Source organism: Salvia splendens, chromosome 15 (genome assembly GCF_004379255.2).
Source record: "Salvia splendens isolate huo1 chromosome 15, SspV2, whole genome shotgun sequence".
NCBI lineage: Eukaryota > Viridiplantae > Streptophyta > Magnoliopsida > Lamiales > Lamiaceae > Salvia > Salvia splendens.
This window is the reverse complement of record NC_056046.1, coordinates 17,312,676-17,372,141: the sequence shown is the minus strand read 5'-3', so window position 1 is coordinate 17,372,141 and position 59,466 is coordinate 17,312,676. Positions and strand designations below refer to the sequence as shown.

General features: G+C 39.8%; 3 protein-coding genes and 1 pseudogene across 5 annotated transcripts in view; 1 reads left to right on the top strand and 3 right to left on the bottom strand.

Annotated features, from left to right (window-relative positions):
* Positions 1-8,246: 8,246 nt before the first annotated feature.
* Positions 8,247-15,518, bottom strand: LOC121766510 (villin-3-like). Of its 2 annotated transcripts, none has more exons than XM_042162763.1 (23): positions 15,263-15,518; positions 14,281-14,421; positions 14,050-14,149; positions 13,895-13,963; positions 13,574-13,810; positions 13,290-13,467; positions 13,065-13,197; positions 12,679-12,838; positions 12,454-12,604; positions 12,270-12,373; positions 12,027-12,185; positions 11,864-11,932; positions 11,719-11,787; positions 11,475-11,612; positions 11,186-11,314; positions 10,290-10,437; positions 10,164-10,174; positions 9,938-10,078; positions 9,710-9,835; positions 9,520-9,576; positions 9,163-9,400; positions 8,840-9,057; positions 8,247-8,751 (listed from the first exon to the last, which is right to left on the bottom strand). In XM_042162763.1, the coding sequence occupies exons 2-23, from the start codon at positions 14,334-14,336 to the stop codon at positions 8,638-8,640; spliced, it is 2,805 nt and encodes a 934-aa protein (XP_042018697.1). In that variant the 5' UTR covers positions 14,337-14,421; positions 15,263-15,518; the 3' UTR covers positions 8,247-8,637. The 2 variants fall into 2 exon arrangements, with proteins under 2 accessions (XP_042018697.1, XP_042018698.1); XM_042162764.1 differs by lacking the exon at positions 15,263-15,518 and adding an exon at positions 15,055-15,235.
* Positions 15,519-28,664: 13,146 nt separating this feature from the next.
* On the bottom strand, positions 28,665-29,595 carry LOC121766784 (annotated as a pseudogene).
* A 14,070-nt stretch (positions 29,596-43,665) lies between these two features.
* LOC121766387 (leucine-rich repeat receptor-like tyrosine-protein kinase PXC3) lies at positions 43,666-47,330 on the top strand. Of its 2 annotated transcripts, XM_042162680.1 has the most exons (3): positions 43,666-44,615; positions 44,757-46,718; positions 46,796-47,330. In XM_042162680.1, exons 1-3 carry the CDS (start codon positions 44,384-44,386, stop codon positions 47,119-47,121), a joined length of 2,520 nt encoding a protein of 839 aa, XP_042018614.1. In that variant the 5' UTR covers positions 43,666-44,383; the 3' UTR covers positions 47,122-47,330. The 2 variants fall into 2 exon arrangements, with proteins under 2 accessions (XP_042018614.1, XP_042018613.1); XM_042162679.1 differs by having other exon boundaries at positions 43,667-46,718.
* Positions 47,331-53,305: 5,975 nt separating this feature from the next.
* The window catches only part of LOC121767642 (protein SEMI-ROLLED LEAF 2-like), a 6,596-nt gene continuing 435 nt past the window's right edge, over positions 53,306-59,466 (bottom strand). The window contains exons 2-20 of the mRNA XM_042163967.1: positions 59,232-59,466; positions 58,849-58,923; positions 58,517-58,632; positions 58,260-58,374; positions 58,020-58,148; positions 57,695-57,742; positions 57,386-57,570; positions 57,100-57,296; positions 56,698-56,987; positions 56,469-56,618; positions 56,010-56,387; positions 55,742-55,891; positions 55,433-55,505; positions 55,088-55,215; positions 54,784-54,981; positions 54,574-54,696; positions 54,381-54,497; positions 54,099-54,302; positions 53,306-53,783 (exon numbers count right to left, since the gene is read on the bottom strand). The exon at positions 59,232-59,466 is cut by the window's right edge and continues 19 nt beyond it. Coding sequence (XP_042019901.1) covers positions 53,652-53,783; positions 54,099-54,302; positions 54,381-54,497; positions 54,574-54,696; positions 54,784-54,981; positions 55,088-55,215; positions 55,433-55,505; positions 55,742-55,891; positions 56,010-56,387; positions 56,469-56,618; positions 56,698-56,987; positions 57,100-57,296; positions 57,386-57,570; positions 57,695-57,742; positions 58,020-58,148; positions 58,260-58,374; positions 58,517-58,632; positions 58,849-58,923; positions 59,232-59,378 — 2,955 coding nt within the window. The 5' untranslated portion in view covers positions 59,379-59,466 and the 3' untranslated portion in view covers positions 53,306-53,651. The remainder of the gene's footprint in view (positions 53,784-54,098; positions 54,303-54,380; positions 54,498-54,573; positions 54,697-54,783; positions 54,982-55,087; positions 55,216-55,432; positions 55,506-55,741; positions 55,892-56,009; positions 56,388-56,468; positions 56,619-56,697; positions 56,988-57,099; positions 57,297-57,385; positions 57,571-57,694; positions 57,743-58,019; positions 58,149-58,259; positions 58,375-58,516; positions 58,633-58,848; positions 58,924-59,231) is intronic.

Sequence of the window (59,466 nt, the reverse complement as noted above, 5' to 3'; positions counted from 1 at the left end):
GTTGAACTTCATTTTATTTGCACCACTTGTTGTTAACAAGTTTCTCTCTTCTTTTATTACAAATTTCATTTCTACTTTTAATGGAGAACGATAGAAACTCCCCGGCCACGAACGAGTCGCAGACTCCGGCGTTTCCCATCGACCTGGAGGGAAACGTCAGCGGAAATGCGACGACGGTTCCGGTAATGGGACAGATGGGTGGAATGGGTGGGATGATGTCCCCTTATATGTACAATTGGATGGGACAGATGGGTGGTATGAGTGGTATGATGCCCAGGGCAGCCGGGATGGGGGGCATGACCCCAAATATGATGCTGCCGGGGATGGGGATGGGGGGCATGACCCCAAATATGATGGGGATGATGCCTGGGATGATGCCGGGGATGATGCCGGGGATGATGCATGTGGGAGGGGGTGGCAGGGGCCCTGAACCACTAGCGGACGATGTCTATCGGCCGGTTGTGGATACGCAGTCTACTGATACCCCTTCCACTTATGTTCTGGATACTCAGTTCACCGGCATAAAAACTTTCTCTTTTGAGGAGTTGGGGATATCTCTAGTCAGGCAGACGCCCGATGATGTGGGCGGGGGCAGGGGGAAGGGACGTGGCAAGGGCAATGGGAAAGCCCCAGGGTCTTCCTCACGAACGGTGGCAGAGGAGGAGGATGAGGAGGAGACGGGAAAGAGGACGATCTGGAGCCAGTGGGAAAACGTCGCGCTTGCGAAGGCTTGGGTTGCAATAGTCGAGGATCCCTATGTCGGTGCCAACCAGCATATTGACAGACTGTGGCATCGGATCGCTGAAGCCTACCACACACACAAACCGGCTGGGGCGAAGCGTCGCGTTCCCGAACAGTGCCGGAAACAGTGGGAGCGGTTGAGGCCTAAGCTTAGTCGAGTTGCTGGCCTCTACCAAAACAACCTCCGCCAGGCAAGCAGCGGTATGTCCGAGGAGGATGTCCGGAACCGTGCCTTTGCTCAGTACCCTGACAAAGCCTTGAAATTCAAACAATTCGATCAGTGGGAGGCCTTTCTCGTGGTGAAGGATTCCCCAAAGTTTTGTGGGGGAGTCAAATCGGCTGGGCGAAGCGGACGAAGATCAACGCTTCCGGTGAATACAGCAGCAGTGCTGGTTCGCACGAGCTCCCGGAAGCCGACGAAGTCTCCCTGCTACCGCAATCAGACTCTCGCCGTCGTCGTCGCCCGGTTGGGCAAAAGGCTGCGCAGCGGAGGGCTAGGGGAACCAGCAGCGGTAGCGGGTCGTTCGAGGTCGAATCGGAGGCCCCTGCTCCCCAAGAAGATATCGACCGCCTCGCCCGCGCGCAGTTAACGACAAGCTTGGTCCGGACCATGCATAGGTGGCATAGCACGACCGATCCGCTGTACAAGAGGATGCTGAAGGATGTCATCGATGGATGTCGGCGCGATTTGAGGATGCCCCCCATTGGATATGATGGCGCCGAGATTAGCGGAGGGGACGACGGGGGCGGCACGGGCGACGAGGACAGCGCGGAGTGAGCCGAGGATGTTGGATTATGTTTTTTTCTTTTTTTGAATGACTATGTATTTTGCTTTTTTTCTAACTATGTTTTTTTTATGTTTTATGAATATGTATTTTTGCCCGTATTTTGCTTTCCGGTATTCCGTGTCAAAATTATATTTCCGTTTTTACGTAATTAAATTATTCTGATTTTTTTTATTGCGGGATGTCCTAGTGGGAAGGGCGATGGGAAGGGCGGATTGTGCAGGGGATGTCCTAGTGACGTGGCAGTGGGATGAGAAGATGTCTTAGTGACGTGGCATGAGGTGTTTTTGGGATGTCCTAGTGGGATGTCCGCCCACTGGAGATGCTCTTAGAGCGTCTCCAATGCCCGGATGTCCCACTCGGACATCCACTAGGACTTCCCAAAAACACCTCCTGCCACGTCACTAGGACTTCCCATCCCACTGCCACGTCACTAGGACTTCCCCTGCACAATCCGCCCTTCCCATCGCCCTTCCCACAATAAAAAAAATCACAAATTCACAAATAAAGCAATTTACGTTTACGGAAATAAAATTTCAACACGAATACGAACGGAAAAAATTAACAACTTCATTAAAAAAAACATACATGCTTTGAAAAAAAATTACATAGTAATAAAACAAAAAAAAATACATAGTCATACATAGTAAAAAAAATAATTAAATACCGGACATCCGAGCCATGCCACAATGGCGGACGTTCACCCGCCCGTCGCCCGCACGTCCGAGAACATCCGACGTCCTTACGGGACGTCCGTATCCGACTTGCCACGCCATAATGGCGGACGTCCCGGTCGCCGGTCGCGGATGTCCGACCGGACGTCCGCCATTGGAGGTCGGACGTCCGCCATTGGAGATGCTCGTATAACACGAAAGAATATTTCGAAGAAACTAGTCCAGCATAGCCATGCCTTCAGTATGATCACTGTGGACCTATTTGTCGCCAATTTTCTGGCAGAATTTCGATCAAAATGTAAAATATTTGGTCGAAAAATAGTTTGCGAGAATTTTTGCAAGCATAATATTTGTTTTGTGCTCGCAAACATATATTTTTTCCAATGATAGTCGATTATTTGCGAGTACCTATAAACAATTTAAGTTCTCGCAATTAGGCTGAGAAAAACCCCTGCATATTTTTGGGCTAGAAATACTTATCAAAATAGCTTATTCATATTGGAACAAAAATACTTCTCAAATTCTGGCTGCCTAATTCTCATTTGCCACCTATCTCCCCGGATAGGATCCCCTGCTGTGCTCAAATGCACAGCAGGGTGCTGTGCCTCTCCCATGTAAATAAAATAATCAAATAAATAAATTAAATTAAATAAATTAATAAATTATTATTTTAATTGTATGTGAGAAGCACAGCACCCTGCTGTGCATTTGAGCACAGCAGGGGATCCTATCCCCCTATCTCCCTTGCTCTGCCACCAACCAATCTCTCTCTCATGATCATGAAGAAATGAAAATTTTATACTCCCTCAGTCCCGGGCTACTCGCTCCTTTCTTTTCGGTACGGAGATTAAAAATGACGGCTGTAGGTGAAATTTTTTACTACAAATGCAAAGAGTGCAAGTAACTTGGGACGCTCAAAAAGGAAATAAGTGCGAGTAGTGCGGGACGGATGGAGTATTTTACAGTCGAAAGGAAAAAAGCACTCTGCATAACCCAAGTAAGATAAGGTGCAGTTGAATGTGAAGAATAAATCAATTCAATTTTAGTTTGTCTAGTAGTACATTTTAAAATTCAAATGATATATTCCGTTCACTTCTTGGGAAAATGTAAGTTGAGTTGGCACGCCGAGAAAATGATGTGGCATGAACTTCCGATAAGTGTAATAATGTTTTCTTGTGCTAGAAACTATAACATTTCACTTAATTTGTCATTTTTCCTCTTCCAAATTAAATTTCAGGGCTTAGAGCATCCACGGTGGGGCGCCCTAAAGCCCGCCCTAATCACCGCCCAGCATTTTATCCTCATGCCCTTCTACCTGCCGTGGGGCGGCCTAAGCATTTTATTCTATTTGAATACTTAAATAACTACAAAAATTGGGAAAAACCTTCATTTCATTTATAAAATCAATACATTACAATACAGATTACAAAAAAAATACGCAAACTCACCGACGGCAGTTAGGGGCCCACACTTCTTCAACCATGTCGTTCATGAGCTGTGCATGGTCTAGATAGAACCTCATTGAAGCCCGTCGGTAACCCTCGAGCGGGGGGCTCGGTCGCCGTGCTGGAGGAGCTAGATGCACTTTCGTCATCGGTCCAATCGGTGATGCTCCCACCTTCATGTTCGACTATCATGTTGTGCAAGATTATGCACGCATACATGACATCGGCGAGGACTTCCTTGAACCAGAGACGGCCCGACCCTTTCACTATTGCCCACCGTGCTTGGAGCACACACCAAATGCCCGCTCCACATCCTTCCGCGCCGCCTCCTGCTTTTGCGCAAATAAAACTCTCTTCTCACCAATTGAGCAGCTGATTGTCTTCAGAAAAACAGGTCACCTTGGGTATATGCCATCGACCAAGTAGTACCTCATGTGGTATTGACGCCTGTTGGCGGTGAACTCGATGGCCGGGCCGTTGCCGTTGCATTGCTCGGTGAAGAGGGTGGATGAGTTGAGGACATTGATGTCGTTGTTCGACCCGGTTACACCGAAGTAAGCATGTCAGATCCAGAGTCGATGGCCAGCGACGGCTTCGAGGATCATCGTCAGGTGGCTGCCCTTTTATCCACTAGTGAATTGGCCTCTCCACGCCGTCGGGCAATTCTTCCACGCCCAGTGCATACAGTCGATGCTCTCTAGCATCCCAGGAAAGCCGTGCGCCGTCTCGTGCATTCTCATCAGGCTGGCAATCTACAGCTGTCGGCTTTCGCAAATATGTGTCGCTGTAGGCCTCCACAACTTCCCTACAAAATCTCTTCAGGCACTCGCGGCCTGTTGTATCCCCGACGTGGAGGTACTCGTCGAACATGTCAGAGCTGGTGTCGTAGGCCAACTGACGGAGTGCAACTGTACACTTTTGCAACGGCGTAAGTCCGGGTCTGCCGATGCCATCTTCCCGATACTGGAAGTATTCATCACGTGACTGTAACGTCTGGACAATCGAGGTTTAAATAGACTAATTTCGAATTAAAAAAAAATGCGTTGCATCGTCCGCGGACTAAGCGTAGGGCGCGGACGACGCCACAGTGACGGACGACATCGGGCGCGCTATCGTCCGCCCCACTGTGGATGCCTTGTGGCTTCTCTCTTCACAACTTCATTTTGCGCCACTAGCCTTTATCGTGGGTTTGGCTTGGACGTTGATTCTCATCCCAACGAATGCCATGTTTTACATGGAAGAATGAACTTCCACACATGTGTTTCACTATAGATGATAAAACAATCACAACGTAGATCTCTTCTCTTTATTTATCGAGCCATATCTATCCTCTATCACATCATCATTCCCCACAATTTTTGCAATACACCTTAAAAACTTCCACTACCCTATTCCTCTAGCCATACTCTCGTATCAATTTGCATGTTTGTTGTTTTAACTATCGAATAATTAGAAAATGGAAAGATACAACAACGATATAAATAATACTACTACTACTACTAATAATAATATTTGTTACTAAAATTAAAATTTTATCAAATTATATACTATAAACATAATAATTAGTAGCCTTATTCCTATCATGATAATAAATAGTACTCCCTCCGTCCCATAAAAATATGGGTAATGGGGATGACACGGGAATTAAGATAAAATTGGTAAAGTAAGAGAGAGGAGGAGAATGTTATGGTAAAGTAAGAGAGATGAAGAGAATGGTAGTTAAAGTAGTGTCAGTGGATAGTGTGACCTACATTATTAAATTGATATAACTTTCTAAAAATGGAATATACATATTTTTGTGGGACGGACAAAAGTGGAAAGTGCACATATTTTTATGGGACTGGGGGAATAGTATATATTCCAAATCATAATAATTGAAACAATAATATTAAGAGTTGCGATCAATGTCGAACTAATTTTAAAGACCGACCTAGAGACAAAATTAGGGCCATTAGATCTAGTTTTTTTGACGAGATAAATTATTCTGGTCTTCATTACAAGCACATTTTACTTCATTCTGGCAGATTTATTACTTCATTTCGGTATGTAATACTTTGAAACTACAGTATGTTTTTACTTCCTTCCAATAGGTTTTGAAATAATTCAACACATGCTTCATTCGAATTCTTTGAACTGGGTTTTTACTTTGCTCACTTTAAAAAGATAATTTATTCTAGTAGATTTATTAATTCATTTGACGGGTGTTTACTTCATTTCAGCAGGACTTCAAATGCTTCTATATATACTTCATTCAAATAGTTTATTACATCATTATATGTGCTTATTACACCATTCAATTAGGCTATCATTCCATTTTGTTGTCAGCGTCGTGGAGGCGGTGATAGACAACGGTACGCGAGGCGAAACCGTCTATACGTACTGGAATGAAGTAAAAACCTATTAGAATGAAGTATTATATATATATATATATATATATATATATATATATATATATATATATATATATATATATATATATATTATGAATGCATTTTATTTTGATCATCGGGTTTTGATCTATGCAACACTAGATTTAAATACAGAAACGCAGAACAATATCATACGTAGGGCACTTTTAGGTCATATTTAGTTACTTTTTAGGTGATGCTAATAAAGCATGACCTAAAATGATCTTAGCATGACATTAAACCCAAATATTATAAGATGACCTAAAATTGCTTAATTATGACCTTCCATGTTTTTGGTTAATTATTGACCATTAGATCATCTAATCCTAGGGCTAAGATTTGGGCTGCATTTCGGGATTTAAATGTATATAATATTTGGTTTAATGCAGCCCAAATCTTGGCCATAGGATTAGATGATCTAATGATCAATAATTAACCAAAAACACGGAAGGTCATAATTAAGCAATTTTAGGTCATATTATAATATTTGGGTTTAATGTCATGCTAAGATCGTTTTAGGTCATGCTTTGTTAGCATGACCTAAAAATTACCTAATTATGACCTAAAAGTGACCTAATTATGATATTGTTCTGCGTTTCTGTATTTAAATCTAGTTTTGCATAGATCAAAACCCTATATATATATATATATATATATATATATATATATAGGGTTTTGATCTATGCAAAACTGGATTTAAATACAGAAACGCAGAACAATATCATAATTAGGGCACTTTTAGGTCATAATTAGGTAATTTGTAGGTCATGCTAACAAAGCATGACCTAAAACGATCTTAGTATGACATTAAATCCAAATATTATAATATGACCTAAAATTGCTTAATTATGACCTTCCGTGTTTTTGGTTAATTATTGACCATTAGATCATCTAATCCTAGGGCTGAGATTTGGTCTGCATTTCTGGATTTAAACACATACTTATTTTGATCATCTCCCTATATATATATATATATATATATATATATAGAGGTGTGATCAAATACAAACCTCTGTCTATAATACAAACTACAAACTTTAATCATACACACTCCTTGTAAGTAATCAACGGTTAGCAATGTGATTCATATGTCAATGTCAACGCCTAATACAAATTCTGTCACTGGAGGGAATGTTAACGCCTAATACAAATTCTATTACTGGGGAAATGTCAATGTCAACGCCTAATACAAATTCCGTCACTAGGGGAATGTCAAATCCTAAAGTTTGTATAGTTTGTATTATAGAGGGTTTGTAGATTATCATGACCATATATATATATATATTGGAATGAAGTTAAATCCTCCTAATATGTTATGACTTATTTGCCCTGGGCTAAAGTAAAATATGCTCGTGATGAAGGAGAAAATAATTTATACATTTGCGCATCTCATCCATAAAAAACTGATCTAAAAATCCTAATTTAGTCTAGTTATGTGGTTCTTCAGTAAGAAGTGGATTTAGAGACTAATAACATTAATAAATAATTCAATTTATATAAAAAAGAAGAATACACAATAACCAATTTTCTTCTTCCTCTTCCTTTCTTTCTTCGCCCTCCCCCAAACTTATTACATGCATGTCTCACATCATCTTCGCATTCACTGAATCACTGGACATTGGACAATTATGATTTTTTGAAACTTCATGAATTGTAATTCAAATTTTAAAATGAGCTTGGCCAAACTTTATAATTTTACATGCAATTTTGCCTTTAAAAATAGAATTAATAACTGGTCCCAGCGAGACAAGGCTCGTTCAAAATTATTTGTTGTTTGCATTTGGGGTTGTAAATGAACATTAAGCTACTCGTTAGTTATTCAAGCCTGAGCTCGTTACAAGCTTTCTTGAAGCTCATTGATAGTTTACAAGTTGACCCAAACCTAATTTCGAGCTCGATAATTTTATTGAGCCAAGCTTGAGCTTCGATGGGCCTAGTTCATTGTTCACAAACATGTTTGCAAGCTTCTATCAATGATCACATGTCAATCGCAAGCACATTTCGAATATTCTTCTAGCCTTGTACGAGATTGAGCTCAAACACAAATTTACTAATATAGACGAGCCAGGCTCGAGCTCAAATACAGGATCATCCAGTATTACACGAATCGAGCTAAAAGCAAAGCCTGAGCTCAAACAACTTAAGTATAAAATTGTTTGATTCAGGGTTCTATGTAAAATAAATTATACACTGTAATGAATCGAAACCTTCATTGTATTTTCCACCTTCCATGAATCACAAGTAACGTATCAATAATACTAACAAATATCATACAATTCGTGAAATAATATCATCTGCACTCCTTCTAGTCTCATAAATAGTGTAATAGCAATACATTGACACCCTTTCGATCAAACGCTAGTAAATTGTAAAAAATAAAAATGATCACAAGGATGCAGAAAAAGAAAAGAAAAGAAAGTAGAGTTAAATGCAGAGAAAAGTTGAAAGCAAAAGAAAGGAGCCAAAACCAATGCCTAACAATTTGCAGCTTTATGAGTAAGTACGTAGGTAGTTGTAGTAAGAGATAAGGTGCAGTTGGAATATGAGATGAAGCACGAAGACCTGAGGGAGAAATGCGCGTTTTCTAGAAGAGCTCAGCTTTCTTTTTGAGAAGGTCTTGCTTCCATTTCGGGGTCTGGTAGAAAGCTTCTTTGCTCATCTCAAACACTGTCTGGAATTCTTCTTCAGAAAGATAGGCCTAATAATCAGTGCATGTTCAAAGGGGATTAGTCTCATTGTGATGATTTTTGTTAGAGATGAACGTGATCAAAGATTATGTAAGCAACCTCTCGGTGTTTGGAATCAATCCCTGGGACAGACTTGGATTTGAGCTGCTCATAACTATATGTACCCTCAACAGCTTTAGAGGCACCCTCGTCTTGCTCGTTTTCCTCCTCATTAGCATCTTCATTAGGCTCAGCTAGCTCCGAATCCTTCCCTTCCAAATTTTCATTGGCTTCTTCCGCAAAGGCAGAAACGTCTGTGTTTTTCCTTGGAGTTCGAGCTGTAGAATAACAAACATTTTGCCTCGGTGTAATTCAGTATTCAATCAAATGAACCTTTAGTTAGAGAGAGAGGAAGATGGAGAGGGAGAGAGAGAAAGAGATACCAGTAGGGCTAGATTCTGCACGTGGACTTCTGAGCCTTCGACCTGGAGATGATTCGGGTGATCGTTTCTCAGCAGTCAAAACAGAAGATAAAGCAGCCACTGCAGCAGCTCTCTGCCCTTGGCCCCTAGGGGCTATGACTGGTTTCGGAGATGAAGTAGAATTGAATGCAGTGTTCAAAGCTGCCAAAGCTGAAGCCCTTTGAGTTGGTCCCTCATTATTTGAAGAATTGGACTTATCCTGAATTTCACACAGCTTAGATCAAGCACATGTAGTTCAAGAAAAATGCTGAAATTTAAATACAATAAACTGAGCAAAATGCCTCATCAAATGTAATATTGCATAAACTGGAAATTTACCTCATTGCCATAACCAAAGAGTTGCAAAGCCTTCTTTTGGAATGAGTTCCCATATACCTGTTTAAGGAAAATAAGAAAACAAAACCCTCATTTCAACGAACAAGCACAAAAATGTCTTTAAGAAATTATAGAATTTTAAGCACATTGTGATCTCATTTAGTACGAAAAACCATGAATATGTGTAACATACACTTGCTTTTGCAGGATCCCATGAAAAATATGTGGTGAAGAAGCATGGCTCATTTCCTTCAGAAACTTTGTAAAGTGGAACATTTGGGGCTAATCCGTCAAGTGAGGCAGCCATCTCCACATATTTCTGTTGTAAGTTTCAGCAGTCAATAAAGCAGTTCTTGAGAGAACAACTTCAAGAACGACTTTAGCAATCGAAAACATTTTAGATGATGATCACTAGTACTACCTGTCCAATCTCGAAAGCAGATTGCTTCTCTTTTGTGTCCACTAATTGGCCAACCCAAACAATCACTTCCGCATGTGTATCAAGTATCAACATATCCTCCGTTAACAGATCATCTTGAGAGAATCTGTATATTTCTTCAACCTGTCATGTAAAACACAGTTTTTAGTCCTTGAATTGCTACAAGGGTACTTCATGAATCATGAAAAATACTTTTTACATCCTGTACCTCTAATTTTCCTGGATTCCGTAAGCCAGCATGTCATCATAAGAAAATGATTTAGAACAAGCAAAACATTGTTACTTCCAAGATATATCCATGGAGGAATAAAAATTGCATCAGAAATGTTGGTACCTTTATTAATGGAGTAAGCAAACAAGTGAGGATCCCTGGGAGTCTCGGATACGGACTTCTTACTGGTGTGGGCCTTTTTTCCTCCGACAGCACCCCAAAAGACCGAGCTCTCGGTTCCTTCTTTGGTGTGCTTGATTGGTGATCCAGGCTAGGTTCACAAAGAAACACGGAATTAATATCATCAAATGCAAAACGAGATGTATCTTATATAATAAGCTAGGGCTGGCAAGTCGTGCGGATTGGGTCGTTATCGGGTCAACCTGATAATGACTCAACCCAATAAGGCCTAACCTGAACCCGACCTGTTAAGGAAACTGTAAATCCGAACACGAACCCGACCTGCTACCTTCAAATCCGAACACGACCCGCACCCGACACGAACCCGTTATCGACACGATATAATATGGGTTGACACGACACGATAACAACCCGAACCTGATATTACACGATTAAAACCTAATATTACACGATTAAACCTTAATTTTTAACCTAATTTACACAATTAAAATTCGTTTTATACTATTTAAACCTAATTTATAAGAAATTAAAACATTAAAGTAATATATATTTTTTTAAATAATAATAAAAATAATAATATTATTTCTTAATGGGTTACCCGTATCCGACCCGCATCCGACCCGAACCCAACCCGAAATTATCGGGTTCTTAATGGGTCAACCCGATAAGGACACGGATCCAATAAGACTTGACCTCAACCCAATAATTTCGTGCGGATTCGTGTCGGATTATCGTGTTGTGTCGAAAATTGCCAGCCCTATAATAAGCCATTCAAAGTAGACAAGATCTTTGTAGCAAGTAATAATCCATAACTTAATATTCAATTAAAAATAAAGGCATCTTATGCATGATTATTCATAACTTTGTAAAGTGCATACCTTGAGAAATTCTGCAACCTTGACTCCTAATTGCTGCTGCTCAACGGTACTTTGATTCCCTATCCAACAGAAATTTGTTGTTCCAGATTGAAGCACAAAACACTGGTTCGAGTTCAATGATGTGGCCACCTACAAAGACAGAAGAGCTTTGAGATATCCATAGTAAATAAAGATGATCAGATCACATGATGAAGCCAATGACATACAATATTTGATTAACGTGAAACTCGGGTTTTTGGAAAATGTCGAAAAGTAATAACTTCAAAATTAAGAATCGCATTGAGCATACCGCATCAACTTGCAGAGCTTTATTATTATGCACAGAAGTTCCAGATATGCAGAATAATGCAACACCATCGGCAGTGTAGGTCTCATCTTTTCCGCCCTTTTCAGCTATACGATCCTTGTAACCAGAGCTCATTCCACCCTTAAAAAAAAGATTTAAGGTTGCCAAAGAAATGTTTGACACTCCTTTTTTATTTGTTAAAAAATATTGATCATGTTACTTTCCAACGACAAGTAGTGAGAGGCACCTTAAGGGTCACCATGGGCTGGAATATGGCTATAAACTGAGGTGGCTCTTTCCCTTGATATATCCGGCTCTGCCAAACGATTCATCATGTCGTAACTTTTTAATTCACAAGTATCTAATTTTAGTGAAACCAGGTGGAATGCTACCTGCACTGGTCTCCCTTTTAGTGTGTTATACATTGTATTACACAATCTAGTAGCTGACTCTACTTCTTCCTGGGGATTGGAAGAGTCGAGTTTGGTAAAACGATTAAAAGATTATTTTCCATTGAGTATAGATCGCTTACATAATGTATAAGAAGCAATGTACCTGAACACTGTCTTTCCCAATCCAGCTACACAAGTAGAAATCCTCCTTTCTTTCATGGTGATTGTATGTGTAGAGCACAATGTAGCAATCCCCACGGTAAAATTTTCCAATTTCTTCTGCTGGAACTGCAGTTTTCTCGCTGCCATTGATTCGCCAAACCTGGAAATATCACTCAAAAGTTCAAAACATCTTCAGGTAAGAAAGTAAGTAATACCAGTCTCAAACATGAAAATGAAATTAAACCTCTAGTTTTCCACCTCCTTCAAGCAAAGGAGGAGCGATGTCCTCGACAACTGGAGCATTTTTAGTAGCTGCCTTTACGCCACCACCTTTCTGTTTCAGTAAGGCTGAAAGTTTTTTGGTAGAGAAGTTCATACCTCTGCCGACATGTCAATATATATCTATGTAGCTCAGGACTAAAGTGTACCTGCTACTTTCCCCCTTCCCTCCTCGACAACAGCAGTAGTTGATGCCACTGGCCAGGAGTCAAACTTGGATTTGAAAGCATGATTTTCATGACCCTGAATAAGCCCGATTATTTGTGTTGATTTTGGTCTACTTTGGCTAATAACAAACTCCTGAAATTGTCACTTGGCTTTGAGAGATCAAATTAACCACATTATAGTATGAATATGGGAGGTTAGATTTCCACCTCTGCAGCTTGACTAGCAGCTTTTCTCTCGTCAACTTGAGTCACTCGGCCAACCCAAAGAAATATCTCATTGCCACAATCCAACAAATAACATCTGTTATTTTCAAGAAGTGACTTGGAAAGCTCTCCTTCTATGGCATTAGCATTGCCATCTTTTATGCTGCGAAGAAGAAAAGCAATTCATTGAGATTAGTCCATCCAGTAAATAATCGGGACAATCATTTACACCTCGATTAATACATTGAGGAAAAGAAGAAGGTTTGGAAGAACACAAGACAACATGGATTCTAACACTCCATATACATTTTTATGCCACTTGATGGTGGGCATACAACTTAGGAAACTTTTGCAATCAAGAACTGCGACAGATATTGTTAAACAGCTACCTGTAAAGTTGTGGGGAAGTCTTATCCGCAACAACATCATCGTCAGTGATAACTTTTTTACCAATGGGAGCAAAACCTCCGAAGAGAACCCAGAATTCACCAGAATCTGATTCAGCTTTTAATTTTCCATCATCTGTAAAACAGAGGAAATACAAATAACAGATATTATCATTACAGACACATAGATAAAGAAGTGAGAATTGGAAACAGAAAAACAGTTCTCACCAACGATTGCAACATCACAAGTCCCTTCGTGGTACTTGTCCTTCAGAAACTGGACTACTTCTAATGCCTTTCCCCTTTCTTGAATGTTGGAGTTTGCACCATTGAACTGATATATCTTGTTTTCAGTGTCGAGAATAAAGACATCGTCGTGATTCAATGATGATCGGGAGAACGGGACCTGCATTACACAGAGACAAGTTATTATAAACAATCAACCAATCTTCGGGTGTCTTAAACCCGGGCGCAAGACCGATTCTACTGGTCAGCATATGGATGCTGCCTACCTGTTTCAACCTTACAACACGTTTTCCTTTACAGATGTATAATCGAGTTTCAAACTCTTCTTCTTCGGGTGTCTTAAACCCGGATGCAACACCACCTTCTAGTGGTATGATACAAGGTTTAAAGTATGACAAGAATTTGTCAGACTCGTGTCCTTGCAATTCTCTGTACTGAACAGCACGGCCGCCAAGAACTGCATCAAGTTCGACAGTTTTGATAGCCGCAGTCCCTGCTTCATCCTAAGAATATGTGGAACATCATGTATGAAAAATAAAACGTGACTTGAGTGCTTCTAATAACAATAGAAATAAACAGAATTATACTTGGCTAGTATCCTTTCCGAGCCAGAAGTGTACATCATAATGATAACCGCCTCCTCTTCCAGCAATTGTCTAGGCACAAAAGACATGGAATTAAGTCTAGATTAAATATTTATTCTCCTTCTATGAAATAGCTACATTGCTTAAAACGGACGAACCTGTAGAATGATATAAGAATCTCCGCAGTAGAATTTCCCATAGTCAAGTTTTGGCAAGGGAACTGGTTGGAAGTTCTCAATTCTCCATATCTCAAGCCCTCTAGCTTAGAATTAAGTTTAACAAGATAGGTAGATTCACAATGAATAAATGACAAAATAAAGATGCACAAACCATCAAATATGTACAACACTTAATTAGGCAACAAGAATTGTCTCCATAAGTAAGGATACGCTTTTTGACCAACTCCCTGAAAAGCAGGTTCCAGAGATTTTGCTGCGTTAGACATTAGGTTATACTGTTCTTGGTCGTGGAACGGGAACTAGATTCCTCCGAGCAACTGATGGTTGAACTGGCGTCAGCAGATTCAATTGCTGAAATGAAGCAACGAAAGAAATTCTTCAAACAGCTATCCAACACAAAATTTTACAAAAAAATTTAGTTTTCATGCTAAAGATTCAGTTATTTCGGTTTAAGTGATGATATCTATTCAGAAAAAATATTTCAGCGTTTACTAACACCCCTACCACACAAAACTAGCATCCAAAACAACTACGAGTTTCTTGGTTATATCATACTAACAAAAGGCAATGGAGGGGGAAACCGACTCCACCATTGCCAACTAAGTAGTCAGATATACAACACGATGTTGATCACAGAAGCCTCAATTATATTCAAACACTTGCTGTCATTTTCACAAATTTCAATTATAAACCAATTAATAGAGCTAATCAAATCACACTATTCAATATCAAAACATCAAGCTGCAACTCCACCGTCAAGGCATTTCCCTCAACCAATTTATTTTTTAAACTCGATGATCATTCTACTCTAGGTGACAAATCAAACTCAAGCATATACTACTACTAATTAACAAAAATCACCTTACTCTTCAGCACTTTTTCAATAAATGATCATCCATATACATTACATCTATTGCAGAAGATGAAGTAACTTCTTATAACAGAAATTTAAAGCATTTCCATCTCACAATCAACCGATCATACCTCCAATCAACAAAAAATGCAATCACAGTCATGATAAAAAATTTGGACGAAAACATAATCAGAATCCCTAAAAAAGCAACAAATAGAACCAATCCAATCACCAAAACCTTTTGGAAACTCCTACTTTCATAAGGTAAAAAGTAATGCGAAAAAGAGAAAAGCAAAGGTGGTGGCAAAAATGAAACGACAAGTGAGATAAATGATTCACATTAATAGAGAAAAGGTAATTGAATCATTGCTGCATGTAATCTACACAGGTGAAATCAGCGATTCTGTGATTGCATCTCTGTTTTTGATCGCAGGATTCCTAAATTCGACGATAATTTTATTTTACAATGGCATATTTTCGAGGCAGCGTTTGGGCAACAATGGAGGAGAGATAGACGAGGAAGTGATAAATATAGAGAGAGAAAGAAGGTGAATGAGAGAGAAAGAGTAGTCCGGTGATGGTGGCAGCACCAGCCATGTTGGCTTTTCTTCTTTTTATGGGCATCCTTTTTCGCCTTTCAATTCTTCTTTAAATTCACTTCTCATATTTTTTCTTTTTTACTTTTGGAGAGATAGTGTTGTCATGCTTTACTAACCGTTTCTTTTCTTTTAAATGCTTACTATGATATATTTATATTTAGCCAAAATTGATCAAAATTTTAGTTTGTTTGCAGAATCTGAAAAAATAATGAAGTTTATTATACTCATCTTGTAACAAAAAATTTTAGCAAATGAAAAATTATGCGTGTGTTATTATCAAAGAGCTAAGAGAATTAGCAATGGGGCGCCCTTAGGAGATTCCTATGCATCGCCACGTCATCATTTTTATCCTCCTACCCTCCCACCTGTAATGGGGCGCCCTAAGGTGCGCCCTATGCATTTTCTTTTATTTGAATATTCAAATAACTATAAAAATTGGGAAAAAATTTTATTTCATTTATAAAAACTAATACATTACAATACGAATTAAAAAAAAATACGCAAACTCAGCGACGGCGGTTACTGACCCACACTTCTTCAATCATGTCGTTCATGAGCTGAGCATGGTCTTGTTGGTTGCGCATTGAGGTATGTCTAGATAGAACCTCATTGAAGCCCGTCGGTAATCCTCTAGCGGTGGGCGCGGCCGCCGTGCCGGACGAGCTAGATGCACCTTCATCATCGTTCCAGTCGGTGATGCTCCCACCTTCATGCTCGGCTATCATGTTGTGCATGATTATGCACGCATACATGACATCGGCGATGACTTCCTTGAACCAGAGACGAGCCGGCCCTTTCACTATTGCCCACCGTGCTTGGAGCACACCAAATGCCCGCTTGACATCCTTCCGCGCCGCCTTCTACTTGTGCGCAAATAAAACCCTCTTCTCACCAATTGGGCAGCTGATCGGCTTCACAAAAACAGGCCACCGTGGGTATATGCCATCGGCCAAGTAGTACCCCATGTGGTATTGGCGTCTGTTGGAAGTGAACTCGATGGCCGGGTCGTTGCCATTGCATTGCTCGGTGAAGAGGGTGGATGAGTTGAGGACATTGATGTCGTTGTTTGACCCGGCTACACCGAAGTAAGCATGCCAGATCCAAAGCCGATAGTCAGCGACGGCTTCGAGGATCATCGTCTGGTGGCTGCCCTTGTATCCACTAGTGAATTGGCCTCTCCACGCCTTCGGACAATTCTTCCACTCCCAGTGCATACAGTCGATGCTCCCTAGCATCCAAGGAAAGTCGTGCACCGTCTCGTGCATCTTCATCAGGCCCTGACAATCAACAGCAGTCAGCCTGCGCAAATATGTGTCCCCGTAGGCATCCACAATTCCCCTACAAAATCTCTTCAGGCACTCCCGGCCTGTTGTCTCTCCGACGTGGAGGTACTCGTCGAAAATGTCCGTCGTGGTGCCGTAGGCCAACTGACGGAGTGCAGCCGTGCAGTTTTGCAAAGGTGTAAGGCCGGGTCTGCCGACGCCATCTTCCCTATACGTCATGTATTCATCACGTGACTCCAACGTCCGGACAATGCTGAGAAAAAAGTAACGCGACATTCTAAACCGGCGGCGGAAAACAGTCAGGCCCCACCGTGGTTGCTCGGTAAAATAGTCTGCAACCAGACGTTGGTGAGCTGCCGCGTGGTCATGTCGGACAACCGTCCGACGTCGAATAGGCCTGTGGATCCGCTCCGCCGCCGCCGCCGCCTCCTCCTCGCGCTGCAATTCGGCTAAGCATTCCGCCATGGCCTCTTCAACGGCTACATCTAAGGCATCCCCGGTCGGACTACCTTCCTCCGAGGAACTAGTGGTATCGTCGTCGTGGTTATTTTGGTATGTAAGAGAGGTAGAAATGTGAGAGATGAGAGAAATGAGAGAGGCGAGATGTTCGTATGAACAAGTGAATGAGAAACGAGGTTTTAATAGACAAGATTCGGAAAAAAAAAATTCAAAAATGCGTGCCATCGTCCGTGCCTATTGTCTGCGGAGCCCACAATGGTACCCGATGGCGCAGACGATGGCCTATCGTCCGCTCTTCTTCCGCGCCCGAAGCTTAGGGCGTGGGCGTAGGGCGTGCCATCGTTCGGGCACCCACAATGGAGCCATCGGGCCCGCCTGAGGACGATGGCACGCATTGGGCGTGCCATCAGGCGCCCCATTGTGGGTGCTCTAAAAGATGTTGTTTATTTATAAAGAAAATGACGTTATTTAGTTGAAAAATATTAACACCATATTTCACTTAAGTAGTTGAATTTTAGCCGATTGATTAATGCCAATATATCCATACATAATAACGTTTGGCTGATTTTTAAAATTGATAGACTAACCATAATCTAACCAACTTTCATTACTTTTCCAAAAAAAAATTATCTTTATATTTTTATCATTTTTTTTTTGCATTTTTAAAGCGTGGCTACATAATCTGCGAGCATTTACTATGATCGCAACTTATTACACCTTTAGGGCTCGTTCGCTTAGCCACATTTCATATTGCGTGTATTAAAATCGACTGGAATTAAATGTGGGTGGCCCCACCAACTGTTATTTAATTGTTGGTGTTTGGTTATACATAATTAAGGGTCGGCTGTAGAGAGAAATGGCTTAATTTTTACCATATTGTCCTCCATGTTTGAACACTCTTCCAAATATACCCTCATTCTTTAAGCGGCAAACGGAAACGAAAATTTTGAATTGCTCTCCAAAATGAATGTCAAGATTTCGCGGCAAAGCATTGTCTTTAAATACTGGCTGGACGTTTCTCATGAAGCGTGGTACGTCGGTTTTGAGTGTAGTAAGTCGATCTCCTTACCTATTCGTTGCAACTATTAGCCATAAATTCGTACTCCGTTCATACAAGGCTCATTCTAATTTTGACGTTGTGTTTTGCAGCTTAATATGTCGAATGTCGTGGGAGGATCGGCCGCCGTAGCGTTTGGAGGGGGTGGTCCTTCTGGTAAGTACCTATGGATTGACCTCCATATTTTAAATTTTTTAGTCTTGTGCTCTGGGATCGTTAACGCGTCTAGCAAATTGTATTCAGGTGTGCCTCCTGAGAAACCCAGTCGCAAGTATAAAAAGGGGGACCGTACTCGACGGCTTTGGTCCCACCGCGAGGAAGAAATCTTGGCAGCGACCTTGGTCGAACTGGTTGCTCTGGGCTGGAAATCAGACAACGGGTTTCGGACCGGCTACCTTCAGAAGTGCGAGGACAGTATCCGCCAAGAATTTTGACGTCCGACATCAAAGGTACGCCGCATGTCATATCCAAAATTACTGCATGGAAAACAAGCTACACCAATTTGCGCAATATTTTGGATAGAGCCGGTGTAGGGTTTAGTTCGAACGGAGATTACAAAATTACATCGATGATGAACAGTGGGAGCATGTTGTTAAGGTGATACCATACCATATATCATTGTGTATACTGTATTTGTGTAATATCCCATTCTTGACTTCTTTTGGGTTTTAAAGGTTGATCCGAAAGCGAAATTCATTCGCCATAAGTCGTGGCCTTTGTGGGAGACTTGGAAAATCATATTCGGAAAAGATCGCGCAATTGGTGGCTGTGCCGAGAACATTTCCGTAGCTGCTGCGCGACTTCGCGTTTCGGGTGGTGGAGGTAGTCAGTGTGACGAGAGTGACTCGCATCCACCCTTCGTTTTAGTCCCATTCACTGATCCGGAAGCACCCGAAGAGGAAAATATAGCCGATCACATCATTTCGGGAACAAGCTACAAGCAGCCTGTGAATGCCAAATCAGGGGGTGAAAAGCGTAAGGCAGGCAGTTCAGACGAATTGCTTATGGATTTTCTGGCCAACTTACATGCTGAGACAAATTAACGGTTGGAAGTTCTCTCGTCGAAAATTGGGTACGATTTTGATCTTAGACATGCCCGACAAGCGCTGTTTCAGAAGCTTGGTGAGGTAGACGGACTCACCATAGCTCAGAAGTACCGACTATGCAATATATTAGGTGATAAACCGCAGAGGCTTGAGGTGTTCATAGGAATGCCGCCACCAGATCGGCTTGGGTATCTTCTAACTTTATTGGAAGAGGGTTGACTGACTACAATTTGAAGCTGTTTTTGTTGTCTACAATTATTGATGTTGTTAGTTTGTTTTCTTTTGTTGACGTTAAGGTCGTTTTGCATGTGGTTGTTATGGTTTAGGCGTGTTTCAGTTGAACAAGAATGGGTAATGTATGTTAGGATTATGTATGGTTACTCCCAGCCTAATTTTCAAATATAAATGGCAAGGTTATGGAGTACATTAATGTCACAAATGCAAATATGCAATAACGATAGAGTAACTTACCATACAAAAACTGCAGTAAAGACATACACATCGATAGAGAAACATACATGTTCAAAACGATCGTGACTTCTAACCACCCGACCCTAATTAGAATAACTACCATAATTCCGATAACGACCAAAATAAACCAACCCTACGGATTGTAGCATGTAGCAACAGCGATCACAAACAAACCCTAAACCGAGTTGGAACCAACAATGTGCAAGTCACTTACGGTCCCCATATTTTGCGGGATCAAACTCCTAGCTATAAGGCGAGTTCGATGCGCACGAACTTGCGAACGGAGATAGATGCTTTAAACCCTGAAGTACATTGTTCTGAGCGCGGGTGCATGGGTTAGGTCGTTCCCTTTCAAACCTTGTCTAGATGTTTCTACCTTCCACAATGTCGTTGAAGTTCGTCCTAGGCTCATTAGTGGAGGCCCCTTTAGAAGGATTGACGTCGTCTTCCTCGACAAAAAGTTTGCGACGCACGCCTAGTTTGGGGGTAAAACTGGAGAGTTTACCTCGTCTTCGTCGACATCCACTTCCATGTCGTCATCCGAACTTGATATCTCTAGCACACTTACCGTCAGCGACTCCCTTTCCTCCCCATCACCGAACAGCTTACCGAGACGGTAATATTCGGCCTCCCCGTGATAGTAGTACGCCGCTGCAAAGGGGTTGTTCTACAATTCCAACACGGTGCAGTATTTAATATCGTTGTCGAAGAAGAGAAAAAAAAATTAAACGTACAGTTTAGGGATTTGCTAGCACCTCAATGATCTTAACCCAAACGGCGTCGGCGGCAATCACAAAGTTCTCAACCCTGTTCCAGTAGGTACCTCTTGCGGATATGATCTCGTAGAAGGTTCGACGTCGGACGGACAGGAAACAAATGCGAATGACGAGTGACGCACCCGTAAATGCCAATCCACACTTATCATGAATCTCCCGAGAAATGCTATGTCACACCCCAACCCTTTTGATGTATATACATACTAAAATAAACACAAATTTGAGTCAAGAAATAAAATGCCAACACGAACATATTCTCTATCCAACACATATATCCAGAAACATAAAATATCATAAATACTTTCATATACATATGCATATCTTTATGATCATTTTTATTATTATGTGACGGTTCAAGCCTGGTATCTGTCTGGGATTTCCATTGTATACAACCCGTAGGTCCCTTTTATTTATTTGACCTTTCCACGAAGGCCCCTCTTTGCATTTCGACCTTTCCACGAAGGTCCCTCTTTGATTTGACCTTTCTACGAAGGTCCCTCTTTGCATATTTTCTTTGACCCGTAGGTCCATTATCATTGTATATGACCCGTACGTCTTTTGCCATTGTATATTAGTTCCAGGGCAAGACCGTCACATATCCTTTTTAATCTCATGATTCGAATAATTCCAATGCAATACGTCAAACATATCCATTGTAACAATTACTTATACATATATTCCATCAAATAATTCCAATGCTATAGATAAACATATCAATAGCACAAATCACATATCCACATCATATTACACCATCAATATCAAATAATACATACCTATATTAGGTTCACGTCATATAATCCAAATATTCAATCCAAGACAACAGATATCAATTAATCATATAACGTATGTAAGATTTAAAAGTATGATTTATACATAAATATGAGAAAGAGTCTAACCAAACCTCTTATTCTGTCTCCTCGTTCACAACTCTCAGTCCTAACTATATAAGCTCAAGGATATAGTATTTATTTTTCTCTAGATTCTATACTCCCTCCGTCCTTCCAATTCTTTTTTCTTATTTTCTCCTTATACTCCCTCCAATATGGAGGTGTCCTCAAATAGCTTAGTCATAGCTTTTAAATTAGTCCACCTAATACAAGCATTGTTTCTCCCACTCACGTATTATATTATTTCATGCATATATAGTTTTATTAAAATGCTATGGCGGCTAAGATTTGATCAAACTTAAAAATTTCCTAAATTATATGTACCCCATATGTACATATATAGCAATAAAAAGAATCACACATATAATAATAATAATAATAATAATAATAATAATAATAAAAAAAAAAGATCACTACATATAACCACATTTTAAAAAGAAATAACACACGTATACTTATATCAACATATGTACGACTATATTAATTTGACATAATTAATTAAAATGTCATTTTGTATAGTATTTTTCTAATGCAAATAATATTTGTAATATACAATGATAATAAAATATTCTAACACACTAAATAATGCATGTTTTGGGTTAGGGACGGTACTCGCTATGCATCAAATTCGTTGGAAAATCGTCGTCTTTCCACCCGATTTCTTTCTTAAGCCGCAACATGGTATCGATGAGCACTCCATCAACTTTTGGTGACCGATTTCTGTTGTAGAAGTACTGAGATTGCAACGGAACATTATGTAAGGCAATGAGAGAGTTATATTGTTGCATGGTTAAAGCCAATGCCTTTGGGTTGATCACCAACCAATGTGCTATTTATATTAGCATTAGGATTAGCATTTAATTTGTGATGGACTTCTAACTACTACAATCCATCATGAAAAATGTACTAGTGACCACCATAGTCAACATATGCATCGATACACACTCCCACTTTGGTCATAGCTATAGATATTGTAAATCTTTTTGAGTTGAGTAGTCGAACATCACATTACTCCATAACACATCAATCTATCGAACAAAAGATTTATTAAAGGCTTCCCAAATCACCCAAATCTGCCTAGGTAATAATGTCGAACACGGTTTTGTCATACACCCTCTGCACTATGCTTCATTGAATTGTATGGGTCCCCAAATGTGTGCCTCATGTTGAATAGCTCTTTTGGGTTTTGCGGTGCCTCATTACCAGGACCTCACTCCTTCAGGTGGTATCGTACACTTTTGTACGGCGTCAAAAACCCGTTACTATTTGCGTAACCATTGTCACAGAGGTAATAACATCCTGAGACAAGCAAACGGTTTAGTTAGAAAGCAATGATAGAATGATAGACTGTGATCTTGTACCCATGAATTTCTTAATAACCAACCTTGCGGGACCCTTAACCCTCTTTGTTGTGTTACAACAACACGCAACACCCGGGAATCCCCTGTCGAACCCTCCCAACCTGGTAGGAAGAACACAAATTGCATGTCCCTATCGCAAACTGCCAAAGTATTCGTTGCTATCTGACCTTTACACGTTCGATAACGTAGCTTGTCTGTACTGCTCACCAATACGTTAATGTGTGTACCATCTAGCGCCCCAAAACAACCCTGGCATATGAAAGTAAACAAATCTCAGTACATTGTAAACCGACACTGTTATGTAAACCCTTGAAGATGAGTTAGACTCAATTACACATCACACCTTGAACCATTTCCAACGGTCGTCCAAATACTCAGCCGTTACCGCCTCAGGTGTGGACAACAATATATCATGTAAACTCAGTACAACCCCCAACACGTTATTCACGTAATGCGAAAAGGTGGATCCCGACCTCCAAAACTAGAACTTCACCACCCGATTCTTTTGATGATGCGCCAATACAAGCACGGACATTGCAACTTGTTCTTCAACACCAACGTACTTTCCAATTATCAGACCACATCGGCTTGATAGAAGGTGACAGAGGCGGCCAAAGGTGTTCCGGTCCATTCGTAGATTAGCTACCCAATCGTAGTCAGTGACATTAACCAGCCGATCCATACGCTTGACTTGCATATGAAGCTTATTAAGTACACTATAACGCCGAGCGTTCTCGAGAATAACGAGTCGCTTCCTGTGACTTTTACTTTTCAAATATCGGTGGACTAATGTTGTGGTTTCTAGACGCAACTTTTGCATTATGTTCTCTACGAGGATGCACAGCAATTGAAACTTACAACGGGAGTTTCTCATCTATACCAACAACAAATTGACCAAATATCATAAACATAAATCAACATCTATAACCCATCAAAGTGAGTTCACCACATACATTTATCCGGAAAATCAAAACCACAACAACTTAAATGACAAACGTGTGAAACCCGCATACCTTTTTGCCGGATCTACTTCAATTTTGCCTGAACTGTTGTCCGAATCGACAGACTACAAGAACCAAACGGATCTGAAACGTATTCAAAATTTCGGAAAGTGAGACACACTAAAACATATATGTGGAAGAAGAAGAAGAAGAAGAAGAAATTGCAATATGTGTAAACCCTATAACCTAAAATCGCAAGCCGTCTGTTCGATATGCCCACATGAAAGGGTGCCGAGCATAGACGATTACCGGTGTGTGAAATGGTCCCTTCTTCGGCTGATTATTGATGTGTCGAGAAGGAAGCAACAAGTAGAGAGAGAGAACACACTGTACTGCTGAATGACAAAAAATGAGAGAGTAAAAATTGGAAAAAGCTGAAATGGGGTAATTCAAATATTTCAGGGGCACGGTGGTGATTTCGCTTCCAAATCTTGTCAACTGTAGCGGACCAGATGGCAAATATGACATCCCTTCCGTGATTTATTTTTCCAGAAAAGCTGCATCAACAGTGCGAGCCGGGGGGTTAGTATAGGGCAAAACGTTATTAAAAACCAAACCAACATAAATACTCGGAATTGACCCTATTTACGCCCAACTAATGGTCAGCGAACAGCGAACGGGCCCTAATATGTCATAAATTGTGAATAGAAGCAGCAATCTGTTAGAGCATCTCCAGTGGGCGGATGTCCCAATCGGACATCCACTAGGACTTCCCAAAAACACCTCCTGCCACGTCACTAATACTTCCCATCCCACTGCCACGTCACTAGGACATCCCCTTCACAATCCGCCCTTCCCATCGCCCTTCCAACTAGGACTTCCCGCAATAAAAAAAATCACAAATTCACAAAAAAACAATTTACGTTTATGGAAATAAAATTTCAACACGAATACGAACGGGAAAAATTAACAACTTCATTTAAAAAAAACATACATGATTTGAAAAAAAAAATTACATAGTAATAAAACAAAAAAAAAAGTACTAACATCAACCCTTCCGCGTCCAAACCTCTTCGATAATATCATTCTGAAGTTGAACATGGGCATCTGTTTACCGTATGTCGGCAAATGCACGCATCCGCTAGACCTCTCCATGAGGTACCCCCATATTCACATTCGCGGTGGCCACGCCGTGACTTGGACCTGCACCCGTATCATCTTCATTGGTCCACTGAGTCAGTTTCGCAGCTTCATTTTCGATAATCATGTTGTGCATTATGATACATGCGTACATGACATCGCCGATGTTGGGAATATACCACTGCCGTGCAGGACCCTTGACTACCGCCCATCGACTCTGGAGTACACCAAATGCCCGCTCCACATCCTTGCGTGCTGCTTCCTGACGGCTCGCAAAGTATGACTTCTTTTGTTCGAGCGGATGCTTGATTGTCTTCACAAAGACGGGCCAGTTTGGGTATATCCCATCTGCCAAATAGTATCCCATATTGTACTGGTTGCCGTTGGCGACGAAACTGATGGTGGGACCAACGCTATTGCACTGAGCATTGAACAGGGGCGACGACTGGAGAACGTTGATGTCGTTGTTCGACCCGGCGACTCCAAAATAAGCATGTCATATCCACAGCCGGTAGTCAGCTACAGCTTCAAGGATCATCGTGGGATGTTTAGCTTTGAAGCCAGTAGTGTACATCCCCTTCCAGGCGGCGGGACAGTTCTTCCACTCCCAATGCATACAATCTATGCTGCCCAACATCCCAGGGAACCCGTGCACCGACCCATGCATATCTATCAGCCTCTGGCAGTCTTCGGGGCTCGGACTCCGAAGATACCGCTCACCGAATATCGCTCTCACGCCCGCGCAAAAATTCTGCGGACACTCGACTGCTATCGAATCGCCAATGTGGAGGTACTCGTCGAACATGTCGGCCGCGCCTCCGTACGTCAGTTGTCTGATTGCGACAGTGCACTTCTGTAAGGGCGTGAGTCCGGGTTTGCCAGCTGCATCCTCCCTGATCCTAAAATACAGGTATCTTCTCTCTAAAGCACCCACGATATGCATAAACAGCGGACGATGCATCCTAAAACGTCGCCGGAATAAGGCATCCCCAAAACGCGGCTGCGGAGCGAAGTAGTCCTGATACAACCGAATATGTGCAGCAATGTGGTCACGGGGTATTATAGTTCGACGACGGATCGGCCGATGTACTGCCGCCTGCTGCCGCCGCTGCTCACTCTGGTGTAGCAGCCTATCTATCGCACCTTCCACAGCGACCTTCAATTCATCCTCGCTATCACTGTCACTAGCCATTGTAGATATACTTGAAAATAGAGATGTAGAGAGAGAAACTTGTTAACACAAGTGGTGCGAATGAAATGAAGTTCAACGAGCCATATATATAGAGTTTTAAAAAAAATTTAATATACCGGACGTCCGACCCACGCCACAATGGCGGACGTCCGCCCGCCCGTCCGTCGCCCGCACGTCCGAGGACATCCGACGTCCTTACGGGACGTCCGTATCCGAGTTGAAACGCTACAATGGCGGACGTCCCGGTCGCCCGTCGCGGATGTCCGACCGGACGTCCGCCATTGGAGATGCTCTTATTTTCTCCTTTAAAATCAAAGAGGGGAATAAATGTAAGATAATACATACTGTTTTTGATTTGTAGGTAATTTTGTATATTTAGTTTATGATCTTTGTCGTAATTTATGAAATGTAAAATGTGTATGTGCAGACATATGAGGCAGAGTGATACAATTCCTTTACTTACTAATAATAATGAATTGTTACATGATAATACTAATTCAATAAATAACTCAGCCAAACAAGTCGAACTCAATATAATACATTAACTGGAAACGTTTTGGAGAATAAATTGAATACTAAAGTCTAATATTGGTTTAAACAAATGACTTGGTTTAGAATAAGAATATTATGATTGAATTATTCGGTCATTAAAACCTTTTCTTATATTTATCGGGTTCGCCTTTTTAAGATAATTTTAATGAACATATATTTTGTTCGGACTTTAATGATAGATGAACAGATATTTGTTCGCCTTTTTTGTCTGCCGGCTTCTGCATTCATGTGGTTTGTGGCCCATACAGCCCATGCATAACATATTTAACATTGCAAACTCACATTGTTAGTGAATTTTGCTATTTTTAATTATTTCTGTTTTTGGTGAGAGAGAATGTAGAAAATAAATATAAGTGTGTATGTATTGAAACAATGTAGTATTTAATTGCATGTCATTATAGGCAACGCTAATTTTTTTTTTTTTTTAAATTAACTTCATATATTTATATCATATATATGAAGGAGGAAATTACAAATCAACTCCTATAACAAGGAGGAAAGACAAATTACGCCACCCAGGGTTCGAACTCGAGACCTGCAGGATGGACGCGATTTAATTGTGTATTTTTAATTTGTTTGTTTGCTTGCATGCATGATGTTAATAATAGACTTATTTCTCAATAGCATTGACTTAAATATAATAGAGGGAAAATTGTCAAAAAAATTAAGAAGTTTAATCAAATTATGGGATAATCAACAAAAGAATAAAGTTGGATTTCTTTGCAACTATTCTATGATGACTTTTTCGATAAAATTGTATTTGACGTGGCAATTGAGAAACGTGGATGTCCTTGTCGGCGAGTCGAACAATGTCATATTTTTATAAAATAATAAGATATTATTTCATGAAAGACATCAACAATATACTCCATCGGTCCCAAAAGAATCTGCACTTTAGTTCGTGATGCACTTTTTATTAGCACTATAAATACATGCAAGTATACAAAGTAGGAATAGTATAGCTAAAGGTCAGTACCAGATATCGATCACGGGAAAACAATCACGAATTGGCTACCTCCTACTAAAACTCAATTACTATTTGGAAAACCGAAAGATTTTGAGAATTTTGAAAACAAAGAACAATTTGAAAGCAATAAACAACTAGATGCAAATAAATCACGGAGATAAAAGTATACAGATAAGGGAATTCCAGGGATGTGCGTTCACAGTTATGGTTATACAAGTTCCAACTACAATACCTTAGCACAGTTCTTACTTTAATAGGACGAGTCACCTAGTTTATGCCCATACGATACAAACGTTGATTACTAACTTTAGGGTTGTCAATCTTAAATATGTAACTCCTAAAAGCTCCTAAGACCCTAGAAAGGTCCTCACTCTCAATTAACAGTGCCGTTTTAAAGGAAACTAATTGTAGTGTCTACTAAGTGGATCTAACTCGCCAACCTCCTCTCACGATTATGTAGCAAGTTATATTAAATCATCCAAGATTATGTCACTCAATCATGAAGCGTCATTATTCACTTAGAGAAGAAACAAAGTAAAAATAAAACAGATATTAAATAGAAAATGAATTGTATAATCAAAGTCGTTACTAACACATCCCTAGAATCCTATGAATTTAGTTACACATGATGTAATAATCTAAAGACATAGATTGAAGGTAAAACAATTGGAACATAAAACTAAAGCAAATAAAACTCAAAGGTTGAATCCTTGTAGCTTTGATGCTCTTCAATCCTTCTTCAACTCCTTGCACAATGAAGCACTCTAACTTTTAATCTCTAGAAAATATGTTGCAAAAAGAGGATACTACTAAAGAAGCTTGAGTGGTATTTATAGGGGAAAAATTGTCCCTCTCAAATAAGGAAAAGGGTTGCAAAATATGGTAAATCTTGGAGAGGAAATTAGGGTAAATCTGCTCGCCACTATTTTGTGGCGGACCGCCGCACCTTATAGAATTCAGGTATGTAAATACTGCTGTTTTGGGTAGTTCGTCACTCTTAGAACCCTTGCTAAGTTAAGCAACTGGAACAACTTTTACATTATCAATAACAGGGCCACACATATGACCAAAATCATAAATCTTAGTATGATAAAATGGATTCCAGAATCTAATCCTAGTCCTGTTTGAAACTGCTTCAAACCTAAGGCTTGCATTCTTGAACCACCCTTTTCCCTGAGATGTGAACGGAACACTTATACTTTTGCCGCCTGCAAAAGCTTCCACGGTCATCGTCCCGTGGCATCCATTATTAGCATCGCCAACGGTGAATGTTAGTTCGTACCATTTCTTTTCAACTGTTCTAATAATTTGTGCGATTGCTGTTTCTCTGCCTCCCACAAACTCAATTGCTGCAAGTCCCGATGGGACGTTGAAGTGCTTTGAGTCAATGTATTTGACAGGTTTGAGTGACTCGACGATCCATCCGGGGATCGGTGAGCACAGGTCCTGGCGCATGGGGAGGATGAGGATGCCGGTGGAGTAGTTCTTGAAGACGTGGGGGCCTGTCTCGAAGCCTCCATTCTTCACCAAATTCCCTGGGAATTATTTATCGAGTCAGTTATTTGTGTTGTTTAGATGTTTGTTCCTCGTGAGTCAGAGTAGCTAAGAAAATGAAGTTTGAATACTTACCTGGTGTCAATTTCAGGGGCAGCTTTTCCTTGATAGCGATGGAGTCGAGGAGAGGTCCACAGGTTGGATCTTCTTGCATCCCGGGATTGTGGAATGTGACCTTCACAACGCTGGAATTCGCGCGTACGTATCCCCTCCGTCGGTGCTGTACAGCCCGGCGACGGCAACCCGAATGTGAGCGTGTAGCTTGCGCCTGGCTTCAGATTCCTGACGTACTGTGTTACCGAAGCCTCACCCACGTGGGACGGCGAAGTAGAACCCGCCTGGCTGAGGCCCACCATGGATGTACTCAACTAGGCCGGAGATAACCCATTACTTCCCAATTATCACTGTTTTATTCAGCTGCGCTGCCCTTTGGCCCTACTTCAAACTCTCCATTTGGTAGTAGTCCTGGTGTGATAGAAACATTTGAAATAACAAATAACATTAGTAGAAGAATAGCTTGAAACTAAATTGAAACTAATAATGGAAATAACTAACATTAAGTTGTGGGCTTATGTCATACCATCAAGATGTTGAGGAGCTTCTTTAGCAAAAGCTAGGGTGTTGCATAGGATGAATAGGGCTAGGGACAAAAGAGTAGGATAGGCCATTAGAGCTATCAAGAAAACAAATGAGCTTAGTCTTAAGAGCATCCACAATAGCGCCTAGCCGAGCGTCGGCGCTAGGCGGTGCGCTAGGCGATCTATTGCAACCGCCTAGCGGATTTCGCGATAAAATACCGCCTAGCGCTCGGCGGTTCCGCGGCGCTAGGCAGTGCGCTAGGCAATCCGCTAGGCGCTATTGCAGCGTCCGGATCGCCTAGCGCACCGCCTAGCGCGAATTTTTATTTTTATTTTTTATTCCGAAACACTATATATACGCGACTTGCCTGTCATTTTCATTCGCACCACTTGTATTAACGAGTACTCTCTCTATCTTAATTTCTGTACAAGATCAACACCTAGAAATGAGTAACACCGGTGGTAGTGGTGGGAGTGGTGGGGATGCTGAGGAGTACGAGCGTATAATGAACGAAGCGCTAGAGACCTATACGAACCGTGAGATTGATCAATGGATGCAGAGGGCCTTGCAGCCGGCGGTACCTCGACCTCGACCAGTGGTACACCGCCGAGCGGTGATTGATCGTGATCACGTAGCTGCACATCAGCGCCTATACGAAGACTACTTCGCACAGGAGCCGCGGTTCAACGCCAACCTTTTCAGGCGCCGTTTTAGGATGCGCAGGTCCCTGTTTATGCGTATTGTTAACGGATTGGAGCAACGATATCTGTATTTCCGCTTTAGGCACGATGCGTCTGGCAGACCCGGCCACACTCCTATTCAAAAGTGCGCTGCGGCAATCTGGCAGTTGGCCTACGGAGGCGCTGCAGACATGTGGGACGAGTACCTCCACATCGGTGAGACGAGTACCTCCACATCGGTGAGACGACTGCCCTGGAGGGTATGAAGTATTTCTGTCAGGGCGTGATTGAAATATTCGGTGATCAGTACCTTCGAAGCCCTACCACCGATGACTGCCGGGATTTGCTGCGGATGCACGGGGAACAGCATGGGTTCCCAGGGATGTTAGGCAGCATAGATTGTATGCATTGGGAGTGGAAGAACTGCCCCGCCGCCTGGAAGGGGATGTACACTACCGGCTACAAGGAAAAGAATCCCACGATGATCCTCGAGGCCGTAGCTGATTACCGGCTGTGGATTTGGCATGCGTATTTTGGGATAGCTGGTTCGAACAACGACCTCAACGTCCTCAATTCGTCACCACTTTTCAACGAGCAGTGTCAGGGTGTCGGTCCAGCCATCAGTTTTGTCGCCAACGACAACCAACATGATATGGGCTACTACTTGGCGGATGGGATATACCCTAGGTGGCCCGTCTTTGTGAAGACGATCCGATGCCCAGGAGATGAGAAGAAGGCCTACTTTGCGGCACGGCAGGAGTCAGCGCGCAAGGACGTGGAACGCGCATTTGGTGTGCTCCAGGCTCGATGGGCGGCAGTTAAGGGGCCAACGCGTTTGTGGCACGTCGACTGCATTGCTGATATAATGTATGCCTGTATAATCATGCACAACATGATTGTCGAAGATGAAGGTGGACAACTGAATGATTGGGCCAACGACGATAATGAAGCTGGTCCAAGCCACGGCGTAGCCGCCCCTAACGTACGGAGTGGGGTACCCTACGATGAAGACGGCCGCCTCCAAGCACATGCCGACATGCGCCAAACGGAGGCTCATATTCGACTCCAAAAGGATTTAATTGAAGAGTTATGGGCGTTGAGGACTGCACGACGTTAGTTTTTTTTTTTAATTATGTAATTTTTTTTAATTAATGTACTTTTTAAATTTTATTAATATTAGTGAATTTTCTCGTTTTTGTGGCGTAAATTTAATTCCGTATATTGTGTGATTGTTAATTATTTCATTTTGTATATATTTGTTAATAGTGATGTGGATAGTATTATTAATGTTTCCCGTATATGTCTCGTAAATTAAATTCCGTATATTGTGTGATTGTTAATTATGTCATTTTATATAATTGTTATTAGTGATGTGGCTATTGATGTGGCTGGGCTATTTATGATGTGGCTAGGCTATGGCTGGGCTATTTATGATGTGGCAGGAGGATTTTTAGTGCTGATGATGTGGCAGTGGCTAGGCTATGGCTGGGCTATTGCTGGGCTATTGTTGGGCTATTCCTATTGTGGATGGCCTAATGAATTGGATCAAGCTTGTATATATATATATAGTATATAATAAATCTTGAACACTTACCAAAGCTGGAAAATTAATGAAACTAGAGCCATGTTTGAATCCCATGAATTTAGGCGGGAGATATGTTTGACTCTTGCAGTTTTTTCCCATGTTTTAGTGCCTTTTCCCACAAATTACCACATGAGTTTGGTTTTCAACTTTTAAGTCTATCATGGGTTGCCGTGATTATCTCGGCCTATGTTGAATTCTTGTTTGCAGAAATACTCCACCATTCTGTCTCTATGTCTATTCTTCCACTTTTCTTTTCTTTTCTTTCTTTTTTTCATTTTGAAAAAAAGTAGATTGGAAAAAAAGTTTTAAACAAAAATACTTGCCTTTTGTGTAGGAACATATTGTTGGAAAAATGAATGTCTATGTAAGAAGAAAGAGACATGAAACTTGTACGTACAGTTTTTTTTAAGAGCATCCACAATGGTCTAGGACCTCCCATAGCCCTCACATAGTCTTCCCACTGTCACATCATCCAGCACTAAAATCCTCCTGCCACATCATCTGGACATGCAACTGGACATCAAATAGCCCTCACATAGCCTATCCACATCACTAATAACAATTATATAAATTTAATTTACAATTGTAGCAACATACGGAATTTAATTTACGAGATAAATACAGGAAAATTGAATAATACTATTAAAATTTCAAAAAGTACAATAATTTAAAAAAATACATTTAAAAAAATTAAATAAATCTAAATAAAAACTAATGCCTTCCAATCCTCCGCGCCCACAACTCTTCAATTAAATCCTTTTGGAGTCGAATATGAGCCTCCGTTTGACGCATGTCGGCATGTGCTTGGAGGAGGGCTTCTTCATCGTGAGGTACCCCACCTCGTACGTTGGCGGCGGCGACGCCGTGGCTTGGACCGCCTTCATCATCGTCATTGGCCCAATCAGTCAGTTGTACACCTTCATCTTCGACAATCATGTTTTGCATGATAATACAGGCGTACATTATATCAGCAATGCAGTCGACATGCCACAAACGCGTTGGTCCCTTAACTGCAGCCCATCGCGCCTGAAGCACACCAAATGCGCGCTCCACGTCCTTTCGCGCCGACTCCTGCCGCGTCGCAAAGTAGGCCTTCTTCGCATCTGATGCGCACCGGATCTTCTTCACAAAGACGGGCCACCTAGGGTATATCCCATCCGCCAAGTAGTAGCCCATATCATGCTAGTTGCCGTCGTCGACAAAACTGATGGCCGGACCGACGCCCTGGCACTGCTCGTTGAAAAGGGGCGACGAGTTGAGGACGTTTAGGTCGTTGTTCAAACCGGCTATCCCAAAATACGCATGCCAAATCCACAGCCGGTAATCAGCTACGGCCTCGAGGATCATCGTTGGATTCTTTCCCTTGTAGCCGGTCGTGTAGAACCCCTTCCAGGCAGCGGGACAGTTCTTCCACTCCCAATGCATACAATCTATGCTGCCTAACATTCCTAGGAACCCATGGTGCTCCCCGTGCATCCGCAACAGATCCTGGCAATCTTCGGGGGTAGGCTTTCGGAGATATTGATCACCGAATACTTCAATCACGCCCTGACAGAAATACTTCATACATTCGAGGGCAGTCGTCTCACCGATGTGGAGGTATTCGTCCCACATGTCTGCCGAAGTGCCGTAGGCCAACTGCCTGATTGCCGCAGTGCACTTTTGAATAGGGGTGTGGCCGGGTTTGCCAGCCGCATCGTGCCTGAAGCGGAAATACAGATATCGCTGCTTCAAACCGTTAACAATACGCATAAACAAGTCCCGCCTCATCCTAAAACGACGCCTGAAATGGTTGGCGTTAAAACGTGGCTCCTCTGCGAAGTAATCTGTGAACAGGCGCTGATGTGCAGCTACAAGATCACGATCAACCACTTGTCGACGGCGGACAACTGGTCGTGGGCGAGGTACCGGCGGCTGCATATAACTCTGCATCCATCGATCAACCTCACGACTCGTATAGGCATCTAGCTCTTAGTTCAACATACGCTCATACTCATCAGCGTCCCCATCACTACCACCACCACTACCACCGGCATTACTCATTTCTTAAATTGATCTTGTACAGAAAGAAAGATAGAGAGAGTACTCGTTAAAACAAGTGGTGCGAATGAAAATGACGTCCAAAGCACGTATATATAGTGTTTTGGAAAAAAAAATGTAATTCTGACGCCGATCCGGGGCCTACAATGGCGCCGTGAGGATCGGCGTTAGAACCGGCATCACCACACGAATCGGCATGGGTATGCCGAAATTGACGCCGATTTCGCCGACGCCGGTCGCAATGGTTCGGCGTCAGAACCAGCGTCGGCGAAAAATCGACGTCGCGGTTTTGACGCCTCCATTGCTGATGCTCTAAGGAGAAATTGGATTCAAAACATCTATCTGTTATACTTAATATTAAATTCTAGACTACTTTTTTAGGTGTTTTGCAAAAAGTTACTGTAGATGTAGAAACAGTTTTTACACATTGCTTATTTAAATATTGAGAAATAAGATGAGTTGGGAAGTTGATCCGTTTTATATTTTATCCGCAGTTTGACGGGATAAATAACTTATCTATTTAGAGTTATATGACCAAAAATGACCTAAAATATATGATCATACCGTGTTATGTTTATCTATCTACCCTACTTATTGAATTCAAATTAAGGAACTTATATATGTGGGTGATCAGGAAAAAAATAGTTTTGGCATTTAATTTCTGGGATCTTAGATCAGAACACACACCAACAGCTAGTTGGTGTACAATGAATGAGCTAGAGATCTCACCATAGTCGGATTAAAACTTTTAAATATGGGAAAAAATTTACGAAAATTAAGTTGCTTCACTTGTATAATAAGTGATTCCTTAATATAAAAAAATTTATAATCTGACATCTCATAAAAATTAAATTCGATTGCTTGCTAGCAGTAATAGACATAAAAATATAGCCTAATATACGAAAGATATGTATAAAAAATTGGCCAAAAAAAGAGTTTTAAAATTTGGTGCGTGGAAATCTAGCCCTACATGTTCCTCTAATTATTCCACCGCACACCATTTTCGCTGCTTGGAAATATTAACAAACTAATCTTATAATGATGATTTAATAATACATCATTCATGTGCATCACATCGCATTCGATATTAATATTTTCATAGTGACCTACTGAATAATAGAATCTCGATATTCATTATAATGTTATATGGAGTAACTTATATTTATATGTATTAGAAACTATTTTCCATTTAATTACATTCATGCATCAGTCTTTCTTTTGTTTGGGAGGATTAATTTTATCTTTCCCTGAACTTTCGCGAACTAGTTTGAGCACTCAAAAGTCAAACATATAAATAATTTTTTGATTTAATTCCAAAAAATAATGTCGGTAGCAGAAAAAAAATTACTACTACGATATGATACACTTCGAGTATAAATAATATTTTTAATGTTTTATAGCCACATTCGTAAAAGTGTCATTTACCAATATGTAAAACTTCTAAACAAAGTTCCACGTCGACTTTTATATTGGGGTTTCTAAGAGCATCCACGGTAGGGGCGAATGTCCCAGCAAATATCCCAAAAACACTTCCTGCCACGTCATAAGTACATCTCACTGCACTGCCATGTCATAAGGACATCCAATTGCATAATAACGGACATCCCAGCGTGTTGAGTTACAAACCCGTCCCACATCGGATGAGTGAGGGAAGTTGGAAGGTGTATATAATTCCTGTCCAACCCAATTAGTTTGAGGCCTTTTGGGAGTGACCCAAAAACAAATCCGTGCGGGCTAGACCCAAAGCGGACAATATCAAACTAATGTTGCAGTCGACGATCCTAACACAGCGGACATCCACAATAATAAAAATTCACACATTCACAAATATGCAATTTACGAAATTAAAATTTCGACACGAATACTGGGAAAATGCAACGATTTTATTTAAATAGTAAAAAACATTCATAATTATTTTAAAAAAGAATACATAGTTAAACAAAAACTATACAACCCAAAGCTTTGACAAACGCGACCACCGTCTCACTCCTCGTCGTCCCCGTGGCCACTCTTGGCGTTACTCCCGGGCAGGGGTGGATCCCCAAATCGCGCCTCATACTGTCGATGGCATCCTTCATCATCAACTTGTATAAGGGGTCATTCGCATCCCGCCACTTTTCTATGGTGTCTAGCAGGCTCTGGTGCTGCTGCATGCGGGCGAGAGTGAGCACGGGATTGAGCTGGGTAGCAGCTGCCGATTGGACCTCGTGGGACCCGCTGGCGCTTCCCCTAGCCATCCACATCGCGGTTTTTTTGCCCAACCGGGTGACGGCGGGGGGAAGACGATTGAGGGGTCAGGATCTCTGCAGCGGCGTCGGGGAGGTCGTGGGAACCGGCACTGCTGTTGTACTCGCCGGAGGAGTTGAGCTTCATCCTCTTCGGCCAGCCAGCTTCAACACCCGCACAAAACTTGGCGGAATTCTGCACCACAAGATAGACCTCCAAATAATTGAAGACGCTGAACTTCTTCGACTTGTCAGGGTACTGCTGCATGGACAAAGTCTTCACATCCTCCATGGACATGCCGCTGGTTGCCGTGCGGACGTTGTTTTCGTAGATGCCGGCAAATCGGCGAAGTGCCCTCCTCAGCCGCTCCCACTGTTTCCGGCATTGCTCTCCATCGTGAGGCTTCCCACCTGGCGGTTTGAATTTGAGGTAGCTATGGCTAATGCGCCACCACATTCTGTCGATATGCTGGTTAGCCCTAATGTAGGGATCCTCGACTACACCGACCCAGGCCTTTGCCAGCGCGACGCACTCCTCCTCGCTCCAGACGGTCCTCTTTCCCTCTCTGGCCTCCTCTTCCCCCCCTCCCCCGTCCCCCGCACGCGAGGACGAGGTAGTGCCCTTGCCCTTCCCTTTGCCCTTCCCTTTGCCCTTCCCTTTGCCCTTCCCTACCACCGGTGGTATCTCAGTGGGAGAATCCCTGATCGCAGATATCTCCAACTCCTCAAAAGAGAAAGTCTCAATGCCAGTGAACTGAGTCTTCAGAGGAGTACTCTGGGAATCGCTACACAATAAATCCATGTAGGGGCGATACACATTGTCCCCAGAGATTGGGGGACCCCCACTCTGCTACCCCCCGTAGCGGCAGACATGCCTTGCATCATACTGGGCATCATCATCCAGCCCATCCCTGGCATCATTTCCCCCATTCCGGCTGCCATTGTGGGCATCATTCCCCCCATCATCTAGGGCGTCATCCCGGTCATCGCGGCACTCACCCCGGGCATTTGGAGCATCATCCCACCCATCCCTGCACACCAAGGGTACATATTGTAGTACCCGGGCATCATCCCCGCCATTTGGGGTTGGGGCATCATCGGCGCCATTCCGGGCATCATCCTGGACATCCCTGCAGTTCCGTCGGCGTTTCCCTCACTTCCAACGGGAAACGTCTGCGTTTGTGACTTGCTCGTGGTGGGAGAATCACTGTCGTGCTCCATTTATCTTCAAAAGCAATGAAAGTAGAGAGAGAAACTCGTTAATACAAGTGGTGCGAATGAAATGAAGTTCAACGAGCCGTATATATAGAGTTTTAAAAAAATATCAAAAATCTGGACGTCCGCGGATACCTCACGTCTGCTGGGGACGTCGGCGTCCGCCTCTCCAGACCCAATAGCGGACGTCCCACATGGACGACCGGCACGCCGGTCCGACATCCGCCGGGACATCCGCTATTGCTGATGCTCTAAGAGTGTCCACAGTGGTGGCGGCGCAGTCCGGTCGTCGTTGCGGGACGTCCGCTATTGCTGATGCTCTAAGAGTGTCCACAGTGGTGGCGGTGCGGCGGACAACTGCCGGATACACCTCCTTCTCTCATTTTTATTCCAATCTAATTAAAATATACCAACAATTGATTAAATAATGTGTTTTGTGGCGGTGGCGTGGCTGTTATTGAACTGGACAAGTTTTTGTGGGTGTGGAAGTATTTTTGTGGCTGTGCCGTGGTTGTTCCGCACCACTGTGGACACTCTAACTTAAAGCTTTCGGCTTAATTAAACATAAAAGGAAAAATTTCGTCTAAATATTGAGCCTTTCGAGTTTCCAAAAATAATTGAAGATTCAAAACATTTTGTCCTTAATTGTTAGCTATATTGGGCCAGTATTTTTCTCAGTCCAATAAGTGTGTAAGATTCAAGACTACTATGAAATGTTAGCTATTGGGCTCGTATATTTTTTCAGTCCAATAAGTGTGTAAGATTCAATACTATTGGGCTATGGCCTATTCTCAAAGGCCAATTCAAGCCTTTAAACCTACATAAAACATTTTATAATTTCCTCTTCTCAAATATTTAGAAAAGTATATCGCCTTTTTCATATAAATAGATAAAGTGAGTAGACTTATCAAAAAATAAAATACTCTGAGTCATATTCTATTTTGAATTGTCCCAAGTTACTTGAGTCATTTTTTTTGGTTAAAAACAAAACATCTAATTACATCTACTTTATTCATTCTTTTACTTTACTCTCTCTCCTATCTCTTACTTTATTATCTCTTCTACTTTATTTATACTAAACACAACTTTCTTAAATCTCGTGGCGAAAAGAAACGCCTCAAGTAACGTGAGACAGATGGAGTATTTTACAATGAAATTCAATTGTATCCATCATGTAAATTGTGAAGTAGATTTCTTGTGTGACCATCTTACGAATCTTGATATCTACATATTTAATTATATTATCGTTCTTAATTTCCATTTTAACAATAGATGGGAGGGGGGGGGGGACCGGGTATGCCAAGGAGAAGAGAGACAATGCATGATACAAGTGTCATGATGTATGTCCCATAAAGGGGGAGCCCCATCTCAATCACATAGAGATTTCATAGTGCAATTTTTCCTTGCCCCTTTTTTTCTTTTATGGGCCATACACATGGATGACATGCACATAAAGTGGATACCTATCACATCATGCACATGCCATTGGTGGGAATAGTGGTTAGTGGAGTCAAATCCTATGAAAGCTGTCCTTGAAAATGACTCTTATTTATGAGAAACATGGTTTTAAGATTATTTTTTCTTTTGTCCTCTTTTTTCTGTGTTTTTTAGTTCAAACCACGTACAGACAAGTAGAGGAGAATCGAATTGAATTGGGACAATTTTGCGATGTGGAGAAATGCATCATTGTTAATAAAGAAGCTGAAGTTTGGGTCTTTTGTAGGATATGGTGCATTGGGGTATAAATAAATTGAGTTCGGTGTGCAATTTTAGCCAGTCTAACATAATATCCTCTTCGTCCGTACCTAATTATGTGTCGAACTTTACTAATACAAGATATTCCATGTTGGATACTGATTCATTTCACTCACATTAAATTATAATATTAATATTCTATTTATTCAAAAAAATTATCTCATTTGTGTATAACATAGATTTTAATCTATAATTGTTCAAGAATTAGAGAGAAAGAAAAAATAATGAGTAAAGTACTATTTGGTTCTAAGCATATGACTGAAATACGAAGTTGGTCCAGAACATTCAATTTTTGAAAATTGAGTCCTACACAAATGAAATCGTCGTCGAATCGGTCCGTTTTTTACGGTTCCATAAAAAACTAACTGTTAACGGATGATTACTAAAATTTTGACTAAATTATAATATTAATCCATAATTAATTAAAATAAAATAAAATAGAAAATAAAAAATAGAGAGAGGGACTGGAGAGAAGAAGAGAGATAAAAGAGAATTTTTATTTTTGTATTTTCTGTTTTATTTTATTTTTAATTAATCAAGAATTAATATTCTAATTTAGTCAAGATTTCACTAATCATCCGTTGACCATTAGTTTTTGACGGAACCGTAAAAAAGGATCAATCCGACGATGATTTCATTTGTTTAGGACTCGATTTTAAAAAAATGAATGTTTTGGATCAATTTCGTATTTCAATCATATGTTTAGGATCAAAATAGTACTTTACTCCTACATTTATTTCAGTTGAATTTTGTTTGTTATGGAGCTGGTGAAAATTTTATTTTTACTCAGTGATCCTTATTAATATGATGTGATATTTTAAAATATTCATGAATTTGCTGTGAATTTACCTAATTAATTTATCCAACGTCAATGTACTTATCCAAGTGGAAAAAATACTACACAATGCTTAGCTCGTGTGAACAATTTAATCCACATGAGACATAATAATGAACTTCAAATAGTATGGTAAAATTTTGTGTGGACTAGATGCACGCACTCATATTAGACATGTACTTGTAAAATACGCAGGTTAAGAGTCCGAAGATGGAATTAATTTCTTTTTACTAGTAATATGCTAGTGAGATTTGTTTTGACATTGTATTTGTTAGTGTATTGATATTTTTTAAATATAAATTGACATTGTTGCTAATATTTTTCGACATTATTACTCAAGAAATTGACATTTATATACATTAGAGTTGATATTATATTTGTTAGTAAATAATTGATATTTTTATAGATACAAGTTGACATTGTTGCTAGTGTCTTTTGATATTGTTACTGAAGAAGTTGACATTTAAACATAACGAAGTTGACATTTTATTTTTTAGTGCATGTTGATATTTATAGATACAAGAGTATACTCGTGAGACTTGTTTTGACACTCAAAAAATAGATCATATATCACTGACTACGTTGATAGGCTGGTTTTACAAAGAGTATGCTCGTGAGATTTGTTTTAACACTTGAAAAATAGTTCACAAATCATTGACATTATTGCTGGTACAGTTGACATTATATGATACTCCATATCAATTGACATTAACCTAAATATCGACAATATTGAAAATTCCAATAAACATCTCAAATTTTATTATCCAAACATATGCAATCGGGGATCTCATTAAAATATTTATAAATTTACCTTTAGTTTGATATATATTTTGTGAAAAAATCATTTAAATTGAGATATTTATATGAATTATAAGTTTTGAGACAATTATGTGTGAGTTATAATTAATTGAGTGAACTATCAATTATACTCCCGATTGACTTTATTACAACAACTAGTTGACATTGTGTAGAAATTGATCTTGGCCGTTAGTTTTTAGATCGGATGGACTATATTTGGTAGTCGTTATCAATTTAAGAAGTACTAGTTAGCAATCTAATAGGATTTATTTTTAATGATGTACTTAGTATTTTTTTAAAATTTTCAATTTTATCACTTTTTAAATTTTAATTGAATTCATATTTTAAAATATTGGTATATGAATTAATTATGATATATAAATATGAATAATTAAAAAAATTAAAATGAATTATAAAAATATGATTTATGAATAGTGCAATTAATATGCAATAAATATAATTGTTTATTAAATGATCATAAAAAAAATAGGAATGAAACGTGATAGAGTTGCAAATGAGGTGGAGATGTGGTGGTTGTGGTTGATCTTCTACATGTTTCATGTAATTGTGCTAGTATTTAAATTAGAACATATTGCAGGACAAAAGGAAAAAAATATAAGAAAAGCCTAAATGAAATGATTGGCTCTTTTGAAATAAGCTAAAAAAGGGTGATGTATGGCCATCATGACCATCATCATCAATCATTGTTAACATTATTTTCCCGCCAAATTCCATGTTTCCTACAAAATTTATGCCTTAACTACTGCTTCATGCCTTAAACCTAATCATTAATTATGCTAAAAGCAGCCGATTAAAGAAGACAATATCAAAAGAAAACGACATAAATTAGTACTCCCTACTCCCTCTGTCCCACAAAGATTGTCTCATTTTGACCGGACACGAGTTTTAAGAAATATAATGAAAAGTGAGTTGAAAAAGTTAGTGGGATGTGAGTCTTACTTTTATATATTAGTTTTATAATAAAATGTGAGTACGAATGAGTTAGTGGAATATGAGGTCCACTACAAAAAATGGTAAAAAAAATGAAATGTGACAAATTTTGTGAGACGAACGGAAATGAAAAAATGAGACAATCTTTATGGGACGGAGGAAGTAGTACTTTATATATACACAAAGGGATATAAAGAGTACAGCACAAATAAAAGAAAATAAGCAAAGACAGCGGGACAAACTGCAATTTTTATTCGACAACAATAATTCACTATTTTTAGTAGTCATCTTAATTATTGAAATTCCACCCATTAGTTTTAGACTTTAGTTCATCAGATCAGACTTTATTGGAAAAAAAATTAAAATAGTTAGGAATATGCAAAATAAAGATAATAGTAGTAAAATGAGGTGACCGTTACAAAAAGATAATTGAGACAAAGTGTATGGCCTACTTTGTCGAGGTATGGTATGGCACAATTCGAAGCCCATCAATAGCTACGTCATTTCAATTGCTTTCATTCACACTTGAATCAATTCATACTACTATTATTGCAAATTGTATAATTTCAAGGTAAAATATCGTTGCCATGGTAAAATTTGCATTGCCAAAGTGGTATATAAATGACACATAGGTAAGTAGAGGAGTGGTGGGAGCTTATATAAAAAAGTAGTTTGTGGAATTGATATTTCTATATTTTTAATTTGATGTTTTGAAAAATCATTTGCCTCAATTTATGTTATGTAAACAATTAAGCATTATCTTTTGATGCATTTATTGTTGCTTGTTTTATTTTATATATTTAATTTGATTTTAAAATATAAAAAATATTATTGATATTTTTAATTTTATAAAATTTATAAAAATAAAAGCTCAATTTGTTATTTTATTTATTTATTTAAAATTATAAAGAAAACAAACGAACCGATCTTTGATTTTTATATATTTTGTAAAGTGAAAAATATCAATAATATTTTTTATATTTTAAAATCAAATTAAATACTTCATTCGCCTCGTATTACTCGCATTGTTCTTTTTGGATCGTAAATTAAGGATTGAGTAATTAGTTTAGTTAAATTAGTATTTAAGTACAATAAAAGAATAATATCTTGATTTAATATGCTAATTTTTACTTAAAGGATGAATCGAAAAAGAAAAATTGCAAGTAGCATGTGACGGAGATAGTATATACTAATATAAAATAAATATACAACGTTAAACGTGCATCAAACAAAATTGATGCTCACATAAAATTTATAACGTAGTACATTTTTCCCAATATACATAGATCTCGTTTTATGCGGGTGATTAATATATCTATGAGTATATTTTATTTCTATTTTTTGATTTATGCATGTCATTCTTGCGCAGGGACATGCTAATCTTTCTAATAAAATTTATAATTATAAAAAGTATCCAATAATGTTTGGATTTAATATATCAGGCCAAATAAAATCCTTACCTATTTTAAGTACTTTAATAGATTATATGAGACATATAGTATACTCTCTCGTTGTTTGTGAGGGAAAAATTAAATAGACAATAATTGACATTTAAGAGTGTAATACAAATACAATTTAAAATATATTGGCAGTTTAAAATTTGACGCTAATTTAAATTAGTACTCCACATAGTCCATACCATATTCATGTAAATGGTGTGTTTTCCTCATCTTTCGACGTGACATTTATTGCTATTAAAAGGAACACAATAGTGAGTAGTATATCAAATTTGAATAGGGATGATTCAATAAACCCTAGGTTTTTGCATAAATTTCCATTTTGTTTTGGCCTATGCTAAGCATGACTATATTCATAGGTTGCTTATTTCTCGTGACGCTTTTGCTATTCTATACGTACATTACTCAGCTTTCTTCTTTTAACACTCAACAATCACTCTCTCTCTCTCTTTCAAGAATCACAAAACACCTGACCCGTGAAAAACAATTTCCCAAACACTGCAACCACTCTTGTTTCATCATCTGCTATCCAAATCCAAGGAACTATCTTTTTCCCTCTCCTGCAAAAACTTGCACTTCATTGTTTTAATTAAGCCTTTTGAATCATTGTTAATTTATTTATTAGTACTATTAAAACTGCATTTTATTCATCACTCTTTCTCTTCGTCTTGTTTGCTTCTAAATTTCAGTTCCTTTTCCACCAAAAGTGTTACCTTTTCTGCATTTTTTAGGGGTGGCTGTCTTTTATCAACAATTTTTTACTCTTATAATTCCTTCATTTTCAACTTTACTAGAAATGGGCAGCGCTGAAAAGGTGGAAATTCTTGAATCTTTTATACCTCATGGCTTTTCAAGGCTCAGCTTTACTGAAAAAAACCATGTCTTTAACCTATGAGTGACATTCCACCGTAGTAATGCCTTCCATGAGCAAAGACTTGACAAAAAGAGTGATTTTTTTTACTGCCCTTTTGGCTTCTTGGTAGCATAGGTAACATAAGGCTAAGAAATCTTTAGTTCCAATTTCCTTTTTTCCCAAATTGAAGGCAACCCAAAAAATGCCATTACTCAGTTTCTTGAGCATTTTGCTTTTTGGGTTGCTCTCAAGGTCTCAACTTTTGAACGCCCAGATCATGAGTGATCAAGCTGCATTATTAGAAATTGGGAAGGAATTTGGAATTTCTGTGTGGAATGGGAATATCTCTGATTATTGCTCATGGCCTGGCATTTCTTGCAGCTCCAATAATTCAGTTGTGGAAAGGCTTGATCTTTCTAGTCATGGGCTGGAAGGTAATCTCACTCTCATCTCTGACCTCAAATCACTCAAATGGCTTGATCTTTCATACAACAAGTTTCATGGCATGATTCCACCTTCTCTTGTGAACTTATCTGAGCTTGAGTTTCTTGATTTGTCATTCAATGCCTTTGAAGGATCGATTCCTGTAGAGTTTGGTAGGCTTAGGAACCTCAAGGCGTTGAACCTTTCGTATAATTTGATCAGTGGTGTGATCCCTGATGAGCTTGAGAGCCTAGTGAAGTTGCAAGATTTGAGGCTGTATTCCAATAAGTTGAGTGGCTCTATCCCTTTATGGTTTGGGAACTTGACTAGCTTGAGAGTCTTTACTGCCTATGAGAATGCACTGAGTGGTGTTATTCCTCATGGGTTAGGCCTAGTTAGTGAGCTTCAGTCGTTGAACCTGCATTCGAACTATTTGGAGGGATCGATTCCTGAGAGCATTTTTGCTATGGAGAAGCTTGAAACTCTTGTTCTGACTCAGAACAGACTGAGTGGTTATATCCCTGAGGCAATTGGGAAGTGCAGAGGCCTTTCGAATGTTCGAATTGGTGACAACAATCTGAGTGGAGGGATTCCTAGAGAGATTGGCAATATAAGCAGTCTCACTTATTTTGAGGCCAACAATAACAATCTATCTGGTGTGATTGTGATGGAGTTCTCAAAATGCTCGAATCTCACGCTGCTTAACCTCGCTTTGAATAGCTTCTTTGGGACCATACCGTTGGAGTTTGGCTCGTTGAGTAATTTGCAGGAGCTGATTGTGTCCGGGAACAGCCTGTTTGGAGATATCCCAACTCCGATTTTGAGGGGCAAGAATTTAAACAAGCTTGATTTGAGTAATAACCGGTTGAATGGCACCATTCCTACGAGTATCTGCAATGCATCAAGACTCCAGTTCTTGCTGATGAGCCAGAATTCGATAAGAGGGGAAATTCCACGAGAGATTGGAAACTGCACGAAGCTGCTGGAGTTGCAATTAGGAAGTAACTATCTAACCGGGACTATTCCCCCAGAGATAGGGCATATCAAGAACCTGCAGATTGCGTTGAACTTGAGCTCTAACCGTCTCCATGGGCAGCTTCCCGAGGAGCTAGGGAGACTGGACAAGCTGGTCTCTTTAGACGTGTCGAGCAATCAGCTCAGTGGGAGCATTCCACCTGCATTGAAAGGGATGATGAGTTTAATAGAGGTTAACTTCTCCAACAACCATTTCAGTGGGCCGATACCCTCATTCCAACCGTTTCAGAAGAGCTTCAATTCGAGCTTTCTTGGGAACAAAGGGCTCTGCGGTGAGCCTCTGAGCGTTTCTTGTGGTGGTCTCAATGACTCTGCTCGCGATGCTTACCATCACAAAGTCTCTTACAAGATTTTACTAGCTGTGATTGGCTCGGGATTGGCTGTGTTCTTGTCCGTGACGGTGATTGTGTTGCTGTTTATGATGAGGGAGAGGCAGGAGAAAGCTGCCAAAGATGCAGGGACTGCTGAAGATGAAGAAGCTAGTGCCAATCCCGTGATCTTAGCAGGAAATGTGTTTGTCGAAAACATGCAGCAGGCTATAGACTTTGATGCTGTTGCACGAGCAACCATGAAAGACTCGAATCTACTCAGCACGGGCACGTTCAGCACTCTGTACAGAGCAGACATGCCCTCCGGGATGACACTGTCGGTCAGAAAGCTGAGGTCGATGGATAAAACTGTGATCAACCACCGGAGCAAGATGATACGAGAGGTCGAGAAGCTAAGCAAGCTATGCCATGACAACTTGATGAGGCCAATAGGGTTTGTCTTGTTCGAGGATGTTGTGCTGCTGCTGCATCAGTATTGCCTCAACGCGACACTGGCTCAGTACCTCCACGACCAGACCAAGAAACCGGACTGGTCAACGAGGCTCAACATTGCCATCGGTGTGGCTGAAGGCCTGGCATTCCTCCACCATGTTGCCATCATCCACCTTGACATCTCTTCAGGCAACGTGTCTCTAGACTCGAACTTCACTCCATTGGTCGGTGAAGTAGAGATCTCGAAGCTTCTAGATCCATCTAGAGGGACAGCAAGCATCAGCGCCGTTGCTGGCTCATTCGGATACATCCCTCCCGGTACATACATCGATCAAAATCATTTCTTGCTAATCCATTTACAACAATACTGACCCTTTCTTGAACTTGTTTGACAGAATATGCTTACACAATGCAAGTTACAGCACCGGGAAACGTCTACAGCTATGGAGTCGTACTTCTTGAGATCCTCACGACACAGATGCCCGTAGACGAGGCTTTTGGGGAAGGGATCGATCTGGTGAAGTGGGTGCACTCGGCTCCTGCTCGGGGCGAAACCCCAGAGCAGATTCTTGATGCAAGGCTAAGCACTATATCATTTGGTTGTAGGAAAGAGATGCTTGCAGCCTTGAAAGTAGCTCTTCTCTGCACGGATAGCACGCCGGCGAAACGGCCTAAGATGAAGAACGTTGTCGAGATGCTTCAAGAGATCAAGCAAGATTAGAGAGAGCTCATTCTTAATTAGAAAAGACAAAGACAACTCTGTTTGATGATCAAGAACACATAACAATCCCTTTCACAGATTGGTTGATTTTAGGGGGTGTGATTGCATCACCATTGTATCAAGAAATTTCACTAAAGAGGCATGCTATTATTGCAGAATCTACCATTGTTAATTTCCATATACCTTTCTTATGGAAAATGTTGGCAGCACGTTCATATGAGAAAGCCGCATTTTATATTGAAAATAATATTTTTGAAGAATTTCATATTATTACATTTTTTTTAAGGGCAAATGAATATAAATTTAAAGGTTGTGTCATAGTGGATTCAAATCCGAAATCTTTGACCTTAGACGTTACCACTTTATCGCTTGACGAGCTCATACCCCTACGATTCTCTTTTGTTTATACTAATTAAAAATAGATAAAAGGCACAAAATGTCTTATAAGACTATCATTAGTGACTTTCACTCAACCCAACCCCAATTATTTCCTTAATAAATTCTCATTTCTCTCTCATCCACATATATAACCTCCAACTTACTATATAACTTTTACTTTCATTAGTGACCCAACTCAACCCAACCCAACCCAATTAAATATTTATCTTTTATATATTTTTAATTGATATAAATTTTAAATTTTATTTAAATATATATAAAAATATTTAAAATATTTTATAATTCAAATATATAAATAAAATTATTAGACAATTATATAATTGAAGTACAACATAATAAAATACACAAATAAAAGAAATGTGGTAAGATAAAAGAAAATAAACAAACCAAACTACAAATTAAAAGTGAATTAAGAAAGATAACTAAAACAAGATAAACATTGCACGTTCAATTATTTGTGCCAAATATGCTCAATCAAATCTTCTTGAAAGGGCAATATGAGCTTATCTATTGCGGAATTGATCTTGATTTATTATTTAAGAAACAAGCTCTCGATCCATTGAGTAGAGTAGCAAAAAGCTTCAGCATTTCCTTCTTGTGCTCTTGTAGGTAGACCTGCCCAAGGTTTACCGAACCGGGGGTTAAAACCGAAACCGTAACCGCCGGTTACAATTCCGAAACCGTGAGAATTTACACGAACCGAAACCGTCAATTTTTGAACCATGGTTCGGTTCAGGTTCAAAAAATTTCGGTTCCGGTTTTCAGGTTCAAAAATGGTTCGGTTCAGGTTCAGGTTCAGGTTGAAACCGTGCCGGAATCGCGAAAAACAGTCGGAGAACCGTGAAACCAAGCCGGAACCACAAAAAACCGGCGATTCAGAACCGAAACCGAAACCGGCGGTTTTGGAACTGGAACCGTAACCGTGAAACACCCTCGCGGTTCGGTTCCGGTTCGGCAATTTTGAAAACCGGAACCGGTGGTTCCGGAACCGTGGGCACCTCTACTTGTAGGTGTGTTTTGGAAAAAACTCAGTAGAATCATAATAATTTTGATATGTATCACGTTCACCTTCTACTATCATATTATGCATGATGATACAAATAATCAAAATTTTTCCTATCAAAATCTTGTCCCAGACAAGACATGGCCTTTGCAAAAATGTGTAACGCGCTGGTAGGACTTCAAATCCTCGCTCAACATCTTTTCTGATAGACTCTTGGTGTTGATCAAATAATTTATGCTTTTGAGTTTGTGGAGAAGTGATTGGCTTGACAAATGCAGGCCATGCAGGGTATATGTCATTACTGAGATAATATTCCCTATTATAATGATGACTATTTACTATGTAATTAACATATGATGCTCGACCTTCTAGACATTATCAAAATAGAAGACCGACGGAGTATATTAATATCATTGCACGAACCTGAAATTCCAAAGAATGCATGTCATATCCATAAGTCGTATGCAACAACATCCAAAATGATCATTGGGTTTCCACTTCTCCTTGAAAGATATTTTTTGGAGGTGGAATGAGTAGTTAATGTAACAAGCTAATTATAAACTAAATATATTTACATGTGACACTAAACTCATATTTCTACCAAGACATATGAAACATACTTGAAGTAATGCATGTGACATATCAATAACTTTTATAGGATAATGCATGTGACACTAAACTCATATTTCCACCAAGACATGTGATACACACACTTCCAGTGATACATGTGACATATCAATAACTTTTATAGGATAATGCATGTGGCATCAATCTCATGTCTGCAAATGCATGTGATAAAGAATTGATGCTTGTGATATCTCAATTACTTTCGCAGGAAAATGCATATGACGACACCAAACTCATGCTCATATCTGCAAATGCATGTGATAAAGAAGTAATGTTAGTGACGTCCCAAGTGCTTTTGCAGAAAATGATGTGACACCAATATATATTACACAAACAAAGATCACATGTTTGATAGTACAATTTAATTGAAATTTCTAAAAGTACATTTCATAGCCTAAAGCCCTAAAAGTCCCATCTTTGATACCTATGGTTATTTTCGTCACAAGGTACCAAAATACTATTAAAAAAAGATCAATGACTATTTTTGTTCAGCTGTAAAAGATCGAAGACTACTAGTTCACTCAAAAAAATTGGATTATTTTTCAGGTAAGAAGAAAATACAGATTAAGAAAGGGAGTGACGAGTTTAGCAAATTGTGGACCGCACACTTGAATTTGATGAAAGGTGTATGTCCCGACAACGTCATACATATTCTATGCATTTGCATAAAAGTACAGTGTCACTGTCACACTACACCTAACTACTTATGATTTTTCCATTTATTAAACACCTAAGAAAATTAGATAAGAGCATCTCTAACGGCGGACGTCCGGTCGGACTTCCGCAACGGGCGACCGGGACGTCCGCCATTGTAACACATACGGACGTCCCGTATGGACGTCGGATGTCCTCGGATATCCGCGCGACGGGCGGGTGGACGTCCGTCGCGGACGTCCGAGTTATAATTTTTTAATTGCTTCTACAAATCTCAATTTCGGGAGTTTTAGTCTCTATTTATATACTTTTATAATTTAATGAAGTTGTTAATTTTTCCCGTTCATATTCGTGTTGAAATTTTATTTCCGTAAACGTAAATTGCTTTTATTTATGAATTTGTGTTTTTTTTTATTGCGGGAAGTCCTAGTGGGAAGGGCGGATTGTACAGGGGAAGTCCTTGTGACGTGTCAGTGGGATGGGAAGTCCTAGTAACGTGACAGAAAATGTTTTTGGGAAGTCCTAGTGGGACATCTATGCATTGGAGATGCTCTAAACAATAGATATACATTGAAACTTCTAAGATTAAATTTTCCATATAAAAGTCGGAAGTTTAACTACTACAATTTCTAAGATTAAAATTAGAAATCACCTGCTCAAAAGCATGATCAATGACCAAATAATAATAATCATTTCTCTCAACGATGAGATAAATTCCAAGAAATACGTCGAGCATAGAAAACTTATTCGAAAAAACTCAGCAATATAAAGTGGAGATCTACACTCAGATAACAAAGGCGAACCAACCAGTAGAATTTCAACACAAAAAGTTCACTCTACAAATTGTATGCCATGTTTAAGCATATGAGGTCTAGGTGAAAGGACTGCATTTACTCGTCGAGGTTGGCTTTGACGATGAAGTTCTGGCGGCTGATGGGGTTCATCACCACTGGTGGACCGGCAGTTCGCGGCCATGCTTGCATCTTTTTGTCAGTAGCCAGCTCCCATTCTTTGTTCGAAACAGTAGAAGGAGTGCTACCTAAGGTCGAAATGCAGTTGTTAATGACAAACTGAATTGAGCTCGAATTCAGTTATGACAAACTGAATTGAAAGTGAAGAACAAACCTCCAAAAATCTTCTTGTCAGAAATCAGATAGTCAAACACATACGCAATGCCAAGGGATCCCACAAAAGCAGAGAAGATGGCTTTGCCTGACATTTTTCACTCCCAAAACTGCGAGTCAAACAAAGTAAGAACAAGCACAATTAAAAGGCGAACACACAGTTGCAGTAATATGAAGATTGCCGGAGAAGATTTAAAGGGATAATTTCAACTGCCTGCATACTAGATGAACTCAAATTCATCTAAATTAATGTAGATATTTAAAACTTACAAAAATGAATTTACATAATTAAACAAATGTATGTTACAAGAGACTCCAACACTCATTTCTGAACTAACCAATCACATAAAGCTTCAGATGAGAGAGTGCAAATAGCAGATTTGCACAGGAAACCAATTTATGTTTTCTAGGTTGGTTCTAGGACTATGTGAACCCAAACCATAGACCTTCTCAGTAAAACAAACAAAACTTATTATTATCAAAATGCAACTACGTGACATGCAAACGAGCAAACAGAAAATGGTTATTTGACCTACTGTGTTTGATACCCAACCAAGCTTGCAGATACATACCCCTAAAAAAAGCTTACTAGATACATACGGTCAAATCAACACAGACACTAATTAAAATCTTCGTATGCAAATTTAATGCAAAGTTAACATTAGAAGCATTGTTGGAGAAAGGCACAGGCAATGACCGTAAAATTGAACGGCACAACACTACCTTGAAGACCTGAACCTAAAACGTTTGCAAAGATATCAATACGATGAGATCACTGTGTTGAGTGAAAGAACAATAGTACTCTTGAAGAAATCACAGAGAAATATGCATTTAATATTACAGTAAAAACAGGCGTTTAAAGGGCATTGCTACATATCCATGAACACTAGAAACTGAAACTCTCATCATTGTATAAACAATACACTTATCACATTTACCAACAATTATCTGATTAGATGTAATTGAATAAGAGGTAAGACTACCAACACTTAACAGTTGCAAACAAATTAATATTCATAATTTGAAACAAAGCACACAAAATTAACAACCCTATTGGGATAGTCGCATGGTCGTATCATTGATATATTTTCAGATAGCCAAAAACCGGTCCCAATATTACCATAAGCATACACGAAAAGAATGGCGATACCCTCAATCCAACAAACCAACCAAAGCCCTAATCCAAATCAAAATTGTTACAGCTCTATGTTCACAAATCTAGCTGACTCAGATTATTCAGAAAAAAAATGGAGCAAGATACAAACACCGAAAAAAACAAATTTTAAAAACCCTAATTTTCTGGTCCAGATTCCAGACTATTCAGAAAAAAAATAACCGTAGCTCACGAACAACACGCATATTAAGAGAGAGAGAGAGAGAGCTTACTCGACGGATGCGGCAGATTTGTGGAGACCTGAATCTTCCAGATAGTAGTATTAGGAAAAGTAGAAGAATGGCGATTGAATTTGTTACTTGTATATGCATCGCGAATAAGGGAAGCCAAACGACGCCGTTCGACCCGACAAATCTCAACAGGTCTACTAGTCTACTACATCATCCAATCTACTTTTATTTTATTTTTATTTTTATTTTTATTTTTATTTTTATTTTTCAACATGCAACTTTGATTATTGGTCTTAAAATCATAAAATTTGGATGAGTGTTGGTATTTTTTTTATGAAACTTTAAAAGTTATTTTAAAAAATCATAAACTTTAAAATTGATGCTAATTTTTAATGGTTGGTTAATTCTCTAAACCCGTAGATCTATAAGACATATTTTCTCTTATTAGACACATATTGTTCAACATCAATTTCTAGAATTATGGCGTTGAAACGAAGTCATATCATGCTTAATTCAAACTAAACTACGTGAATTTCACGGATAACCACATGAGATCAAAATCTATCGAAAAATGTCTATTGAAAAGTTTATGATTTTTAAAACCATTTTAAATATTTATTTAAAAAACATCAGAATCCGCCTAAAATTTAGTACTCAGTTTTTAAAACTAGGAGTATACAATTTACTTTTGACAAGTTTCACATTTATAAACAATTCCACATACAAGTATATAAAAATCGATTAGCCTAACCATCTCCAACTATACTCCAAAAATGAGTTTTGGTGTAGAAATTTTTTCTAACCATACATCAAACTCAAACTCATTTTTGGTGTTTTTTGATAAAACAACACAAAATATGGTGTTACTACAAAAATTTCTCAAAATGGTGTAAATTTTGAATTTAGTGCAAATAATTGAAGTAAAACTACTTTTTGATGTGACGTATACTCAAAAATAGATTTGAGTTTAGGGTAAATAGTTGGAGATGGTCTAAGCACCAAATAAATATGCTCGAATTCAAACGTAGACAAATTTGCACTAGATATAATCACAATATAGAGAAAAAATGAATGGATATATATATACATTTCCTGGTGACATGAAATGAAAAGGATAATAATGAAAGATTGGGAAAAAGGAAAAATGAATGAGGATTGATTTTGTACATGAAAAGGGTCTAAACTAGAGGAAAAGAAAACTAGTAAAGCCTCGCATGAATATCCACAGTTTGTGAGAAAGAGGCTATGAATCTTCATACTCCTTGTGCCACCACACCATTATGCCGATCACCCATCATGGTTCTCTCGTCGAAAGCGTACGTGATCAAAGTTACGTTGTTACATCTCGTGTTTCACTATGCGCTTTTTTTCCCGGCTCATCAACATCCGGCTGCTTTCATGAAGTTGTCGTATGGGCTTGAAGATGGTAGCCGGAACGAGACAGGATTGCTCTGATACTCGGTCGCGCATAGCACTGGAGGCCCGCCCAATAACTTGTCAGCATTTTTGCCCTGCACAATATTAGGAGGGAAAGTAAGACGACCGGAGAAAGGTCGAGCAGCGTCATCAAGGTCAAACTTGAGCGATCGATGGACACGATTAACTTTAAAAGCTATCCTTTAGAAAGTTAGAATTGTAATTATAATGACTCCAAAGGCTCACAAGCTCGTTACTCGAGCAGCCCTAAGCTCAAGCTCAACTTACTTCCCGGCTCATGAGCCCGAGCAATCAAACCCTAATCACTCAGCTCGACTCACTAACACCCCCTAAACATGGAAAAATGGACGAAATGCAGTCGTACTTTCGATTGGATACTATGGACGTACCATAGGTACACAACCATGTGATTTGTCTAGTCCGCTAGTAGCAGCAGCTCCAGCTGCAGCATTTCTCGAAGTTATGGTCAACAAAGTCATCTTCTGTTGCTTTCCCTGCTGAAGTGACTCGCAATGATTAGCCACGTCTCTGTATGACGTCTCGGATCCCGTGCTCACAGACATTCTGCCCACATGGTGGGCTGTCTCCAAAATCTGCAAAGCAATGGGCACGGCTCAAAATGCATCCGCGGTTTCGTAAAGGGGACGCGGCTCAGCAGACATCAAACTTACAGATTGCAGAAGTTGATCGACGCTGAGGAGATTGGGGAACTCGATGGTCAGCTTCGAATTGGGTGGACTGTCGAGATCGTGATGTCCATCATCGTCCATACTGAAACCTGAGATGCCCTGCATGTCCAAAGGAAACTTGGTTAGCTGTCAGAGACTACGAAAAAGGTGTAAATTCCAACAGAAGTAGTTTTACCTTAACGTTGCTCTCACGTCCATGTTCTTCAATGTCGTTGTACCTTTGGCTGCTGCCAAGCGTACACATGTCGTCTGGCACGAATTCCTGGACCAACTGTTCCCTTATGGCAACCTCCTCGTACTGCACGAAAACAGCACCAAGACGCAAACCATCAGAGAGAAACATCAAGAACAACAAAGCCCTTTCATGAGCAGACAACGAGGTTACCTCGAGTACATTCTCTAGGTTTCTAACAATAACAGAAACAAGGGATTGTTTTGTCAGCTCGCCACTGATATTTATTTCCGAAAGACACCTTACAGCAGCAGTGTTGTCTTCTTTTGATCCGTACACGTTCTGTTTTTCTAATCCGGCATCACTTATCTGCAGCTTTGAATCTTCAACTAAACACAAAAATGGATCAACCTGATAAAAAAATGCAAAAACTATTGAATTTGAATGTTGACTTTTACAGTATAGACATGCGCATAAGAAATCTCTGTTAACAAGATTTAGAGACTAAGTAGCATACCACTTTATCGGAGATTGCAGCCTTGACAACTGGGATGAGGGGAAGAATGTTGTAGACCTTTGCTGAAAAGATAATCATAGAAGATGACAGCATATAGAGAGATCTCCGTCGTGATGCTGGCAGAGTGCCTGAAAATCAAGTGAATTTATTTGGAACTGGCTTTTGCTAATAGTAGTGGAAAAATAATAGGTTGCAAATAGATACTCGACCCATAGTAACTCGTAATGGATCAAAGATGCTGATCAAAGGAACTAAAATGAGAATCAATAAGCAAAATAAAGATTCACAAGAAATATTTGTAGTCCGATATTTGGATGTGAACGTTGTTTAATAGGTGTACCGTACCTCCTTTAAGAGAAACACTTCTCAATGTTAAAGCAAGTTGGAAACTTCGAATTAAAGCATCTCGATAGGAGGTCTGAAATGAAGCAGAAAGATATTAGCCATCAACAGTAACACACCAAGTCACTAATCATGCAGAATGAAGACCTTATTAATCTTCTGGAACAGTTTTAATGTGATAAAATATGTATGCATTGTGATTATACGCCACAGTTGTTACATACTTTAGCCTTGTAATGATTTCTACTTCAATCAATACCTCAAAAATACAATTGTAATGAGTTCGCCAAGAAATACAATAAAAGTATTTACCTTAGCTCGAGAAAACAGCATAATCAAGCTATAAGTGTGAGCAATAGCTTCAAAGTTTTCAGGCATGTTTTCAGGAGATAAAGATTGTGCCCAAATTGATGAAAGCAGGAGTGTTATTTGGTGGCTGCTCAGTCTAAGACGAACCTCATCCTGAAATGGAAAATAAGATAAATGTGTAAGCGATAATTTGAAAGGAAATCTGAACTTTAGAATTAATTGATGACCACACCAAGAACATTTGGGAGCAAACAAACAAACGGTGACCTACCGCTTCTTTAATCGAGTTGTTTCCGTTATCACCATCTGGTGCCGGTGAGCTTCTGAAGCTATATACCCGACTGTAAGTCGATTTGATTCTGTTCAATACTCCACCTTGCTCGTCTCCATTCAATTCTGTGCAATTCTCCCTGGGAGGAGTCCTTTGGTTTTGTAGCTTCTGGAACAATGCAGTTGATGAAGAAAACACAGAGACAGTTCTCGAGAGCGACCTCAAGAGGTCAGTCCTAGAGGCATCAGAAGATGGCTGAGGACAGACAGAGGATGGAACGAGTACGACAGAGAAGACCTGATGAGCTCCAATTCGCGTCTGGTGATCGGGATGGAGCATAGCTGGAAGTAGCTGATGAAACAAAGATTCCGGGAATGCCTAATGATAGAATAACAGTCAATTAAAAGCTTTTGGAGAGAGACTGGGAAGGAGAGAGAGTGAGATTCTACAGCGCCTTGCCTTGTTCTTGTACAAAATATTCGGCATAGAAGCTATAATTTGAGCAGTCCGATAGACAGCAGAAATAGTCGTTCTTGCTATTACAGTAATGCTCGAGATGTTCTCTAACATAGAAGCCATTACATCGAGGATTTGACCAGCATCTCCGACCTGTTAACAGGTACAACGATAAGTAATGTGAATCTACGTGTATTTTAAATCCACAGTGACAAAGGTAGGATTTCTGTACCTTTGATGTCAACTCGGTGAGACATTCATCTACAACTTGGTTGAATTTTCGGTTCCACTTGATAACTTGATCTCCAAGATTTGCATCATCAAGTGAATAGTGTATACTTTTCCGCAGATGCCTCATGATGTCACTTACAGCACTGAGTATAGGTACTGATGACTGCTTCTTCGTCAGTCGAGCAAGAGCAGTGACAACCTCAACTACGTCGAGTTGCATATCGGGCTGCTTAAGGACATTTTTATGGTCAAGATGCTTGACTAATATTGATATCAAGAGATGTGTGCTCCCTGCACAGGCATAGAAATAGGATAATTAGTCCAAGCATCGCAATCAGTTTAATACGAGCAGAAAATATGAAAACAGATATTCATAGGGAAAAGGGTTCCCTATAAACCTGACCAGATTCATCCATCAGAAGCTGCATGTCTTTGAGAACAGGAAAAGCGATCCCGCCTTGAACAGGCCACAGATTTCCACTATCAAAATACCGAAACAAAGATTCTAGTACACGACGCACGGTGGTTGCTTCTTTCCCGAGATTGGCCATACTTTGAAGGCACACCCTAGACCAAAACTGTGGACTCTTGGCAACCTCTCTGTGTAAATCAAGATACAATTTACACGCATGCTCAGCTGCTAATAATAATAATTGAATAAATAAATAGGAAATGATCCGAGAGATTACGCAGCCACATTTAGTTGTCCTTTTTCATTTACAATGATTCTCCAAGAAGGAACCTTTGTTGCAGCATCTACGGAAGGAGAGATGTATCCCTCAGCTTTATTGACTTCTTGAACCCAACCGTTCTGCTCAGAACCACCGGACTCCTTACTTTGACCTTTGTAATTCTCCAAGACTACTGAAACAATCTGAAGAATCAGACAGTTAACAGTGATACTGCTCCAACCAACAGTAGAATGCTCTATTGTGGCAAATGTTATATGAAATATTCATAATATCAGCATCAAATAAGGGGATACGACATAAGCTTACATTATCAAATTCAACTGAAATATGGGAGTTTTCGCCCATGAACCAAACCTGTAGAAGACAACCACAAAAGCAGATAAATCCAATTGAAAATATAGGAGAAGTGATAAAGACATAATAAAATCCCTGAGAAATAATTATGAGAAATTTAAACTGGCCGTCAATAAGAGTTCAAGAAACAATCAATGGATGCAAAGATGTTAAAAGAATCTTTGTATGACCTGAATGTTTGTGAATCAAAAACTAAACTAGAAGTTATTGGAGACATACAGGTTCACGTCATATCAACTCGAATACATCCAATAAGCAATGAATTTCAAACACAAACCATTGCAGATAGAGCTTGCAGCCCAGCTGCCCGTAAATGTTCTGTCTGCTCATCATCTCCCACTTCTTGAGCTACTTGGCAGAGCTTGGGAATTAGTCCTTCAAGATTGAACATATATGTTCCATCTTTCTGGAAAGCACAAAATTGTGAGTAAGCCTAATTTATCCATTAAAGGGAAACCAAATTCAAGACTTACGCAGAAGCTTATGCAAAAACGAAGAACCAAACAGCAGTACCAACCTGGTTGTTTACAAAATCGAAGAGAGATTCACATCCAATAATTAAGACTCCATCTTGGCTTGTCTGATCCAGCAAGGTGAACATGATACTCAATAAACTATTTGCGAACAAAGGCCTGACACAAAAATAGGATAAATTTTATTGATAGAAGTTCCCCAAAAAGTCTTTAGTTTAAAAAAGAGCCGAGATAGACATAAAAATAGACACTGCCAACAAGAGAAACTACAGAGGCAAAACAATAAATTCAGTGGGCATACATTTGATCCTTGCAGGATAACAAGAATTTCCGGTAGATCAACATAACAATCTTCACAAATCGATAGTTTTCATTTCTTAATTCCTTGTAGAATTTCTGTTCGAGGGAGTCCGCTATCTGTCATTTCAAGATAAACAAAACCATTAACATGCTAGTTTCAATGCAAACTATATACACATGTAAGTTAGCTTCAGCACGAGACAAGAAGCAGGCACTCTATTACTAAACTATCTCAGAAGTCAGAACCACATACTATAACTTCCGAAAAATATTAGATAAGATTGCCATATCAGTACACTGCAGTGACAGCAACCTACATAACCAAACCAATACCTTGGGAATGCGTAAAGGATTTTTTGAAGCATAGTCACACAATTTCCCAATCTTCCTCTCATTCACTTCTTCATCCTACAACGTAAACCAAAGAAAAAGGTTCAATAGCTAAGCCAATTCCGGAGAAGCGATGCACAAAGCCACATATCATATATACCCACTAATTTCAAATAGAACCCTTCCTCATGAACCAACATTGTTGATTTACCACCAAAAACCAAATTATCATCCCATTTTTTCCAAAACCACATCATTCAATCTTGAATGTGTTGATATATCAACACAACCAAAAGAAAAAACAAATTCTCATCCCATTTGTCTTTTCAATAATGAGCAATGCAACACAATGATGGCAACAAATTCAAATTTGGGCAATTACTCACCGGAGAGCGGGGGAAAATATCTGATATCAAGTGCTTGTACCTCTTGACCGGCTGCCTCGACCTCGTCCGCAGGGAAGGGCAGAAGAAGCAGAGGTTGTCACAGGCCGGCAGCACTTTCCTAGAGATAACCCCGGAAACAACGCTCATTTTGTTCCCACAATCCCTCAAATTGACGCGCTCTCTTTCCCTTCTCTACCTCAAAAAATATAGAAGGGAAAGGAAAGCTGGAGGTATC

What these genes read in the sequence shown, in the direction of transcription:
- LOC121766387 (XM_042162679.1), top strand. Translation starts at nt 44,384, where the DNA reads ATGCCATTACTCAGTTTCTTGAGCATTTTGCTTTTTGGGTTGCTCTCA. An exon ending in ATTCGGATACATCCCTCCCG is followed by an intron (nt 46,719 to 46,795) that starts GTACATACATCG and finishes CTTGTTTGACAG; the next exon opens with AATATGCTTACACAATGCAA.
- LOC121766510 (XM_042162763.1), bottom strand. Translation starts at nt 14,336, where the DNA reads ATGTCTAACGCAGCAAAATCTCTGGAACCTGCTTTTCAGGGAGTTGGT. An exon ending in AGCCCATGGTGACCCTTAAG is followed by an intron (nt 11,613 to 11,718) that starts GTGCCTCTCACT and finishes CTTTTTTTTAAG; the next exon opens with GGTGGAATGAGCTCTGGTTA. An exon ending in GGGATCCTGCAAAAGCAAGT is followed by an intron (nt 9,577 to 9,709) that starts GTATGTTACACA and finishes TTCCTTAAACAG; the next exon opens with GTATATGGGAACTCATTCCA.